At 42.4% G+C, this 60,948-nt stretch overlaps 1 protein-coding gene and 1 pseudogene across 2 annotated transcripts; one reads left to right on the forward strand and one right to left on the reverse strand.

Annotated features, from left to right (window-relative positions):
• Positions 1-18,308: 18,308 nt before the first annotated feature.
• Cops4 (COP9 signalosome subunit 4) lies at positions 18,309-60,426 on the reverse strand. 2 transcript variants are annotated; one of them, XM_004653394.2, is made up of 10 exons: positions 60,274-60,426; positions 56,254-56,333; positions 52,319-52,470; positions 51,760-51,863; positions 50,591-50,744; positions 48,575-48,725; positions 33,878-34,048; positions 33,268-33,383; positions 27,832-27,916; positions 18,309-18,825 (listed from the first exon to the last, which is right to left on the reverse strand). In XM_004653394.2, exons 1-10 carry the CDS (start codon positions 60,345-60,347, stop codon positions 18,692-18,694), a joined length of 1,221 nt encoding a protein of 406 aa, XP_004653451.1. In that variant the 5' UTR covers positions 60,348-60,426; the 3' UTR covers positions 18,309-18,691. The 2 variants fall into 2 exon arrangements, with proteins under 2 accessions (XP_004653451.1, XP_045000452.1); XM_045144517.1 differs by lacking the exon at positions 60,274-60,426 and adding an exon at positions 58,803-58,836.
• Positions 29,570-30,878, forward strand: LOC101594541 (annotated as a pseudogene).
• Positions 60,427-60,948: the final 522 nt, after the last annotated feature.

A 60,948-nucleotide genomic window follows, 5' to 3' on the forward strand; every position in this document is an offset into this window, starting at 1 on the left:
TCCGCACCCCCACCCTATAACTCCCCTGGGGACACATGCCACTTCATTAAAACAAAAACCTGGTCGCGGCTGGCCTCCGCTAGGAGGGGCTTCTATTATGGCTTCAAGAGAAAAAAAAAAAGGAAAAAAACTCCTTGGGAGCCCGCACTCTCCAATATTTTCCGCAGCTGGTAGCCCGACAGGCTTGTTTGGGGCTTAAGTATTGTTTAATACACTTTGCAAAGCTGCCTGACAAACTCATCATCCCCTATACTAAGGAACAGGTAGAAGTTTTGTCTGGCACTGTGGATGATTGGAGCATTCTCATGTGTGCTTTCCCAAATGTCATAGATAATCATTATCCAAAGAGCCCTATTTTGTCCTTTGTTGAAAATAATCTGGTTTACTTTCCTAAAATCACTGTTCAGGAGCCTATTACATCAGCCCCTGCCATCTTTACTGATGGTTCAAAGTCTGGTCGTGGGGCCTACTTGGTACAGGGCTCGGAGCCTATAGTAAGAATGTTTAGACCTGATTCCCCTCAAATTGTTAAATGCCTAATTGTTTTGGAGGTCTTTCAGACATTCTCTACTTCTTTTAACTTCTCCCTGGCCCCTTATCACAGGCTAATGACCTCGTGGACCGGGCCACTAGGCTCGCCATGATTTCTCTGGAAGATACAAAAGCTTCAGCTACTGAATTCCATAGATTATATCATGTTCCTGCAAACACCTTGAGAAAAAAATTTTCTATTTCCAGAAATGAAGCACGAGACATTGTAAAATCTTGTCAGTCTTGTGTCCCCTTTTTACCCTCCCCACATGTGGGCGTTAACCCTCGAAGCCTACGTCCTGGAGACCTTTGGCAAATGGATGTGACACATCTTCCAGAGTTTGGAAGATTAAAATACCTACATGTCTCAGTGGACACGTGCTCAGGTATTATTTTTGCCTCACCATTGGCAGGTGAGAAGGTCTCTCATGTAAAAACTCATTGCCTAGAGGCCTGGGCTGCTTGGGGAAAACCACACCGCCTAAAAACTGATAATGGCCCAGCGTACTCATCTGGTGGCTTTCGAGCCTTCTGTGCCCAAATACAGGTTGCACATACCACTGGCCTTCCTTACAACCCACAAGGTCAAGGTATAGTAGAAAGAGCCAATAAAAGTCTAAAAGCTCTTTTATTTAAACAAAAAGGGGGTATAGCAGAAAATGCAACTCCCAAGGAAAGAGTGTCTTTAGCCCTTTTTACCCTTAATTTTTTAATCTTGGATAATAATAATCAATGTACAGCTGACAGGCACAGTCAACATGTGATTCAATCATCTAGTGAGATGGTGTTGTGGAAGGATGTCTTAGATAATAAATGGAAAGGACCGGATCTTGTTGTGATAAGATCCAGGGGAGCTGTTTGTGTTTTTCCACAGGAACAGGATTCCCCTCATTGGGTTCCAGCCCGTCTGGTGAGGACAGTCAAGCGATCTCCGGAGGAGGGTCCAGAAGACAGTGATGTTCATCAGGGCGGAGATGATGAAGGTCTTGTGGATAATCTTCCTCCTGTGCCTGGAATCCATGAATCAAGTGGAAGAGGAAGGGACACAGGATGAAGGGGCGTCTTGGAAGCGCCTCAATACATCTGGGGGTGTTAATGACATTGGACATGGCTGTGGGAGGAATACTTCCTTTGCCCCTGCGCTGGTGTGTGTTCATCCACCATTTCTGTTCGTTCTTAGTAACTTCTCTTTTAGTAATTGCACCAATGCTTCCTGCTATCTGTCATTTTAAGGAAGGGGTAGGAATGGGAATGTTCCTAGTGTGCTGCCTTGGAGGATGCGTACTTTGCCTCTGGTTGATTTGCCGCCTGCGTACCCAAACCAAGAGGGACAAGGTAGTCATTTCTCAAGCGCTTGCTGCCTTGGAAAGTGGTTCCTCCCCCCAAATTTGGCTGTCAGCTTTAAAAGGCAAATAGCTCCCCTGGCCCTTGCACCCTCAGGGTCTCAGAGTACCCATTGCACGAGGATGGGCAGGGATCTGGTAGCTTTCGTTTGACCGCCGCCTTTGCACTCTCAGGGGATCTGTCCCATTGCACTGAGGAAGGGGAGGTTGAACTTCTTCCCTTGATCGGTCAACACATCATGAGGTGCGGACCTGATCGGGAAGGTGGCTATTTTTCTGAGCTATGCCATAAGTTAATAAAAAAGGGGGAACTGTAGGGAGCCAATGCAGACACCATTCTCGCCAGTCTTGAGGTAAATACTTCCTCATTTAGACAGCAACCTCCCTTGAGGTTGTGCATGCACTTGATGCACCTTGTCCTGAGCCTATCCCGTGGCTCCTGTGGGTGGGTGAGCCTATGGCAGCCAATCAGCAGGCGTCCCATAGTATTCTGCCCTATAAAAGCAGCTACACTCCTGGGCCCCTCGCCATCAACTTTTCTGTTAACCAAGAGGCTCTCCAATAAAGTGTGATCGAGAAGGATCCTTGTTTGCTGGTCGTGCTTTTCCTGTGGGACAGGGGCTCGCCGCATAATACAATCATCATTATGGCATCCAGCAGGACTCTGTTTTGGTTAAAAAATATTGACCGATGCATGCGGGAAACACTTTGACATTTTGTGTCCTGCTTGATTCATCTGTCCTGATGACAATCCCAATTCCAAACGCCCAGGGTGTCCAGAGCTTCTGAATCCATCTCACCAGCTAGGCAGGGGAGGGAAGGCAGAACCATCTAGCACAAGGACTTACTGAGAGCTCTCAGTGAGATGAACATGAGAGCCGACTGCAGAGCTCTGCCCCTTCCTTGCCTGGTGCGAAGATATGCTTTGTTTCTTTTTTTGTTTTTTTGTTTTTGTTGTTGTTTGTTTGTTTTCAAGGTAGGGTCTCACTCTAGGTCAGGCTGACCTGGACTTCACTATACAGTCTCAGGGTGGCCTCGAACTCACAGTGATCGTCCTACCTTTGCCTCCCGAGTGCTGGGATTAAAGGTGTGAACCACCACGCCTGGCCATAGATGTGCTTTTTAGGGTTCCTCCTGGCTTCACTGTCACCCTTGTGCTCCTTGACAAAGTTATATCCTTCTAAAGCTGCAACCTTCCCCTGCATGCCCAGGAGGACTCCAAAACCTGTAGTTCCTAAAATCTGGAGACATCCAGGAAGTGGGCAAGATCTCCACCCCAGCTGAGGATGGGGGAGCAGCTAGCCACTGCTGACTTCACGGACGTTTTAAAACTTCAGCTACCATGCTGGAGAGATGGCTTAGCAGTTAAGGCACATGCCTGCAAAGCCTAAGGACCCAGGTTTGATTCTCCAGGTCCCACATAAGCCAGATGCACATGGTGGTGCATGCATCTGGAGTTCGTTTGCAATGGCTAGAGGCCCTGGTGCACACATTCTCTCTTTCTCTTTCTCCCTCTCTCCTCTCTCTAATAACTAAATTTTTTAATGTTGTTCAAAAAAAAAAAAAAAAAAGCTTCAGCTATCAGAACTAGCAGCCTGTTCCTTGATCATATCCGCGATACCAATCTGTTTGCACAAACTCGTCCTGACCTTCACTGGCCATTGGTGGAGGTGGTGGGAATAGTGTTTTTGGTTTTTTTTTTTTGGTTTTTGTTTGTTTGTTTGTTTGTTTGTTTGATAAGGTGGGTAGACTTTAGTGAAGTTCAAGATCAGATCACTTTCATGGGCCAGCACATGGTTTTAGATAAAGTGACACAAAGTACAACAGCCAACGGGGGTTATCTGCGTGTGCCACAGAAGTGTGCCATAAGGAAGACTGATTCTGGACTGCGCTCCAGCTGAGGAGAACAGGGGCTTTGAGGAGCGTGTGCTCCCTAAACATTATTTTCCTTATTAAATTGACATTTTATTATGAATTCAATGATTATATATGTTTTTTTTTTTCTTTTTTGTTTTTTTCAAGGTAGGGTCTCACTCTAGCCCAGGCTGACCTGGAATTCACTATATAGTCTCAGGTTGGCCTCAAGCTTATGGTGATCCGCCTACCTCTGCCTCCTGAGTTCTGGGATTAAAGGCATGTGCCACCACATCCAGCTTGTTTCATTTTTTGAGGGAGGGTTTCACTCTAGCTCAGGCTGACCTGGAATTCACTATGTACTCTCAGAGTGGTCTTGAACCCATGGCAATCCTCCTGCCTCTGCCTCCTGAATGCTGGGATTAAAGGTGTGTGCCACCACACCCTGCTTATTTTTTAAAATTTTTATTGACAACTTCCATAATTACAAACAATAAATCATGATAATTCCTCCCCCCCCCCCACTTTCCCCTTCACAACTCCACTCTCCATTATATCCCCTCCCCCTCTCAATCAGTCTCTTTTATTTTGATGTCATCATCTTTTCCTTCTATGTAGTGTCAGGCATTGCGAGGTCATGAATATTCAAACCAATCTGTGTCTGGAAGAGTGCACTGTAAGGAGTCCTTCCCTTCCTTTGGCTCTTACATTCCTTTTTTCACCTCTTCCGCAATGGACCCTGAGACTTGGAAGGTGTGATAGAGATGTTTCAGGCTGAGCACTCCTCTGTCACTTCTTCTCAGCACTATGGTGTACTTTTAAGTCATGCCAGAGGGCACTGTCACCTAAAAATAGAAGCTTCTCTAACCAAAAGTGAAAGCAGCATTAACATATGGGTATATACATTAAGAAAAGTGCTTACTACTTGGGTCTCGGAGAGTCGAACCCAGATCCTTTGGCTTTGCAGGCAAACACCTTAACTGTTAAGCTATCTCTCTGGCCCCTAAATTTTCTTTTAAAATAAAAAAAAAGTGCTTAAAAGACAGTTTGGTGAGGATAATATATGCATTTAGCCACACACTCCTAGGACTCATGACCTCCCCTGTTATAGATTTTCAGTATCAGGCATGTATTCCCTCCTGTGGAGTGGGCTTCTAGTCCAGTTGGAGAGCAGTTCACTTCCCCCATAAGAGACGTGCCACTGTTGCACCCTTTGGCTCATTTGGCCTGGCTGGCCAAACTTAAGGCTTTCAGTGTCCACTGTTGTTCATCTCCACTGGTGATTTCTCTCTCTTCCATGGAGCTGCATGCAACATAGCTTTTGCCAGCTTTCTGTTAGCTGGTCTACATGGAGGAGCTCAGCTCCAGCAAGATTTCTCAGTGACCTTGCAGCCCAAGCATGTGGAGTCTTCAGCAATAGGGTCTTACTATCTACTCCTGGTGGGAAGCCAAGAGCCTTGGCAATGGCCTGTAATGTTTTTTGGGGGAGGGCATCAGGAACCTCTCTGGCCAAGAACTCACTGGAAGGTATCCCATGCCTGGAACTGAAAATTTTCTAGTAACAATCTATGGCTTCTAAGTGTTCCATTTTCCAAAAAAGTAGGTTTCCATATGATTTATTCATACACTCTTAGATTTTCTGTTTTGTTTTGTTTTGTTTTTAGGGAGAGTCTCACTGTAGCTCAGGCTGACCTGGAATTCACTATGTAGTCTCAGAGTGGCCTCAAACTCATAGCGATCCTCCTACCTCTGTCTCCTGAGTGCTGAGATTAAAGGTGTGTGCCACCATGCCCGGCTCCCTCTTAGATTTTGAGATACCCTCCCCCTATACTTTCTTTACTTACTCTCTTCCCCTGAACTTACTTATGCCTTTCCACCTCCAGTAATCCGTTCTTCTACACACACGTACACACACATACACATCCATATATATATCCCCTTTCTAGTTTGCTGGCCTCTGCTACCAAGTTTTATTTCAACTCATATGTAAGTCCAAACATTTGTAGCTGGGATCCACATATGAAAGAGAACATACAGCATTTGACTTTCTGGGACTTGGTTACCTCACTAAGTACAATCCTTTACAGGTTCATCCATTTCCCTGCAAATTTCATAATTTCATTTTTCTTTACACTGAAAAGAACTCCACTGTATGAATGGTTTTTTTTTTTTTTTTTTTTTTTTTGAGGTAGACTTTTACTCTAGCCCAGACTGACCTGGAAGTCACTATGTAGTCTCAGGGTAGTCTCAAACTCACAGTGATCCTTCCTCCTTCTGCCTCCTAAGTGCTGGGATTAAAGGCATGTGCCACCACACCTAGCCATAATTTCATTTTTCTTTACTGCTGAATGGAACTCCATTGTATAAATGTACCGCATCATCATTATTCCCTCACCAGTTGATGGACATCTAGTCTGGTTCATTTCCTAGCTATTATGGATAGAGTGGGAAAAATTTGGATGCACAGGTATCTCTAAGGTAGTGAGATGAGTCCTTAGGATATATGCCTAGGAGTGGTGTGGCTGGGTCATATGGTAAATCTATTTTTAGCTGTCTCAGGAACCTCCACACTGATTTCCATAATGGATATACCAGTTTACATTTCCAACAGTGTAGAGGGTTCCTCTTTTGCTGCATCCTTGCCAGCATTTATTGTTATTTGTTTTCTTGATAATATCCATTCTGACAGTAAAAACATAGAATCTCAAATAGTGGGTTTTTTGTTTTGTTTGGTTTTGGTTTCCCAAGGTAAGGTCTCACTCTACCTCAGGCTGACCTGAAATTCACTATGTAGTTTCAGGGTGGTCTCGAACTCAAAGAATTCTCCTACTTCTGCCTCCCAAGTGCTGGGATTAACGGCATGAACCACCATACCTGGCTTACTTGTTTATTATTAAAAGCCGTCTCTCCAGCCTTCAAAGTATCCTTTTGTTGTTGTTGTTATTTAGTTATTTGAGAGAGAGGAGAGAGAAATAGGCAGGGAGAGAGAGAGAGAGAATGGGCACACCAAGGCCTTTAGCCACTTCAAACGAACTCCAAATTCAAACGCATGTGGTTTACGTGGGTCCTGGGGAATCAAACCAGGGTCATTTGGCATGCAGGTAAGCACCTTAACTGCAAAGCCATCTCTACAGACCCCAAAGTAGTTTTAATCTGCATTTCCCTGATTTCTAAGGATGTAGAAATTTTTTTAGATGTTTATAGGCCATTTGTATTTCTTCTATTTAGAACTCTCTATTTAGTTCCATAGCCCATTTTCTTTTTTTTCTCAATTTTTATTAACATTTTCCATGATTATAAAAAATATCCCATGGTAATACCCTCCCTCAAACACCCCCCCACTTTCCCCTCTGAAATTCCATTCTCCATCATATCCCCTCCCCATCTCAATCATTCTACTTACATATATACAATACCAAACTATTAAGTACCTTCCTCCTTCCTTTCTCTTCCCTTTATAACTCCTTTTTAACTTACTGGCCTCTGCTACTGAGTTTTTTCCTTCTCACACAGAAGCTAAATCATCTGTAGCTAGGATCCACATATGAGAGAGAACATGTGGCGCTTGGCTTTCTGGGCCTGGGTTACCTCACTTAGTCCTTAATCCTTTCCAGGTCCATCCATTTTTCTGCAAATTTCATAACTTCATTTTTCTTTACCACTGAGTAGAACTCCATTGTATAAATGTGCCACATCTTCATTATCCACTCATCAGTTGAGGGCCATTTAGGCTGGTTCCATTTCCCAGCTATTATAAATTGAGCAGCAATAAACATGGTTGAGCATGTACTTCTAAGGAAATGAGATGAGTCCTTAGGATATATGCCTAGGAGTGCTATAGCTGGGTCATATGGTAGATCAATCTTTAGCTGTTTTAGGAACCTCCACACTGATTTCCACAATGGCTGGACCAGATGGCATTCCCACCAGCAGTGTAGAAGGGTTCCTTTTTTTCCACATCCCTGCCAACATTTATGATCATTTGTTTTCATGATGGTGGCCAATCTGACAGGAGTGAGATGGAATCTCAATGTAGTTTTAATCTGCATTTCCCTATTGACTAGTGACGTAGAACATTTTTTTAGATGCTTATATGCCATTCGTATTTCTTCCTTTGAGAATACTCTATTTAGCTCCATAGCCCATTTTTTTTTTAATTTTTAATTTTTCTATTGACAACTTCCATAACTGTAAACAATGTCTCATGGTAATTCCCTCCCCCCCCACTTTCCCCTTTGAAACTCCACTCTCCATCATACCCCCTCCCCTTCTCAATCAGTCTCTCTTTTATTTTGATGTCATCATCTTTTCCTCCTATTAATGACGATCTTGTGTAGATAGTGCCACATAGCCCATTTTTTGATTGGCTTGTTTGATTCCTTATTAGTTAACTTTTTGAGTTCTTTGTGTATCCTAGATATTAATCCTCTATCAGATATATAGCTGGCGAAGATTTTTTCCCATTCCGTAGGTTGCCTCTTTGCTTTTTTCACTGTGTCCTTTGCAGTACAAAATCTTTGTAATTTCATGAGGTCCCAGTGGTTAATATGTGGTTTTATTACATGAGCAATTGGGGTTGTATTCAGAAAGTCTGCCAAGACCAATATGTTGAAGGGTTTCCCCTACTTGTTCCTCTAGCAGTTTCAGAGTTTCCGGTCTGATGTTAAGGCCTTTAATCCATTTGGACTTAATTCTTGTGCATGGCGAGAGAGAAGAATCTATTTTCATCCTTCTACAGATATATATCCAGTTTTCAAAACACCGTTTGCTGAAGAGGCTGTCTCTTCTCCAATGAGTATTTTTGGCATTTTTATCGAATATCAGGTGGCTATAGCTACTTGGGCTTACATCTGGGTCCTCTATTCTGTTCCACTGATCTACATGTCTGTTTTTGTGCTAGTACCATGCTGCATTGGTGAAGTCAAGAGACCGAGCTTAAGCCCGAAATAAAGCTCCTTGCCCTTGCATACACGTTTGGTTCTCCTTGGTGGTCACTGGGGATGCCGAAAACTGGGCATACCAACATATGTGCCTTTCTTTTTCTTCAGCAAGGAGGATTCTTTCAAGTATTTTTTGTTAGTTTTTTTTTAATTTTTTGTTTTTCAAGGTAGGGTCTTACTCTGGTCCAGGCTGACCTGGAATTAACTCTGTAGTCTCAGGGTGGCCTTGAACTCATGGCGATCCTCCTACCTCTGCCTCCCCTGAGTGCTGGGATTAAAGGCGTGCACCACCACACCTGGCTCTTTCAAGTATTTTCTGTAGAACTGGTTTTGTCTTCAAATATTCCTTTAGCCTGCTTTTTTTGTGTAATGTCCTTATTTTTCCGTCTATTTGAATGGATAGCTTTGCAGGATAAAGTAACCTTGGTTGACAGTTGTTATCTTTCAGAACTTGGAATACATCACTCCAAGCCCTTCTGGCTTTTAAAGTTAATGTTGAGTAATCTGCTGTGATCCTGATGGGCTTGCTTTTGTATGTGACCTCATTTTTTTCTTTAACTGCTTTCAATACATTTCCTTTGGTTTGTGTGTTTTGTAGTTTAATTATAACATGACAGTGAGTGGTTCTTCCCTGATTTTGTCTGTTTGGCATTCTAAAGGCTTCCTGTACTTCCTGTATCTATATTGGCATCACTTCCCCTATTTGGGGGAAGTTTTCTTCTATGATTTTGTTGTCAATACCTGCTCTGCCTTTGGAGTGAAATTCTTCTTCTACTATGCCCTGATTTTTTTTTTTTTTTTTTTTTCCTTTTTGGTTTTTGGAGGTAGGGTTTCACTATAGTCTAGGCTGACCTGGAATTCACTATGTATTCTCAGACTGGCCTCAAACTCATGGTGATCCTCCTACCTCTGCCTCCTGAGTGCTGGGATTAAAGGTGTGCACCACCACACCCAGCTTGCCCTGAATTCTTAGGTTTGATTTCTTCATAGTGTCCTGAATGTCTTGAAATTTCCATTCATTAGATCTGCCACCTGGTCTTCTAGTTTAGACATTCTGCCCTTTCTGTGATCCATTCTACTTGTGAGACTTTCTAAAGAGCTTTCTATTTGACTTACTCTGTTTTGAATTTCTAGCATTTCTGATTGGTATTTTTTCATTATCTCTATTTCCTTACTCATGTTTTGTATTGACCTTATTAAGTTGGTTTCCTGTGTTCTCCTTCAGGAGTTCATTTTCTTCTTTGATTCTTTTGAACATAGACATAATCTCTTTTTTTGAATCTTTGTCAAGCATTTAATCTAATATAGTTGCACTAGAGGTCATTTCTGATGGATTTTTAATTTTGGGGGGCTTGAATTGTCTTGATTTTTGTTGTATTATTTTTCTTGTGTTATCATGTAGAGATTTTTGCATCTTGAGTTAATTTGATGCTTGGGTTTTCCAAATAACTGCAGTGTTTTTAGCTGTGTAAATCTGACTTTATACATCTTCAGAGTAGGAGTTTAAGGTGCTAGGTGTAGTAGCTCTTATAGACCAAGAAAAACAGCAGAAGTGACCCGAGGTGTTGAGTTTGCCTGCTATTCTAGTAGACTGGGTGGAGCAAATTACTGGCAAATTCTAAAATTCAACTAAGCAATTAAATCAAAACCAGCACCGAGTATTTATGCAAGAGTGAGGGTTAAAACAGATAATCTAATAAATCTTTAGTGTGCTGTCCCACATCCTTAATCCTGTCGATTGAGAGGTTGAGATTTCTGGTCTGAAATGGGTTCCAGGTCAGCCTGTGGCTGAGTCTCACCCTACCCCCAGTAATGACAGAAGAAAAAGATAAAAGCTCTGTAAATTAGGAAACCTCAAAGGCAACAATAGTCAACAATAAAATACAGCTTATTTGAGAATGATAAAGCCAACCAAGAATATGTAACACATAACCTGCCCTGACATTGAAGGTGAGATTAGCACTTCCAGTGCAGGCCTTTGGGATGACTTCCAATCTCACCAATACTGAGTGCCCACCTCAATTCCTCTCTGTTGCGCTGTGGATCTGGCGTTCTGACAGGCTGTTCTAGATGCTGTGTGGTGTGTGTATGTGAATGAGTGGTTTGCAGCACTGGTGGTTGGGGGGATAGGAGGCTGTGTAGGGGGCCTGAATTTGTAGCAGAGCTGCTTAGCTGGTCCTGATTGCATTCTCCTTCAGCAGTTGCTCACTGCTGTCTTCCCCTTCAGGTTTCTTGACTTTGCAAGGAGGCTGATGTGAATCCCTCCACCTGGTTTCCGCTCCTGCAGCTATACACTGGCCAAGCAGGTGGGCGTGCAGACCGGACCAATGGTGCTGCTGCAGGATTCTGTCCAATTTCCTCCTTTCTGGAAGATCCTGGTCTCTCCTGCATCTGTGCTATGGTTGGAAATAACTTATACACTTTCACTTTTGGGTATGTTGCTGTTTTTCTGCTTATTTCCCTCCCTAGCCTGCTTTGGCATGGCTACTATGCCACCATTCTCTAGAAGTCTAATTTCTTCATATAGGCACTTAAAAGCTACAAATTTCCCCCTTAGGACTGCCCTCATTGTGTCCCAAAGGTTTTGGTACATTGTGTTGTCATTATCATTTGATTATATGAATTTTTTAAATTTCCTTCTTGATTTCTTCAGTGTCTCATTCATCACTCAGTACTGTACTGTTTAATCTTCATGATTTTGTCTATGCTATATAGTTTTACTTGCTATTGTAGTTTGAACCCAGTGTAATCAGATAGACTGCAAGGAATTATTGCAATTTTCCTGTATTCGGTAAGATTTATTTTATGTCCTAATATATGGTCTATTTTAGAGAATGTTCCATGTGCTGCTGAAAAGAATGAGTATTCTGTAGCATTTGGATGGAATGTTCTGTAGATATGTTAGGTCCATTTGTTGCATGAGCTCATTTAATCCAGATGCTTCTCTGTTTATTTTTTGCTGGGATGACCTGTCACTTGATGAGGGTGGGATACTGAAGTCACCCACTACAATTGTGTTTGGTGTTACCTGTGACCTTAATTCAGAACAGATGAAATCAAGCAAGACAGAAAATGTTACAAAAACATTGTCTCACATTTACTCATTGATATCATTCTGGCCACACAGCAAGTTCAAGACTACCCTGGGTTACCTTGACACATTTTCCAGTTCCATCCATTTCCCTACAAATTTCATTTCATCCTTCTTTTTTAAATTTTTATTTATTTGAGAGCAACAGGAAGAGGCAGAGAGGGAATGGGCACATCAGGGCCTCCAGCCACTGCAAATGAACTCCAGATACATGTGCCACCTTGTGCATTTGGCTTACTGGGGAATCAAGCCTCAAACCGGGGTCCTTAGGCTTCACAGACAAAAGCTTAACCATCTCTCTAGTCCCTCATCTTGCTTTATGGCTGAATAAAATTAAATTGTGGAACCTGGGGAAATGACTCAGTAGTTAAAGGCACTTGCTTATAAAACCTGCCAGCCTAAGGCTTGATTCCCCAGAACCCACAAAAAAGTCAGATGCACATAGTGAATTTCAGATCAGCCTGGACTTGAGTGAGACCCAACTTCACCACCCCCCAAAACATTTCACAAACAAATATAGCTAGCTGGGCATGGTGGCACATGCCTTTAGTTCCAGCACTCAGGAGGCAGAGGTAGGAGGATCACTGTGAATCAAAGGCCACCCTGAGACTACATAGTGAATTCTAGGTTAGCCTGGGCTAGAGTGAAACCCTACCTCAAAAAAAAAAAAAAAAAAAAAGTGGGGGCTGAAGGGGTGGCTTAGCAATTAAGGCATTTGCCTGCAAAGCCAAAGAACCCAGGTTCAATGCCCCAGGACCCACATTAGCCACATACACAAGGGGACACACACATCTGGGGTTTTTTGAAGTGGCTAGAGGCCCTGGCACACCCATTCTCTTTCTCTGCCAAATAAATAAATAAATAAAATATTTTTAAAAACCAAAAAATAAAAAACCCCACAAGCAAAAAGCCAGATACACAAAGTGGCATGCACATCTGGAATTTGTTTACAGTGGCAAGAGACCCTGGTATGCCCATATTCACTGTCTCAAATATGTATTTTTTAATTTCATTGTGGCCAGGCATGGTGGCACACACCTTTAATCCTAGCACTCAGGAGGCAGAAGTAGGAGGATCACGGAGCACTGGAGGACAGCCTGAATTCTAATGAATTCTAGGTCAGCTGGACTAAAGTGAGGCCCTACCTCCCCCTGCCCACACACACAAAATCACTGTGGGGCTGGGAAAATGACTCATCATTTAAAGGCAGTTGGTTGTAAAGCCTATTGGCTTTCAATTCCCCAGTACCCACCTAAAGCCAGATGCAGAAAGTGGCACAGTTCATTTGCACTGTTGGAAAGAGTCCCTGGCATATTAATCTCTCTCCAACACACATACACACACAAATAAAACTTTTTTTTTTTTTTAATTGTGAGCTGGGCTGGAGAGATGGCTTAGCAGTTAAGACATTTGCCTGCAAAGACAAAGGATCCCAGTTCAATTCTCTAGGACCCATGCAGGCCGGATGCCCAAGGGGGCTCATGTGTCTGGAGTTCGTTTGCAGTGGCTGGAGGCCCTGGATCACCCATTCTCTCTCTCCCCCCCTCTTTCTCTCATTCAAATAGATGAACTAAAAAATTCTGAGCTGGGGAGCCCAGGAGTGATGGCACATGCCTTTAATCTTGGCATGCAGGAGGGAGGCAGTTAGGAGGATCGCTGTGAGTTCAAGGCCATCCTGAAACTACATAGTGAATTCCAGGTCAGCCTGAGCTATAGTGAGACCCTTCCACGGGGGGGGGGGGGGGGGGGGCGGGGGGGGCGGGGGGGTGGTGGAGAGGAGGGAAGTTGTGAGCTGGTTTGTGGTGGTGCACACCTTTAATCCAAGCATTTTGGAGGCAAAGGTAGGAGGATCACTTAGCATTCAACACCAGCCTGAGACTACAGAGTACGTTCCATGTCCACTTGTGCTATAGTGAGAACCTACCTTGAAAAACCAAAGAAAGTAAAAATTTCATTGTGCATATATACATTTTCATTACCCGTTCACCTGTTGAAAGACATCTATGGTTGTTTCATTCTCTAGCAATTGTGAACAGAGCAGCAATGAAATGGATGTGCAAGGATTTCTACAGTCTTGGCTATGCCCAGGAGGGGTGGTTGTTTGATTTTTATTATTTATGTATTTAGTTTTTTTTTTTTTTTTTTTTGAGGTAGGGTCTCACTGTAGCCCAGGTGGCCTGGAATTCACAGTGTCGTCTCAGGGTGGCCTCAAACTCACAGAGATCCTCCTACCTCTGCCTCCCAAGTGCTGAGATTAAAAGTGCACTACCACGCCTGGCTTGTTTTAGTGTGAGAGGCCTTTACCCTGACTTCCATAGTTCTGCTTTACTACTGATCTTCAGAAGACACCTTTGGCTTCATGCTAAATAAGTCCATGTGACTGCCCCCTAGGCCTTCTCTACCCAACAGGCCCAATATGTACTAACTGATGATTCCAGGTGAGCAGTCTCATACCAATGATGGCTGCTGTCACTTTGCATTTGAGTTGGGAAGTTTCTATTGATGCAGCTTCAAGCGCACTCCTTTCCATGGCCACCTCCAGCACAGTGATGACCCCACCAGTATCCACTCCTGTGATTCTTTCAATTCATAATTTCAACCTCCTGGCTCACCTCACCCACCAGTTTTTAGGTACTGCCTGCTTTTTATTTTATTTTTTAAAATTTCATTTATTTGAGAGAGAATGGGCATGCCAGGACCTCTAGCCACTGCAAGCAAACTCCAAACACATGCATCACCATGTGTGTCTTGGCTTACCTAGGTTCTGGAGAGTCAAACCTAGTCCTTGGACTTCACAGGAGCCTTAACCACTAAGCCATCTCTCCAGCCCTATTTTATTTTTTAAAATATTTTTTTATTTTTACTCATTAGAGAGAGGAGAAAGAATGGGTGCACCAGGGCCTCTGACCACTGCAAACAAACTCCAGACGCATGCGCCATCACGTGCATCTGGCTTACGTGGGACCTGGAGAATTGAACCTGAATCCTTAGGCTTCTCAGGCAAATGCCTTAACAGCTAAGCTATCTCTCCAACCCTAAAAGATTTTTAAATTTTTGTTTATTTATTAGAGACAGACACACAGAGAGAGAATGGGCATGCCTGGGCCTCTAGCCACTGCAAACGAACTCCAGATGCATGCACCACCATGTGCATCTGGCTTACGTGGGACCTGGAGAATCGAACCTGGGTCCTTAGGCTTTGTAGGCATGCACCTTAACTGCTAAACCATTTCTCCAGCCCCCTATTTTATTTTTTTGGTTATTCAAGGTAGGGTTTCACTTTAGCCCAGGCTGACCTCAAACTCAGTGATCCTTCTTCTGCCTCCAAGTGCTGGGATTAAAGACATGTGCCACCATGCCCAATCTACATTTTCCACTTTTTCTGAGGGCCTTGGTATATTGAACATAGTTGCTATAGAGTCCAGGTCTGGTGATTCCAACACCCCTTCTATTTTGGTTTTGTTCTGACACTTGACATATTGCTGCAGTGTGCTTCTTGCCTTTTACCATGCACGATCTGTTTTCAGCTGAAAGCTAGACAGGTAGACCTGCTTCCTACTCAGATTAACACCAGACTTCATACCTAAAGCTTCATTTCAAACCTGTAGATATGTTCCAAAACAGAGGGCATATTCCAAAAGCTACTTAACCAAACCCTGGACCTGGGCTGCTTGAAACACAAGGGGATCCCAATCTTTTTTTATTTTTACTTTTTGGTTTTTCAAGGTAGGGTCTCATTCTGAACCAGGCTGACCTGGAATTCACTATGTAGTCTCACGGTGGCCTTGAACTCACGGTGATGCCCCTACCTTTGCCTCCCGAGTGCTGGGATTAAAGATGTGTGTCAACCCGCCTGGCAGGATTCCAATCTTAACCAGGTAACCTGGTAGGATTCCTGGAAGATATTGTACTATTAAAAAAAAAAAAAAAAAAAGCCAGGTGTGGTGGTACAGTACTTGGGAGACAGAGGTAGGATTGCCGTGAGTTGGAGGCCACCTGTGACTCTATAGTGAATTCCAGGTCAGCCTGGGTTTGAGTGAGACCCTACCTCGAAAAAAAGGAAGTCTGAAGAGATAACTTAGCAATTAAGGTGCTTGCCTTAAAGCTTAAGAATTCATGTTCATACTTGGGCTGCAAGGCCACTGAGAAATCCTGCTGGAACTGAGCTGATAACCTCCTCCATGTAGAGCAGCTGACAGAAAGCTGGAAGAAGCCATTCTACATGTAGTTCAATGGGAGAAAAAGATACCACCAGTGAAGATACTCAACAGTGGACACTGCAAGCCTTATAATTGGCCACCCAGGCCAAATGAGCCAATGGGTGCAATAGTGTCACATCTGTCAAGGTGGAAACCAACTGCCCTCCAATTGGACTGGAGGTCTGCTCCATGGTGGGGGGGGGGGAATACATCCCTGATAATGAAAACTTAAAACAGGGGTAGTCATGAGCCCTAGGGGTGTAACATCTGCTGATGTCTGGGATAAGTGTATATACTATGCTTATCAAACTGCCCAGTAAGCACTTCTCTTAATATTTATACCCTTATATTAACACTACTCTCACTTTGGATACAGAATCTTCTCTTTTCAGTTGGCAGTGACCTTGGGATGACTCAGAAGGTATCATAGTGCTGGAAAGAAGTGACTGGAGTACTGAGTAACATCTTGATCACACCTTCCAAGGCTCAGGGTCCATTGCAGAAGAGGTGGTGGAAAGAATGTAAGAGCCAAAGGAAGGGTAGGACTCCTTACAACATGCTCCCTCCAGACACAAAATGGCCTGCATATCCATGACCTCACAGTGCTTGACACTACCTACACAAGACTATCAAAAGAGGAGGAAAAGATCATATCAAAATAAAAAGAGACTGATTGAGATGGGGAGGGGATATGATGGAGAATGCAACTTCAAAGGGGAAAGAGGGGGCAGGGAGGGTATTACCATGGGATATTTTTTATAATCATGGAAAATGTTAATAAAAATTGAGGGAAAAAAAATTCATGTTCAAATCTCCAGGTCCCACATAAGTGAGAGTCACAGTGACATAAGTATGCAATTGTTGCGTGTGTCAGGAGCTTGTTTGCAGTGGCTAAAGACTCTGGTGCACCCATTCTCTCACTGCCTTTCTCTCAAATAAAAGGCATTTGCCCAGGTTTGATTCCCTAGGACCCATATAAACCAGATGCACAAGGTGGTGCATATGTCTGGAGTTCATTTGCAACAGCTGGAGGCCCTGTTGTGCCCATTTTCTCTTTTTCTCTCTCTCTGTCTCATTCTCTTGCACACCTTTAATTCCAGTACTTGGAGGCAGAGGTAGGAGGATCACCGTGAGTTTGAGTTCACCCTGAGACTACATAGTAAATTCCTGGTCAACCTGAGCTCGACTGAGACCCTACCTTGCAAATAAAAAACGAAAAACAAACAAAAACGGGCAATTTAACTTAAAAAAAGTATTTATTTATTTATTAGAGACAAAGAGAGGGGCAAAAAGTGGAAGAGAATGGGTGCATCAGGGCGTTTAGCCACTGCAAACAGGTGGCATCTGGCTTATGTGGGACCTGGATAATTGAATCAGGGTCCTTAGACTTTTAAATTTTCATTGGGCTGGAAGGATGGCTTAACGGTTAAGGCATTTGCCTGTAAAGCCAAAGGACCCAGATTCAATTCCCCAGGACCCGCGTTAGCCATATGCACAAGGGAGTGCATGCATCTGGAGTTTGTTTTGTGTTGCAGTAGCTGGAGGCCCTGGCACACCCATTCTCTCTCTTTATTTGTCAAATAAATAAATAAATATTTTAAAATTTTATTTATTTGCAAGCAGAGAGACAGAGAATGGGCACATGAAGACTTCTTGCTGCTATAAACAAACTCCAGAAGCAAGCAACACTTTGTGCATCTGGCTTTACATGGGTACTGGAGAATCAAACTTAGGCTGTTAGGCTTTGAAAGCAAGCGCCTTGCAAGTGCCAGCCCAGAAATTCTATTTTTTTGTTGTTTTTGTTTTTTTTTTTCCAACATAGAGTCTTATTGTAGCCCAGGCTGTTCTGAGATTCACTATGTAGACTCAGCAATGAGTCTGAGTGATGGGATTAAAGGCGTGTGCCACCACATCTGGCCCGGGAAGCCAGTCTTAACTATGATTCACTATACCTGCCTACTTCTACAGGTTTGAGGATGGTTTGCTTCATCTCCACGACTTCACTTCTTTGCTCAAGCTAAGAAAAGACACTAATTTTCAATGTATTTAGTTCTTCATTGCTGTGAGAACAGGTAGGTGACTTTCAAGCTCTTTACATGTTGGGCTAACACTGGAAGTCACCTACATTGTTTAAAAAATCCTTTTCCCAGAATCCCCATAAAGTTCAGCTGAGACAACCCTCTCTAAGGACCTTCTGTGCACGCTAGTGTTTGGTGCAACACTACACTGAGCTCACCCTTTTGGCTTTGGGACTCTGAGCGTCTGGACCCAGGCATCAGAAGCTTACCTTTGTCTTGGTAGCATAAGATATAAATCAACTTTTATAAACTGAAGGAAAAAGGAAGAACACTTTTCACTAAAAACAAAGTACTACTTTTATTTGGCTCATTTCTCCATTTATTAGAATAACCACATTTAGAGAGGCATAAAGCACTTACGTTTTACATGACTACAAAGTTATCACAAATCCCAAACTTTTTAGTCACAGGTATTTTACCTCTGCCGAAAGAAAAGTTTTCAAAACATCCGAGTTAGTTTAACACATAGACCCTGAATATGTGCCAACTAGGTATGTTTAAATGCTTGCACTTCCTGTTCTAGTATCTTCTTTAAGTGGGTTCCAGCATAAAAGGGACTGACATGTACAAGGTCATGATGCAAAACGCTTGGAGGGACAGTGAAATCGACCTGCACCAATGGCGAAGATGTAGTGTGCATACAGTTCCGAGGGACTCACTGGGCCATCTGGGCTTCCATGGCCTGTGCTGTCCATTCCGGGGCCGTCTGGCTAATCTTCTCCAGAAGGTTGTTCACTTGGAAACACAGTGACTGGATCTGCTTGTCCCACGTTGGCAGGGCTTCTCTTGCTAAAGTAAAGAAAGTACAAAACTGAATTACTTCTTTGCATTCATAGCAGATGTTAAAAGATATATACTAGTATTATCTTCCAGAAATCATAGCTAAACCAGGCATGGTGGTACACGCCTTTAATCCCAGCACTTGGGAGGCAGAGGTAGGAGGATTGCCGTGAGTTCGAGGCCACCCTGAGACTCCATAGTGAATTCCAGGTCAGCCGGGGCTACAGTTAAGACCCTACCTTGAAAAAACAAAAAAAAGGCGGGCGTGGTGGCGCACACCTTTAATCCCAGCACTTGGGAGGCAGAGGTAGGAGGATCGCCGTGAGTTTGAGGCCACCCTGAGACTCCATAGTGAATTCCAGGTCAGCCTGAGCTAGAGTGAAACCCTACCTTGAAAAAAAAAGAAAGAAAGAAAGAAAAAACAAAAAACAAAAATCATCGCTAAAAGCAGTAAATTAATAGTTAGGAGCTTAAATCACAACACAAAGTGTAAAATAAAACAAAACAACAAAAACCAGACACATGGCCAGGTATGGTGGCACACACTTTAATCCCAACACTGAGGCAGCAGAGGCAGGAGTTTCACTGTGAGTTCGGGGCCAGCTTGGGCTAGGGTAAGACCCTACTCGTCAATAAAACCAAAACAAGGGCTGGAGAGATGACTTAGTGATTAAGGCGCTTGTCTGCGAAGCCTAAGGACCCAGGTTTGATTTACCAGAACCCTCATAAGCCAGATGCACATGGTGGCACATGCATGTGTAGTTCATTTGCAGTGGCTAGAGGCCTTGGTGCACCCATTCTCTCTCTTTTACCTTACAAATAAATAAAAAATTTAAAACAAACAAACAAAAACAGGTAACATGGAGCTGGGAAGATGGCTCAATGGATAAAGTGCTTGCTGTACAAGTGTGATGACTTAAGTATGGATCCCCAGTTTTCATGTAAAACCCCAGGTATTGTGATACACAGCTTTAATTCCAGTGCTGGGGGAGTAGAAACGAAGAATAGTCAGGAATCACTGGCTAGCTAGTCTAGCCGAATTGGTGAAGTCTAGGTTCAGCAAGTCAACCTGTCTCAAAAACTAACATGGGGGGCTGGAGAGATGGCTTAGCAATTAAGTGCTTGCCTGTGAAGCCTAGGGACCCCGGTTCAAGGCTCGATTCCCCAGGACCCACGTTAGCCAGATGCACAAGGGGCGCATGCATCTGGAGTTTATTTGCAGTGGCTAGAAGCACTGGCGCACCCATTCTCTCTATCTGCCTCTTTCTCTCTGTGTCTGTTGCTCTCAAATAAATAAATTTTAAAAATTAAATAAAAAAAAATAATGTGGGGATGGAGACTGCTCAGTGGTTAGAGGCACTTGCTTGCAAAGCCTTGATAGGCCAAGTTTGATTGCCCAGTATGCACATAAAGCCAGATGCATGAAGTGTTTCATGCATCTGGAGTTCATTTGCAGCAGGCAGAGGCCCTGGTGTGCCCACTCTCTCCTACCCTCCCCCCTGTTTGCAAATAAATAAATAAATAAATATATAAACTTATTCTTAAAAAGACTAAGGTGGGTGCTGGAGAGATGGCTTAGCAGTTAAGACATTTGCCTGCAAAGCCAAAGGAAAATGGTTTAATTCTCCAGGACCCATGTTAGCCAGATGCACAAGGGGGTACATGAATCTGGAGTTCGTTTTCAGTGGCTGGAGGCCCTGGCACACATATTCTCTCCCTCTCTCTCTCTCTGCCAGTCGCTCTCAAATGAATAAATATTTTTTTTAAATATATATTTTATTTATCTGAGAGTGAGAGACAGAGGGAGAGAGGGAGAGAATGGACACGCCAGGGCCTCCAGCCACTGCAAAGGAACTCTAGACACATGTGCCTCCTTGTGCTTCTGGCTTACATGGGTCCTTAGTGGGATCCTCTGGCTTTGCAGGCAGACACCTTAACTGCTAAGCCATCTCTCCAGCCCAAAAATAAAATTTTAAAAAGACTAAGGTGGAGAGTGAGCAACAGAGGAACATACCAGTGTCAACTTCTGGTTTCCACACACATGCGTGCATACATGCACACACATGTGCCCACATGAACATAGATACATATATACCAGAAGAAAACAACAGTAACACACACACTACTATCAATACTCTAAGAAAACAAAAACAGCCAACTGAGCATCTCCAACCACCATTAGCAGCCTCCCAGCAGTGGCTATCCTTCACCAGGGCTCACTGAGTCATGACACTGCCACCTATTGGGTAGCACACAGATTGCATATTCAACTTGCCTGTCTGATGGAAGAACACATCTAACACTGAAAACAAAAATAAATACAAACACTCAAAACACCATCTTTTTTTTTTTTTTTTTTTTTTGGTTTTTTGAGGTAGTTGTCTCACTCTGGTCCAGGCTGACCTGGAATTAACTCTGTAGTCTCAGGGTGGCCTTGAACTCACAGCGATCCTCCTACCTCTGCCTCCCAAGTACTGGGATTAAAGGCGTGCACCACCACGCCCGGCCAAAGCACCATCTTTTTGTTGTTATTGTTCTTGTTTTTTGAGGTAGGGTTTCACTCTAGCTCAGGCTGACCTGAAATTCACTATATAGGCTCAGGGTGGCCTTGAACTAGTGATCCTCCTACCTCAGCCTCCAGAATGCTGGGAATAAAGGCGTGTGCCACCACACCCAGCTCAAAACACTATCTTGATTCTACAGGTTTTTTGTTGTTGTCATTGTTTGTTTTGGTTTTTTTTGAGGTAGGGTCTCACTCTAGCCCAGACTGACCTGGACTTCACTATGGAGTCTCAGGGTGGCCTCAAACTCACGGTGATCCTGCTACTTCTGCCTCCTAAGTGCTGGGATTAAAGGCGTGCACCACCATGCCTGGACCTATAGAGCTTTTTCTTTTTTTTTTTTCCATTAATTTTTTTCTCAATTTTTATTAACATTTTCCATAATTGTAAAAAATATCCCATGGTAATACCTTCCCTCCCTCCCCCTTTGAAATTCCATTCTCCATCATATCCCCTCCCCATCTCAATCAGTCTCTTATTTTGATGTCATCATCTTTTCCTCCTCTTATGATGGTCTTGTTGTAGGTAGTGTCAGACACTGTGAGGTCATGGATATCCAGAAAATTCTGTGTCTGGAGGAGCATGTTGTAAGGAGTCCTACCCTTCCTTTGACTTATAAAGTTTTTCCTAAAACTAAAAATATATAATGATAAATGAAAAACTGAAGAAGTCTCATTTAAAACAGCATAGAGCCAGGCATGGTGGCACATGCCTTTAATCCCAGCACTCAGGAGGCAGAGGTAGGTGGATAGGCATGAGTTTGAAGCCACCCTGAGACTCCATAGTGAAGTCCAGGTCAGTCTGGGCTAGAGTGAGACCCTACCTTGAAAAAAAAAAAAAAAAAACAACAAAATAGCACAAAACAGCACTGAAATTACTTTGAGTTGAAGAAAAACATAAAATAATAAATGAAGGACATAAGGCAACTTAAGTAGACACAAATCACATTCCCAGGTAGAAACACCCATTATCATTCAAGTATTAGTTCTTCCCCTTCATTAGATAAATTTAATAAAATTCCAACCAATCCTCCATTTTCCCATTTTAGTTTATATAAACCAGAACAAGATCATCATGGCTCATATGACCGTCTCACAATAAGCAGCAGCAGCAAGTGGGGCTGGAGATGTGTATAGCTCAGTGAGTAGTGCTCAAGCATGATGCCCCTAGTTCAATGCCCAGCACCCATATAAAAGCCAGACAGGGCTGTGCACGCTGGTGACCCCAGGCTGAGGGAGCAGAGACAGGATGATAGCTGGGACTCTCTGGTCAGCCAGTCTAGACTCAGTGGGAAACTTGTCTCAATGAAGTAAGGATGAAAAAGCAATGCAAGAGAACACCTGATGTCCTCTGGCCTCCACACATCTGTACACAGGGTGCACAAATCTGCATGTGTACACAAGCCACACACCACAAGCACACACCAAAAAATAACTAAGAACTGACAGATGGGGCTGGGGAGATAGCTCAGATGTTAAAGTGCTTGCTAGGCAAGCATGAAGACCTGAGTTCCCTTAAAATCTACATTAAAAAGCTGGGTCTGGGCCGGGCGTGGTGGCGCATGCCTTTAATCCCAGCACTCGGGAGGCAGAGGTAGGAGGGGAGGCAGAGGTAGGAGGATCGCTGTGAGTTCAAGCCCACCCTGAGACTCCATAGTGAATTCCAGGCCAGCCTGGACCAGAGTGAGACCCTGCCTCGAAAAACAAACAAACAAACAAAAAATGTGTCTGGGGCTGGAGAGATGGCTTAGCGGTTAAGGCACTTGCCTGCAAAGCCAAAGGACCTCGATTCAACTTCCCAGGACCCACGTTAGGCAGATGCACAAGAGGGCGCACCTGTCTCGAGTTCAATGGCAGTGGCTAGAGGCCCTGGGGCACCCATTCTCTCTTTGTGTGCCCCTCCCATAAATAAATACATAAATAAATTTTTAAAAAGTTGGGTATGGTGGCAGGCTCTTATAATCCCAGTGTCAGAGAAGTGGAAAACAGGGAGAACCTGGGGGCTTGCAGGCTAGCCAGTCTAGCCTCCTTGGCAAACTACAGACCAATGAGAAAATCTGAGGAAAACATTTGAGTTGTGCTTTGGGTTCCACACACACATACATGTCCAACTGAACACACATGAACATGCATGCACACACACCCAAAACAACCCCACCAGGGACAGAATCGTGATACATCCATACAATAGAAAATCTTTCCACCTGAAAAAGGATTAATTGGACGCTACAAAGAAAGGACAAATCCACTGCATGCTACATGTTGGATGAGCTTGTAAATTACTACGTGGATTGAAAGAAATACGCAGAAAACATAAATCCACAGAAACAGTGGCAGACTAGTAGTTGTCAGGCACTGGGGAGGGGAAGTGCTTATTTGCTTAATGTTGTTTCTGGCAATACTTTTTTTTTTTCATGGGTTGGGGGATTTATTTGAGAGAGAGAGAAAGAGGAAGAAGCTGTTAAGAGAATGGGCATGCCAGGGCCTCCAGCCACTGTAAACGAACTCCAGACGCATGTGCCACCTTATGTATCTGGCTTACATGGGTACTGAGGAATCAAGCCTGGGTCCTTTGGTTTTGTCAGCAAGTTAAGCCATCATTCTTCCTGAGTCAGAGTTTCTTACAGATCCTGAAGCATGCCTGTCAACCCAACACCTCTGCTCCCCATAAGGCTAGGGTTACAGACACATGTGTTCATGCCCAGCTGCTTATGTGGATCCTGGGGATTGAACTTCAGGTCTCGCAGGCTCTCTCATGCTTGCACAGAAGTGCTCTTAGTCACTGAGACACCCCAAGAGGTTATTTTTCAAGACCAGAAGAAATTTTGATAGAGGACAGAGTATGTTGGTAGATAATAGAAAAGAAAAATACATGGATTTCAGATACCAATAGAAATAATTTACAGGTTTTCTGGGCAGTGAGGGAGATAAGGAAGTCAAGGATAAGGAATACTAGAGAACGTGAACAGGTAGCTTCAATGGCTGATTAGCAAAGTGGTCACATAGTATACAGAAGGAGAGAGATAAATTCAGTCTTAGACATACGTTCATTCTAAGATGTCTACAAAGCAACCAGGTGGAGGCATGGGTCTGAGAATCAGAAGACAGATTAGCAATACTAGATAAATAGAGCTATTGTTTACATACACATGGCAAATGAATTAAAGGAACTTGATGAGATTATCTCACATCTTTAATCCCAGCCCTTGGGAAGCAAAGGAAGGGGGACTGCTGTGAGGTCCAAGCCAGTCTGAGACTCTACAGAGTGAATTTCAAGTCAGCCTGGGCTAGAGCAAGATCCTACCTTAAAACAAACAAACAAAAAGGGGCTGGGGAAGATGGCTAAGCAGTTAAGGCACTTGCCTGCGAAGCCAAAGAATCCAAATTCAATTGCCCAGTATTCATGTAAAGCCAGATGCACAAGTGGGTACATGCATCTGGAGTTCATCTGCAATGGCTAAAGGCTCTGGTGTGCCTATTCTCTCCTGCCCCTCAAATAAACAAATAAATACAAGCTAGAAAAGAGATATAAAAGGAAGAGAAAGGAAGGGGAGGGGCTTAAGAGGATGGTATTGTATATATGTAAGCAGAAGAACAAATTAATAGGAGTGAAAAGGCCTAAGTGAGGTCAGGGGAAGAGATTGAGTAATGGAAAGGTGGAGGGAGGGTTAATTAAAATCTAAGAGGATATAAATAAATCATATGAAAACCTACTTCTTTCGACAATGGAACATTCAAGAGGTTTAGACCACTACTAGAAAATTTTTAGTGCCAGGGATGGGGTACCTTCCAGTGAGTTGTTGGCCAGGGAGGTCCCTGATATCCCCAAAACATTATAGGCCATTGCTAAGGCCCTTGGTGTCCCACCAGGAAGAGATGATAAGACCCTATTTCTGAAGACTCTACCTACTTGGGCTGCAAGGCCACTGAAAAATCCTGCTGGAACTGAGCTGAAAACTTCTTCCATGCAGACCAGCTGACAGAAAGCTGGAAATGCTGCATGCAGTTCAATGGGAGAGAGAGAAATCACCAGTGAAGATATTCAGCAGTGGATACTGCAAGCCTTATACGTGGCCAACTAGGCCAAATGAGCCAACAGGTGCAATAGTGGCACGTCTGTTATGGGGGAAACCAACTGCCCTCTAATTTGACTAGAGGCCCGCTCCATAGGAGGGAACACATCCCTGATACTGAAAACCTGCAACAGGGGTAGTCATGAGCCCTAGGGGTGTGATGTCTGCTGGTGTCTGGCTAAATATATATATTATGCTCATCAAACTGCCCAGTAAGCATTTCTCTTAATGTTCATACCCATATATTAATGCTACTCTCACTTTTTTGTTAAAGAACTTTCTCTTCTCAGATGGCAGTGAACTTGGGATGATTCAGAAGGCATCACAGTGCTGAGAAGTGACAGAGGACTGCTCTCAGCACTGCAATATCTATATTACACCTTAAGGCTCAGGGTCCATTGCAGAAGTAGTGGCAGAAAGAATGTAAGAGCCAAAGGAAGTTTAGGACTCCCTACAAAGTGCCCCTCTAAACACAAAATGGCCCAGATATCCATGACCTCACAGTGCCTGACACTACCTACACAAGACCATCATAACAGGAGGAAAAGATGATGACATCAAAATAAAAGAGGGACTGATTGAGAGGGGGAGGGAATATGATGGAGAGTGGAGGTTCAAAGGGGGAAGGGGGGAGAGGGAATTACCATGGGATATTGTTTACAATCATGGAAGTTGTTAAATATAAAAGATAAAAAATAAAAATTTTTAAGTTGGGCATGGTGGCGCACACCATTAATCCCAGCACTCGGGAGGCAGGGGTAGGAGGGTCACCGTGAGTTCAAGACCACCCTGAGACTCCATAGTGAATTCCAGATCAGCCTAGGCTAGAGTGAATACCTACCTCGGAAAAAAAAAAAAAAAAAAAAAATTTTAAAGATAAATAAAACTAAACAAACAACAATAAAAAGTAACACCAATGACTTTTTTAAATCTTCAAAATGGGGAAAAAAAAGTTACTACTAGAACTAAAAGCCAATAAGCAACTGAAATGCTATAGTAAAAATGGAGTTGAACTAAGGGGTCATGAAATTAAAGGTAACCAGAATGAAGAGTAAAGACCAAAGGGCTATGCTAACTAGGACACAGAGGAGGCAATGGACTCATGGCACCCCTGAGCTATAAGGTGGAGTGACTGGGAAAGATGGGTATTGACAGAAGAAAAACATCATGTTCATAGTAATATAGCTCAAAGTACAATTTTACAGGTGGCATACTTCTGGGCCAGGATATAAGACGTAAAAATAAGGGAGAGAAAAAGTATCAGAGGGCTGGAGAGATGGCTTAGCGGTTAAAGCACTTGCCTGTGATGCCAAAGGACCCATGTTTGACTCCCCAGATCCCATGTAAGCCAGACACACAAGGTGATGCATAGTAGTTAAACAGCTTGACTTTGAAGCCTAAGGACCCAGGTTTGATTCTCCAGGTTCCATGTAAGCCAGATGCACATGTTGGTACATGCATCTGGAGTTTGTTTGCACTAGCTAGAGGCCCTAGTGCACCCATTCTCTCTCCTCTCTTTCTCTCAAATAAATAAAAATAAAAACTTTAAAAAAAAACTATCAGACAATGATAAGTTCAAGGATCCACTTACCTGCTTGTCTCCATTACTTTAATGAGCTGCTGAATGAGAAATGCAACCGTCATTTCCACATGCCAGAAACTAGGTTTGGTATAATTCTAGTTTGTAATATTTCCTAAGCTTAGAAAATGTTGCATTAAGTAGGTTCATGTATATAGTGTTTAAAAATTATTTTAGCCAGGCGTGGTGGTGCAAGCCTTTAGTCCTAGCACTTGGGAGGCAGAAGTAGGAAGATAGCCAGGAAATTGAGGAAACCCTGAGACTATATAGTGAATTCCAGATCAGCCAGGGCTAGAGGAAGACCCAATCTTGAAAAAAAAAATTAAATTATTTTTGTTAGAAGCCAGATACGGTGGTGCACCTAAGACTACATAGTGAATTCCAGGTCAGACCGGGCTAGAGAAAGACCCTACCTTCATGTATATATATTTTTTTCACTTTTTTTTTTTTTCTGGTTTTTCAAGGTAGGACCTTACTGTAGCTCAGGCTGACCTGACCTGGAATTCACTATGTAGTCTCAGGGTGGCCTTGAACTCATGGCAATCCTCCTACCTCTGCCTCCTAAGTTCTGGGATTAAAGGCGTGCGCCACCACGCCTGGCTAAAAAATTATATTGCTGTTGGACATAATACAGTAATAAATAAAATTCTGGGTCAAAGCTATGCAAAAAAACAAAAAAAAAAAATTCTGGGTCAAAGGAACAGTTCAACATATTTTACTCAAAATGGGGAAATACATAACAGTTCATTTCACTATGATAAAAACACACAAACTTTGATTACAAAAAAAATACACAAACTTACTTTCAAAATGAACTATCCCATCAATCTGGTCAATGAATCCATTCATCCGTCCTTCTGTTATCATCTGAGATGCTATCTTCTCCGCCTGTTAAGAATCCAATACACTCTCAGAAAATCTAAGTCATTCACCTGTAAGAGACTGAAAGCCTTTTGTTTGTTTGCTTGTTTGGGGAGGTATGGTCTTGCTCTAGCCCAGGCTGACCTGGAATTCACTATGTAGTCTCAAAGAAGCCTTGAACTCACAGAGATCCTCTTAGCTCTACCTCCCAAGTGCTGGGATTAATGGCATGTGCCACCACACCAGGCTTGAAAGCCTTTTTATTTAAACAAAATTAAACAAACAAACAAAAAAAAAAACCCTAATTTATTTGCAATCATAGAAAAGTAGAAGAGAGACAGAGAGAATGGGCATACCAGGAACTGCAAAGGAACTCCAGGTACACAAGCCACTTTGTGCATCTGGCTTTAAGCAAGTACTAGAGAACTGAACTCAGGTGGCTAGGCTTTGCAGAAAAGTGCCTTAACTGCTGAGTCATCTCTTCTGCCCCAAAGCCTTTAACATACCCACCTACCACTGAGATTAACATGTGTTTCCCTACCATTAACTATGCCTTGCAAATCTGCCTGTCTTTCTAATTTTTTTCTGGGGATAAACTATGATTTTAGCTCAATTATTTAAAAAAATATTTTTTATTTCTTTGCAAGCACAGATAGAAAGAATGGGCACACTAGCACCTCTTTCCACTGTAAACTCCAGACACACATGCCACTTTGTGCATCTGGCTTTACATGGGTACTGGGGGTTCAAACCTAGGCCATCAAGATTTGCAAGCAAGTGTCTTGAACCATTGAAATATCTCTTCCACCCATAACCCCATGACCATAATTTTAATTAGGAACTGGTTTACTTTGTTGGGAGTTTCTAATTTATTGTTGCTTTTTTTTTTTTTGAAAATAAGCTTTTATTATATTATCTAGTCTGACCTCAAACTCAAGATCCTCTTGCCCCAGCCTTCCAAATGATAGGATAGAGACATGTGATCCTATGTTAGGCTTGTTGTGACATTTTTAGATAAGCTTATCAATTTTCTCCTCTGCTCAAAATCAAGGTAAGTTTTCTTCCCATTTTTAAAAAATATTTTATTTATTTGAAAGAGAGAGAGAGAATGGGTATGTCATGGCCTCTAGTCACTGCAAACAAATGCATACAGATGCATGCACCATTTGTGCATCTGGCTTTATGTGGGAACTGGGAAATCAAACCTGGGTTCTTGGCTTTGCAGGCAAGTGCCTCAACTGCTAAGCCATCTCTCCAGTCCTTCTCTTCTTTTTCTTAAAAAATTATATATTTATTTATTTCAAGCAGAGAGAGAGAGACAGAATGAGAATGGGTGTGCTTACGTGGGTACTGGGAAATTGAACCTGGGTCCTTAGGATTTGCAGGCAAGCACCTTAACCACTAAGTCATCTCACCAGCCCTTCTCCCCACCCCCTTGGTTTTTCAAGATAGGGTCTTTCTGTAGCCCAGACTGACCTGGAATTCACTATGGAGTCTCAGGGTGGCCTCAAACTCACGGTAATCCTCCTACCTCTGCCTCCTGAGTGCTGAGATTAAAGGCGTGCACCACCACACCCAGCTGCAAATAACTTTTAAATGGTAAATGTAGTCTCAGTTCTTAAATTGATCCTCTTTCTTTACCACGTACTAAATGTGTACAAGTACTTTAAAAATTCTAAGATGGCAGCGCACAAAGGCCGGAGGCACACGTGTAAGTCCAGGGAACCCATGGAGACCGAGTCCTGTGACCCAGATTCTGAGGGCCCACCTCAGGTCTACCTGCCCAGCCGGGGCCCACCGCTGCGTGAAGGAGAGGAACTGGTCATGGCCCTACATGATGTACCACCATGCACAGATCAGCGCCCCGTCTCGTTTTGACACAGTCCGAGAGCACTTGGGCGACAACTGGACAGAGCTCCCTCTTCCGCTCTACCTGTGTGTGGGAACACAGGCCGAGAGCGCCCAGAGCAGCAGACTCGATGCTTCACATGCACAATCTGATGGGACCACCCTCAGAGGGCACTGATGAGGACGATGACGATGAAGAGGATGAAAAGCAGAAGCCTCAGCTGGAGCTGGCCATGGCACCCCACTGTGGTGGCATCAATCGAGTTCGGGTGTCATGGCTGGGTGAGGAGCCTGTGGCTGGGGTGAGGTCAGAGAAGGGGCAGGTGGAGGTGTTCACACTAAGGCGTCTCCTGCAGGTGGTAGATGGCCCCCACGCCCTGGTAGTCTTCCTTTGGGATGAGCAGGCCAGAGTGAAACCCATCTTCTCCTTTGCTGGCCACATGGGTGAGGGCTTGGCTCTGGACTGGCCTCCCCCTCCCCCCGTGTGCCTGGTCCTTTGCTAACTGGTGACTGTCAGAATATTCATCTTTGGACACCAACAGATGGAGGCTCCTGGCATGTGGACCAGAGGCCATTTGTGGGACACACACGTTCTGTGGAGGATCTGCAGTGGTCACCAACGGAGGACACAGTGTCCTGCTCAGCTGATGCCTCTATTCGCATCTGGGACATCCGGGCAGCCCCAGGAAAGGCCTGCATGCTCACCACAGCCACTGCCCATGACGGAGATGTCAAAGTCATCAGTTGGAGCTGCCAGGAACCCTTCTTGCTTAGTGGCGGGGATGACGGGGCCCTCAAGGTCTGGGACCTGCGGCAGTTCAAGTCTGGCTCCCCAGTGACCACCTTCAAGCAGCATGTAGCCCCTGTGACCTCCGTGGAGTGGCACCCTCAGGCCCATGGGGTCTTCGCAGCCTCAGGTGCCGACAACCAAATGACACAGTGGGACGTGGCAGTTGAGCAAGACTCAGAAGCAGGTGAAGCAGAGGCCAACCTGGGGCTGGCAGCGCTCCCCCAGCAGCTGTTCTTTGTGCACCAGGGTGAGATGGACCTGAAGGAGCTGCACTGGCACCCACAGTGCCCTGGGGTCCTGATCAGCACTGCACTGTCTGGCTTCACTGTCTTCTGCACCATCAGTGTCTGAGGTTCGGCCTCACCTTGGCTCTGCTGAACTGGAGTGTGTGCCCGGGTGGGATATTTCACACGTATGGATATGGACTGCCCCCAAGCAAGACCTTGTTTGGCTCACTGGAACCTTACAAGATGGAGTCTCCTGAGCTCATGGACCTTAGAAGACTCAGTTTGATCCTCTGTTTTTGTATGCCACGAACCCCAGAAACCTGGCTTGGGTAAAGACCCCACCTGTTGCAAGGCTTGGGGATCCAGCTGTGGTCTCCATGTGGGATTTTCTACAGTTTTAACACCTGGCTTAACTTTGACTTCTGGCCCCGATCCAGTTCTGGCTGTTGGCTGCCCCAGAGACTTCAAGGGCTTTGCTGTGGCTGGGCCAAGTTTGACAGCTTAGTTCTTCCATTTTGCCCCTTGCCATCTGGTGGCTGGGCTTGTGAGACCTGTGGAGGGGCAATGCAGGCACGCATCCTCTTTGTCCTGCTACCTAGCACTATGCCAGTGGAAGAATAAGGCTAGTGAGGGAGCCAGGCACACGCCTTTAATCCCAGCATTTGGGAGGCAGAGGTAGGAGGATCGCTGTGAGTTCAAAGCCACCCTGAGACTACACAGTGAATTCCAGGTCAGTCTGGGCTGGACTGGGACCCTACCTTGGGAGAAAAAAATAGACTAGTGAGGGGCTGGAGAGATGGCGCTTGCTTGCAAAGCCTCATGGCCTGGATTTGACTCCCCAGTGTTCACATAAAGCCAGATGCATAAAGTGGTGCATGTGTCTGAAGTTCATTTGCAGCGGCAAGAGACCCTGGTGTGCCCATATTCATTTTCTCCCTTCCTCCCTCTCTTGTCTTCTCTCCTCACAAATAAATTATAAAAATATTTACCAAAAAAAATTCTAAATTAAGTCAAATGTGTTATCACACCTGAAATCCTAGCTCTTAGAGATAGGAGGATCAGGTTTAAGGTCACCCACAGTTACATATTCAGTTCAAGGTCAGCATGTGCTACAAATGAAACTAAAATTCCACAACCATGCTAAGGATATAGTTAGTGCTTAGTATGAATAAAACTCTGGGTTCCAACCCCAGAACTGCATAAGCCATGTACAGCATGACAATAATCCTAGCACTCTGGAGGTGGAGGCATGGGGATAAGAAGTTCAAGGCCAGCAGAACACAGTGCTCACGCTCATAAACCCAGCACTCAGGGGGCTGAGGTATGAGATCGTTTGTAATGGTCAGAGGCCCTGGCATGCCCATTCTCTATCTGTTTCTCTTTCTTTTTCCCTCAAATATATTAATTAAAACAATAGGAATGAAATAAAAATAAAGTCCCTACTAAGTCAGTCAACTCTTTAAACCAAATAGGGATCAGAGAGGGCTTAGTGATTAAGCCACTTGCCTGCAAAGCCTAAGGATGCCAATTTGATTCCCTAGTACCCATGTAAAGCTAGATGCACAGGTGGCACAGGCATCTGGAGTTCATTTGTAGTGGCTAGAAGCCCTGGCATGCTCATTCTCTTTCTCTATCTGGGCCCCCCATAAATAAACAAAATGTTTAAAAAATCTGAATAAATAAATTAAACCAAATACAGAAATTACAACAGAGAAAACTGAGTTATTACAAGAGGCTCAAGGAGATGAACTATTAGCATAAATCTAAAGCAGAAAAATAAGCAAGATGTATACCAAAATCTAGAATGCCATAAATTTGAAATCACTACAGAATGAATTTAAACACATACTAAGTAAAGATATTCTTCTGAAACGAGTTTAACTTGGAATTACTAGAAAATTTACTTCCTACTAACTTATCATTAAATGCAATTTTAAAATATTTTATTTATTTATTTATTTGACACAGAAAGAGAGAATATGAATGGGTGTGCCAGGGTCTCCAGCCACTGCAAACAAACTCCAGATGCATGCGCCCCTTGTGCATCTGGCTAACATGGGTCCTGGGGAATCAAACCTGGGTCCTTTGGCTTTGCAGGCAAGCGCCTTAACCACTAAGCCATTATCTCCAGCCCTAAATACAACTTTAAAAGCCACTAAGGCAACCTCATTATTATACTAGCATGAAAGCAATTATTTATTTCCTTTTAATTAAAGCTTTAAATGTGCATTTTTTGTCGTACTTGCTAACAATTACCAATTACGCATTTTCCATTTACTAGTACTTCTAAGTCTTAACTTCCCTTTATAAAAGTACTGGAATTAAGAAAATACCTTAGCCGGGCGTGGTGGTGCACGCCTTTAATCCCAGCACTTGGGAGGTAGAGGTAGGAGGATCGCTGTGAGTTCGAGGCCACCCTGAGACACCATAGTGAATTCCAGGAAGCCTGGGCTAGAGTGAGACCCTACCTCGAAAAAGCAAAAAAAAAAAAAAAGAAAGAAAAAAGAAAATACCTTAGCTGCAGGGATCTCTAAAAGGGCTCCAAGTTCTTCGAAGGTAATATTATTATATAACTTGCTTGCTGACAACAAGTTGTGCTCAATAACAGCTCTGTCCAAGATGCTGGAACCTTAAATAAATAATAAGATAATTATATATTTGAAACAATCTTAGCGCTCAAAAGGCTAGTTAGGAAGATCACTATGATTTCAAAACCAACCTGGGACTATAGAGTAAGTGCCAGGTTAGCCTGGGCTATAGTGAGACCTTACCTTGAAGAAAAAAAAAGAAAGAAAAAGAAAAACCCAAACAAAAGCTCTGGAATTAGTAAAAAGGAAACTTGGCTTCAATGCAAGACCAGGAAGAAGAATGATGAATTGGTTCATCGGCGGGTTCATCCAAGGTTTCAGCCAACATCCCATTCCAGCCTCCACAGGCAAAAGACCCTACTGGAGGTGAATGTATGGAGTGCCAAAAGGGCACACACACAGGTGTGTATGTCCCCCTCCCCCACACACAAGCAAGCAAATATAAAAACCAGCAAGATGCTTCTAATTTAGCATACTTTTCACTAGCCTGTACCCAAAAATTCCATGCCACTCGCATGTAAGACATGACCATTACCATCAGCCGTTGTTGCTTTCTGGTGAGGCATCAACATGGCAGCAAACTCCTGAAGCTGATTTCCCCTGATGATCCTGTCTAGGTACATTTTCTCTAGGATCCCATACGCAGCAAGTTGCTGGCACCTTTCATCCTTAAAAAGAGTAGCCAACATTCGAGAACGCTGCTGTCCTAAGAGAGACACAGGAGCATCACATATTTTCACAATGCTTCTTACATGAAAAATAAGCACATCTTATGATTCCATTTTGCCTACTACAATACATAGTCGATCCTCGTCACTCATGATACTGCTCTGCGAGGTCACTGCCTCCCTTAGGGCGAGAATGCTCACCCCACTTCTATGGGAAACGATTCTTGTGAATCTCTGGTCATTCTTTTTTTTTTTTTTTTTTTTCCGAGGTAGAGTCTTCTCTAGCCCAGGCTGACCTCAAACTGACTTGGATCCTCTTACCTCTGCCTCCCGAGTGCTGGGATGAAAGGCCTGTGCCACCATGCCCTGCTCTAGTCATATTTTTGTTAGTCAATCTGTGATTTTGTTTAATTTTAGAAACTCTATTTAGTGTAATTGTGACCCCATTAACAATGACTCACAGTCAACAAGATAACTGCCTAAATAAAGCTTATCTAACACATAAATGCTCTCTGTATGCACATTAAGCACCCTATATTTAAGAACACAAGACAGCATGGTGGCACAAACCTGCATGCTCAGCACTAGGGAGGTTGACCCAGGATTGCTGTCAGTGTAAGGCCAGCCTGGGCTACACTGTAAGTCCTTCTCTACCTCCCTAGTCCTCTACCCACCAAAAAACCCACATGCTAGAAAGATCCGTAGTACTATGGCAGGGGGCCATTTTAAGTAGCAAAATCAAAAGGCTCAAAGTATGAAATATGTGTTCCTGAACAGTCCACAGAAAGGAGGCTTGTTTACAGCCTCAGACAGAAAAGCCAAGCCTCTGCTATCCCAGTCTCAACTTGAAACATGAATTAGAGAACTAACTTTTATTTTTCTCCTCTGAACGTGTCTACAAATACAAGAGTATTGGGAGTACTGACTTTGGGTTATGAAAACAAATTTTTGAGAATACGGCAGTTCCCCAAACATAGAATCTACAGATAATGAAGATAACTGAATGTTCATATATAAAGACCAGGAATAAAAATCAAATGTTATGGGCTGGAGAGATGGCTTAGTGATTAAGGCACTTGCCTGCAAAGCCTAAGGACTCAGGTTCAATTCCCAAGTACCCACATAAGCCAGATGCACAGGGTAGTGCTTGAGTCTGGAGTTCATTTGCAGTGGATAAAGGCCCTTGTGCTCCCATTCTCTATCTGCCTCTCTCTCAATAAATAAATAATTTTTAAAAAGCAAATGTTACAAGTAGATGGAAGCACATATGATTTACATTTTCTTCTTATTTATATTTAATGTAACGAACATGCATTATTTTGTTAGTAACAGAAAATTCATTCACCTAGCATGGTGACACACTTCTGTCATCCCAGCATTTGGAAGGCTGAAGCAGGACTGAGTTTGAGGCCAGCCTGGGCTACATACATAGTCAGTTCCAGACCAGCCTGAGCTAAACAGTGAGATACTATCTCAACCAGAAATATCAATGGAAATAATACAATCAATCAGCCTTTTATTTTAAAATACAGTAAGTGTTAGGCTCAGTGGGTAAAGGCACTTGCTTGCAAAGTCTGACAGCCTAGGTTCAAATGCCCAGTATCCACGTGTGGTAGTTTGATTCAAGTATCCCTCATAAACTTAGGTGTTCTGAATGCTAGGTTCCCAGTTGATGGAGATTTGGGAAATTAAAGCCTCCTGGAGGCAGTGCAATGTTAGTAATGGGCTTATGGGTGTTATAGCCAGTTTCCCCTTGCCAGTGTTTGGCATACTTACCTGTTGTTGTCCACCTGATGTTGGTGAGGAGGTGATATCCACCCTCTGCTCATGCCATCATTTTACCCTGCTATCAGGACACTTCCCCTCGAGTCTATAAACCAAAATACACCTTTTTCCCCACAAGCTGCTCTTGGTCAGGTGATTTCTGCCAACAATGTGAACCTGACTGCAACAGTAAAGTTGTTTCTGAGGAGTGGTGTCATTTGTTGCTAGATACCTGACTATGTGACTTTGCCCTTTTGGAGGTGATTTAAGAAGAATGTGGATAAATTTGAAATCTTGGCTTAAGAGACACCTTGCAGTGCTGAAGGTACAGCTCGATGGGCTACTCTGGTCAGAGTTGAAAGACATGAATGAGGTAAGAACTATGGACTGTGATGTTTGACTTCTGAGGGTGAGAAAGAGGTTTGCTTGGACTGGGCTAGAAGCAGTTTGTGTGAGAGGCTTGCTGTTATGCCTGTGTCCTAAGAATTTGTGCAGGGTTGCGTTGCATAGAAATGGACTAGTGTGTGCAGAGGCATATTGCACAGAAATGAAATCTTTGGGCTGAAATTTTTGCTTGTTCAGGTGCAATTATATGCAATTATATTGGGCCAGCAGACCGGAACTGGGGCAACAAGAAGGATGTACAGTCTTTTGAAGAGGCCTGAATGCTCAAAGTGTGTCCTATTCTTCAAAGTCTGTGTTACTCCCCCTCTGGATTAACAAATTGGCATCACACCTGGTATTACGGAGTACAAGAAATACAGGAAAGAGAGGGTCATTGAATTTGCAACACAGTCTTGTGTTTTGGAAACAGCCACGGGCAGAGAGAAGCAGGTTTGCTGGATGCCTGCATGGAGACACGATGGAGTCCTGAGGATGGACTGTGGGTTGCAGTAGAGACCCAGACCACAAGATGGCTACTAAGAAGAGCTGCCTGCCTCAGATGAAGTTTTCCAGGACTGTGAGTAGTCTAGCTGGAGGAGCGGAACTGGAACTCCAAAGATGGGTTGATGGTTAGAATTATTGGACATTGAGATTGGTCACTGGCTAGAGTTGTTGGACTTGGACCTGTTAAAATCTTGTCTGGGTTTAATATTTCTTTGCTATGTCCAATGCCATCTTTTGTAGTCTGTTCACTCTGTGCCATAATGTTTTTTTTTGGGGGGGGGAGGAGGTAATTATGACTCAGTTAAAAGACTTTGGCCTATGGGAATGTTTGGACATACTGGAAGTGATAAAAACAATGGAGTCCTTTAAAGTTGGATGAATGCATTGCATTTTATTCTATGCATGGTTATCAGTTTATGGGGGCCAAGGGTAGAATGTGATGGTTTGACTCAGGTAGCCCTTATAAACTTAGGTGTTATGAATGGTAGGTTCCCAGCTGATGGGAGATTTGGAAATTAACACTTCCTGGAGGCAGTGTGTTTTTGGGAGTAGGTTTATGGGTATTATAGCCAGTTTCCCTTTGCCAGTGTTTGTCACACTCTCCTGTTGCTATTGTCCACCTGATGTTGGTTAGGAGGTGATGTCCACCCTCTACTCATAGCAGCGTTTTCCCCTGCCATCATGGTACTTTCCCTCAAGTCTGTAAGCTAAAACAAACTTTTTTCCTCACAAGCTTCTCTTGGGTTAGGTGATTTCTGCAAGCAATGCAAATCTGATTGCAATGCTATGTAAAGCCAGAGACACAAAGTCGCACAACAGGAGTTTGTTTGCAGTAGCAAGAGGCTCTGGCATGGGCTGGAGAGATGACTTAGTGGTTAAGGCACTTGCCGGTGAAGCCGAAGGAGCCAGGTTCGATGCCCCAATACCCAAAGAAGCCAGATGTACAAGGTGGCATGTGTCCAAAGTTCATCTGCAGTGGCTAAAGACCCTGACACTCATGTTCTTTCTCTTTATCTGCCTCTTTCTCTCCCTTGCAAACAAATGCATACATGCATGCATATATACAAGAGGCCCTGGCATGCCCATTCTTTCTCTCTAGCTCTCTGGTTGCAAATAAATAAATTCAATACACTCACATTTTTATTTATATTTCTAGGCTGGGCATGGCGGCGCACACCTTTAATCCCAGCACTTGGTAGGCAGAGGCAAGAAGATCACCATGAGTTTGAGGATACCCTGAGAATACATAGTGAATTCCAGGTCAGCCTGGACTGGAGCAAGACTCTAACTCAAAAAAAAAGAAAAGAAAAATACTATATTTATATTTCTCAGCCTACAGAATGAGAGAGACTAACCACAAGGATATCTAGTAACAGTGAGCACCTTGTGTCAAAATCATGATATTCTATTAAACAGAAGTAAGAATCCTTGAAAAATACAGTAATCGAGTCTAGGTCAGGGGAAATACAAGATGGTGTAAGGTATCATTTTCAGGACTGTCCCCCACTCCCCCCAAGTGCAGGGGACTGAACCCATGCCTCATACAACATAAGGCATTTTCGATCCTCCTACCTCTGCCTCCCAAGTGCTGGGATTAAAGGAGTACACCACCATGCCCGGCTTAGTACTTGTCTTTAATAGCTAATCAGGAGAAGCCAAGCAAAGGCAGTAAATTGTGGTATTCTTATACAATGGATTAGCATATAACAATGAAAATAAAGAGCAACTAGACATAACAATATAGATAAATTTTGTAGTTTAGCAAGACAAGAATAAATGCACTATATGGCTTCATTTATATATAGATTAAAACCAAGGGTTGGAGAGATGGCTTAGCAGTTAAGCACTTGCCTTTGAAGCCTAAGGACCCTGGTTCAAGGCTCGATTCCCCAGGACCCACATAAACCAAATGCACAAGGTAACACATTATGACACATGCATCTGAAGTTCATTTGCAGTGGCTGGAAGCCCTGGTACACCCATTTTCTCTCCCCCCCCCCAAAAAATAAACATTTTTGAAAAGTTAAAAAAAAAACTCAAAAGCTGGGGAGATGGTTCAGTGGTTAAACACATTTGCTTGTGCAAAGCCTACCAGCCTGGGTTTGATTTCCCCAGTAACCTTAGTAACCACATAAAACCAGATGCACAAAGTAACACATATATCTGGAGTTTGTTTGTAGTAGCAAGAGGCTCCAACACATCCTTCTCTTTATTTCTCTCTCTCCCTCTGTATATGTCTTATGTTCTCACTGCTTGCAAAAACAAAACAGGTAAAGCTAATACATATTAGTGATTGTTCTCACAGGGTAAGAGGTTGGCACTAGTAACTAAGAGAAGCATTAAGGAAGCTTTTGGAGTCCTGGTAATATTTTGTTTCTTGTTCTGGGTACGAGTTACATGAAGGTGTTCATTCTATGAAAATTCATTTAGCTGAACACTTCTGATATGTATGTACTTTTTATGTATGTATACGACACATACAGAAAAATAATCATATTGTGATACAAAAAAAGGAGATAAAGGAAAATAAAAATGAAAGCTTACATTGAAGAATAGAATCAACACGTTGGTATTCTGAAGCACACAATGCAAGGAAAGAACCAAACATTATTAGTGAGTACATCATTTTATTAAAGGAAATGAGAAAATGATTTATAAAAACTTTTTTGTTCTTTTGTTTTTCAAGGTAGGGTTTCACTGTAACCCAGGCTGACCTGGAATTCTCTGTGTAGTCTCACACTCGCATCGAACACAGAGTAAACCTCCTACCTCTGCCTTCCAAGTGCTGGAATTAAAGGCATGAGCCATTAGGCCCAGCATGGATTTTCAGAACTCATGGCAGTCCTCCTACCTCTGCCTCCTGAATGCTTGGGAGTAAAGGCATGTGCCACCACGTTTTATATATACATGCTATACATACAGAAAAATAATCATACTGTGATACCAAAACAGGTGATAAAGAAAAATAAAAATGAAAGCCCGGCACAGATTTTTTAAATAATTTTTAATTTAATTAATTTGAAAGCACAGACAGAGAGAGAAAAGATGCACCAGAGCCTTTACCCACTGCAAACAAACTCCAGATACATGTGACACTTTGTGTATCTGGCTTTATATGGGTACTAAGGAATGGAACCCAGGACATTAGCCTTTGCATACAAGTGCCTTAAGTGCTGAACCACCTCTCCAGACCAAGAAAAGGATATTTATAGATTGAGGTATTGCACAGATCTCTCCACCTCCCTACAAAGGATGGACACTATCTTAGGGTGAAAGGGTGGAAGACAGTGTTTCAAGCAAATGGGCCTAGAAAACAAGCAGGGGTTGCTATCCTAGTATCTGACAAGGTACACTTCAGTCCAACATTAGGAAAGATAAGGAAGGTCACTTTATATTGATTAAAGGCACACTCCAACAAGAGGACATTACAATCGTAAACCTATATGCACCAAACATGGGGGCTCCCAACTTCATCGAACAAACGCTATTAGAACTAAGCTCACAGATAACACCAAACACAATTATACTAGGTGACTTCAACACCCCACTCTCATCAATTGACAGGTCATCCAGGCAAAAAATAAACACAGAGGCATCTGGATTAAATGAGATCATAGAAGAAATGGACATAACAGATATATACAGGACATTTCATCCAAAAACTGCATAATACACATTCTTTTCAGCAGCACATGGAGCATTCTCTAAAACAGATCATATATTAGGACACAAAGCAAATCTTAACAAATACAGGAAAACTGAAATAATTCCTTGCATTCTATCTGGCCACAGTGGAGTCAAACTACAAATCAATAGCAACAAAAGCTACAGTGCCGGGTGTGGTGGTGCACACCTTTAATCCCAGCACTCGGGAGGCAGAGGGAGGAGGATCGTTGTGAGCTCAAGGCCACCCTGAGAGTAGAGTGAATTCCAAGTCAGCCTGGACCAGAGTGAGACCCTACCACAGAAAAAAAAAAAAAAAGAAAAGCTACAGAGAATACACAAAATCATGGAAACTAAACAATACACTACTAAATGATGAATGAATCAATGAAAAAATCAAGAAGGAAATCTAAAACTTCATAGAGTCCAATGATAATGAGAACACAACTGTTGCAGTCCGGGTCGCATTGCTGTTAGAAATCACCTAACCAAGAGCAGCTTCTGGGAAAAAGAGGTTTATTTGGCTTACAGGCTCGAGGGGAAGCTTCACGATGGCAGGGGAAACCGATGGCATGAGCAGAGGGTGGACATCACCCCGTGGCCAACATAAGGTGGAACACAGCAACAGGAGGGTGTGCCAAACACTGGCAAGGGGAAACTGGCTTTAATACCCATAAGCCGGCCCCCAATGATACACTCCCTCCAGGAGGCGTTAATTCCCAAATCTCCATCAGCTGGGACCCTAGTATTCAGAACACCTAAGTTTATGGGGGACACCTGAATCAAACCACCACAACAACATACCAAAACCTTTGGAACACAATGAAGATGGAAATTTACAGCTTTAAGTGCCTATATTAAGAAATTAGAAAGGCAGCAAGTAAATGACCTAATGCTTCACCTTAAAGCCTTGGAAAAAGAAGAACAAGGCAAGCTGAAAATCAGTAGATGGGAAGAAACAATAAAGATTAGAGCAGAAATTAATGAAATAGAAACCAAAAAAGCAATCCAAAGAGTCAATGAAACAAAGAGTTGGTTCTTTGAAAGAATAAACAAGATTGATAAACCCTTGGCAAATCTAACCAAAAGAAAGAGAGAAGAGACACAAATGAATAAAATTAGAGATGAAAAAGGCACCATCACAACAGACACCAGAGAAATTGAAAAAATCATAGAGACATGCTATAAAAACATATACTGCACTAAATAGGCAAATCTAAAAGAAATGGATGATTTCCTTGATTTATATGACCTACCTAAATGAAGTCAAGATGAGATTACTCACTTAAATAGACCTATAACAAGCATGGAGATCCAAGCACTTATCAAAAATTTCCCAACTAAGAAAAGTCCAGGCCCAGATGGATTCACGCTGAATTTTACCAGACTTTCAGGGAAGAACTAACACCATTGCTCTTGAGCTTTTCCATAAAATAGAAAAAGAAAGAATCCTACCAAACTCCTATGAAGCCAGCATCACCCTGATACCGAAACCAGGCAAAGAAAGAACAAAAAAAGAAAATTACAGGCCAATCTCCCTCATGAACATAGATGTAAAAATTCCCAACAAAACAGAATACAAGAATATATCAGAAAGATCATTCACCCTGACCAAGTAGGCTTTATCCCAGAGATGCAGGGATGGTTCAACATACACAAATTGATAAATATAATACATTATATAAATGGATTGAAGGAAAAAAACCACATGATCATCTCATTAGATGCAGAGAAAGCGTTTGACAAAATCCAACATCCCTTCATGATAAAAGTCCTACAGACACTGGGAATAGAAGGAACATATCTTACTATAATAAAGGCTATTTATGACAAGCCTACAGCCAATGTATTAATAAATGGGGAACAACTGGAAGCTTTTCCACTAAAATCAAGAACAAGACAAGGGTGTCCACTGTTTCCACTTTTATGTAGTATATTACTGGAAGTCTTAGCCATAGCAATCTGGCAAGAGACACACATAAAAGGGATACAAATTGGAAAGGAAGAGATCAAGTTATCATTATTTGCAGATGACATGATTCTATACTAAAGGACCCTAAAGACTCTACCAGCAAACTGTTAGAGCTTATAAACACCTATAGCCATGTAGCACGATACAAAATCAATACACAGAAATCAGTAGCCTTCCTATATGCTAAAAACAAACACACAGAGGATGAAATCAGAGAATCACTCCCATTCACAATTGCATCAAAGAAAATAAAGTACCTTGGAATAAACCTAACCAAGGAAGTGAAGAAGTTCTACAATGAAAACTTTAAAACACTCAAGCGAAAAATTGCAGAAGACACGGAAATGGAAAAGCATCCCTTGTTCCTGGATCAGGAGAATCAATATTGTGAAAATGGCAATCTTACCAAAAGCAATCTACACATTTAATGTAATCACCATCAAAATTCCAAAAGCATTCTTCACAGAAATAAGAAAAAGCAATCCAAAAATTCATTTGGAATCACAAAACATCTCGAATACAACAAAAATAAGGCTAGTGGTATCATCATACCTGATTTTAGCCTACACTACAGAGCCATGGTAACAAAAACAGCGTGGTACTGGCACAAAAGCAGACATGTAGATCAATGGAACAGAATAGAGGACCCAGATGTTAAGTCCAGGTAGCTATAGCCACCTGATATTTAATAGAAATGCCAAAAATACTCATTGGAGAAAAGACAGCCTCTTCAGCAAATGGTGCTGGGAAAACAGCATATATATATCTGTAGAAGGATGAAAATAAGATTCTTCTCTCTCTCCATGCACAAGAATTAAGTCCAAATGGATTAAAAACCTTAACATCAGACCTGAAACTCTGAAACTGCTAGAGGAAAAAGTAGGGGAAAACCCTTCAACGTGTTGGTCTTGGCAAAGACTTCCTGAATATAGCCCCAACTGCTCAGGCCATAAAACCAGATTAACTGCTGTGACCTCATGAAATTACAAAGATTTTGTATTGCAAAGGACACTGTGGATAAAGCAAAGAGGCAACCTACAGAATGGGAAAAAATCTTTACCAGCTATAAATCTGATAGAAGATTAATACCTAGGACACAGAAAGAACTCAAAAAATTAAATAGTGGGCTGGAGAGATGGCTTAGCGGTTAAACGCTTGCCTGTGAAGCCTAAGGACCCCAGTTCAAGGCTCGGTTCCCCAGGTCCCACGTTAGCCAGATGCACAAGGGGGCGCATGCGTCTGGAGTTCGTTTGCAGAGGCTGGAAGCCCTGGCGCGCCCATTCTCTCTCTCCCCCTCTATCTGTCTTTCTCTCTGTGTCTGTCACTCTTAAATAAATAATTAATTAAAAAAATAAATCCTTTTTAAAAAAAATTAAATAGTAAGAAATCAAACAACTCAATTAAAAAATGGGCTATGGGGCTAGAGGAATGGCTTAGCAGTTAAGGCATTTGCCTGGAAAGCCAAGGGACCCAGGTTCGATTCCCCAGAACCCACATAAGCCAGATGCACAATGCGGCTCATGCATCTGGAGTACTTTTGCAGTCGCTAGGGGCCCTGGTGTGCCCATTCTCTCACTCTCTCCCCCTCTTTCTCTCTTAAATAAATAAATAATATTTTTTTAAATGGGCTACGGAACTAAAGAGACTTCTCAAAAGAAATACAGATGATATATAAACATCTAAAACAAATGTTCTACATCCCAGCCAGGTGTGGTGGCGCACGCCTTTAATCCCAGCACTTGGGAGGCAGAGTTAGGTGGATTGCTGAGAGTTTGAGGCCACCCTAAGTCTACATAGTGAGTTCCAGGTCAGCCTGGACTAGAGTGAGACCCTACCTAGAAAAAACAAACAAACAAAAAAAACAAAAACAAATGTTCTACACCCCTAGTCATCAGGGAAATGCAGAATAAAACTACATTGAGATTCCATCTCACTCCTGTCAGATTGGCTACCATCATCAAACAAATGAACATAACTGCTGGCGAGGATACAGAAAAAGAGGAACCATTCTACATGGTTGGCGGGAATGCAATCTGGTCCCGACATTGTGGAAATCAGTGTGGAAGTTTCTATGACAGCTAAAAATAGATCTACCATATGACCCGTGTATAGCACTCCTGGAATATATCCTAAGGATTCATCTCACTACCTTAGAGATACTTTCTCAACCATGTTTACTGCCGCTCCATTTACAATAGCTTTGAAATGGAACCAGCTTAGATGTCCCTCAACTGATGAGTGGATAATGAAGATATGGCACATTTACACAATAGAGTTCTACTCAGCAGTAAAGAAAAATGAAATTAGGAAACTTGCAGGAAAATGGATGGATCTGGAAAGGCTTAAACTAAGTGAGGTAACCCAGGCCCAGAAAGCCAAGCGTCGCATGTTTTCTCTCATGTGTAGATGCTAACTACAGATGATTGGACTTCTATGTTAGTAGGAAGAAATCTCAGAAGCAGAGTCCAGTAAGCTAGAAAGGAGATATAAAGGGAGTAGAAAGGAAGGGAGAGGAGGACTTACTAGGATGGTATTGTATATATGTAAGTAGGACAGATTAATGGGGTTGAAAAGGCCTAAGTGAGGTCAGGGGAAGAGATTCAGTTAAGGAAAGGGGAAGGAAGGCTTATCAAAATCTAAAAGGATATAAATAAATCATATGGAAACTACTTTTTTGGACAATGGAACATTCAAGAGGTTTAGATTACTACTAGAAAATTTTTAGTGCCAGGGATGGGGTACCTTCCAGTGAGATTTTGGCCAGGGAGGTCCCAGATATCCCCAAAACATTATAGGCCATTGGTAAGGCCCTTGGTTTCCCACCAGGAAGAGATAAGACCCTATTTCTGAAGACTCCACATACTTGGGCTGCAAGGTCACTGAGAAATCCTGCTGGAACTGAGCTGAAAACCTCCTCCATGTAGATCAGCTGACAGAAAGCTGGGAAAAGCCATGCTGCATGGAGTGCAATGGGAGAGAGAGAAATCACCAGAGAAGATACTCAACAGTAGACATAGCAAACCTTGTATTTGGCCATCTAGGCCAAATGAGCCAATGGGTGAAATAGTGGCACGTCTGTTTGGAGAAAACCAACTGCCCTCTAATTGGACTGGAGGCCTGTTCCATGGGAGGGAATACGTCCCTGATACTGAAAACCTACAACAGGGGTAGTCATGAGCCCTAGGAGTGTAACGTCTGCTATTGTCTGGCTAAATGTATATACTGTGCTCATCAAACTGCCCAGTAAGCACTTGTCTTAATGTTCATACCCATATATTAACACGACTCTCAGTTTTGGTAGGGAACCTTCTCTTTTCAGATGACAATGACTTTGGGATGACTCAGAAGGCATCATGGTGCTGGGAAGTAGTGACAGAGGAATGCTCAGCACTGCAATATCTCTATCACACCTTCCAAGGCACAGGGTCCATTGTGGAAGAGGTGACAGAAAGAATGTAAGAGCCAAAGGAAGGGTAGGACTCCTTACTACATGCTCCTCCAGACACAATGGCCTGGGTATCCATGACCCCAGAGTTCCTGACACTATCCACAAGACCATCATAATAGGAGGAGAAGATGATGACATCAAAATAAGAGACTGATTGAGAGGAGGAAGGGATGTGATGGAGAAGTGGAGTTTCAAAGGGGAAGTGGGGGGAGGGAGGGCATTACCATAGGATATTGTTTAAAATCATGTAAGTTGTTAATAAAAAATAAATTAGTTTAAAAAATATGAAACAGGGCTAGAGAGATGGCTTACTGGTTATGGTGTTTGCCTACAAAGCTAAATGGTATCATTTTGATTCCCTATGACCCCCATAAGCCAGATGTGCAAAGTGACGCATGTATCTGGAGTTCCTTTGCAATGAGTGGTTGGAGGCCCTGGCACTCCCATTCTCTCTCTCCCTCTCCCTCCCTCTCTCTCTCTCTCTCTCTCTCTCTCTCTCTCTCTCTTGCAAATAAACAAGTAAGGGCTGGAGGTGGCTTACCAGTTAAGGCACTTGCCTATGAAGACTAAGACCCAGGTTGAATTCTCCAGGTCCCACCTTAGCCAAATGCACATGGTGGCACATGCATCTGGAGTTAATTTTTAGTGGCTAGAAGCCCTGCTGTGCCCACTCACTCACTCTTTCTGTCTCCTCCTGTCTGTCTCCAATAAATAAATTTTTTAAATATTTAAATAAATAAATAAAGGGCTGGAAAGATGGCTCAGCGATTAAGGTATTTGCCTGCAAAGCCAAAGGATGCCGGTTTAATTCCTCAGGACCCATATAAACCAGATGTACAAGGTGGCCTGGAGATCCTTTGCCATGGCTGGAGGCCTTGGCACGCCCATCCCCCTCCCACCCACAACCTTCTCTCTCTCTCTCTCTCTCTCTCTGCCTTTCCCTCTCAAAAAAAAAAAAACAAAAATACAACCAAGGGCTGGAGAGATGGCTTAGTGGTTAAGGCGCTTACCTGCAAAGCCTAAGGACACAGGTTTGACTCTCTAAATCCATGTCAGCGAGACGCACATAGGTGAGGCAAGAGCAAGCTTACACATGCCCATTAGGTGGCAAAAGTGCGAAAGTATCTGGTGTTCAAGTACAGTGACTGAAACCCTGAAACACCAATTCTCTCTTAATCCTTGTCTCTCTCTCTCTCTTACACACAAAAAAAGGAAAAAACAAGCCAGGCATGGTGGTACAAACTCCTTTAATCCCAGCACTTGGGAGGCAGTGGTAGGAGCACTGCTGTGAGTTCTTGGCCACACCTGAGACTGTACTGTGAATTCCAGGTCAGCCAGGATGTCAGCAAGACCCTAACTGGAGAAAGAAAAGAAAAAGGCAGGTGTGGTGATATACACCTTTAATGCCGGCACTTGGGAGGTTAAGGTAGGAAGACAGCTGTGAGTTCAAGGCCAGCCTGAGACTATACAGTGAGTTCAAGGCCAGCTTGGACTAGAGTAAGACCCTATCTTGAAAACACCCCACCCCAAATAAAAAGAATGAAAATGAAGATTTCATAATCATTTAAAAAATCATTGTTTAGAATTTACATTCTTTCCTAATGGTCCTCCCCACTTTATAAACCAAGCGTTTTATATACAATTTCTTTTTAGAATTATACTTGCTGAAAAAGAAGATGAATGCCAGGTCTAAAACTGAGACCTGAGGTTAAAAATGTTCAAAAGGAAGCCAGGTGGGTGTGGTGGCTCATGCCTTTAATCCCAGCACTCGGGAGACAGAGGTAGGTGGATTGCTGTGAGTTCAAGACCACCCTGAGACTACACAGTTAATTCAAGGTCAACCTGGACTAGAGTAAGACTACCTCAAAAAAACAAAAAAGTTCAAAAGTAATATATTAATTACTATATGATCAACTTTCAGATTTTAATTCTTACTTCCTTATGTATAATTCTTTAATTTTATATCATTTGTTGATTGAAATTTCAAAGCAAGGGCTGCACAGATGGCTTAGCAGTTAAGGCGCTCACCTGCAAACCCAAAGGACCAGGTTTTACTCTCCAGGACATACAAAGCCAGAAGCAAAGGATGGGACATGTGTCTGGAGTTTGTTTTAAAAAAATTTCTGTCAGCTGGGCGTGGTGGCGGACGCCTTTAATCCCAGCACTCGGGAGGCAGAGGTAGGAGGATTGCTGAGAGTTTGAGCCCACCCTGAGACTACAGAGTGAATTTCAGGTCAGCCTGAGCCAGAGTGAGACCCTACCTTGAAAAACCAAAAAAAAAAAAAAAATGTCTAAGCCTGGCGTGGTGGCACACGCCTTTAATCCCAGCACTCAGGAGGCAGAGGTAGGAGGATCGCCGTGAGTTTGAGGCCACCCTAAGACTACACAGTGAATTGCAGGTCAGCCTGACCCAGAGTGAGACCCTACCTTGAAGAACCAAAAAAAAAAAAAAAATTTCTGTCAGGCATTGTGGTACATATCTTTAATCCCAACACTTGGGAGGGACAGGTAGGAGGATTGCTGTGAATTCAAGGCTAGCCTAAGACTACATAGTGAACTGCAGGTTGGCCTGGGCTAGACCCTATCTTGAAAAAAAAAATCACAACTTTACATTTTTTAATTACTAACTTATGGGTAATAGACTGATACAGGCACATTAAATTAAGTCAACAAATCATTTCCTGTTTTTGTTTTTATATTTAAACTAAACTTACCAAACTTATTTTAAGACATCCTTTACAATAGTTTCTTGATAAATTTTCCACCAGTAACTACTGTAAAAGTATCAGGCAAAGACAACTAAGTTCGTTTAAGCATATTTACATTTACCTGCTGACGCTAAGATGGTGCAGTGCAAAGCATGCTTTAAGGCCTCTAGTCTTTCACTTTCGTGGACTATTGTCTTATAAGAGAGCTCATTGTACCTTTGTGCAGCTTCAATGAATTTTCTTCTATAATCAAGAACACGTGCATAGCATACCTATAAAGGAAAAATGTTTCAATTAGGGGAAAACTCAGTTCAGAAGCCAAAGGAAAAAAAAAAGGGCATGGTGGCATACATCTTTATCTTTAGTCTCAGCACTTGGGAGTTAGAGGTAGGAGGATTGCTGTGAGTTCGAGGCCATAGTAAATTCCAGGTCAGTCGGGGGCTAGAGTGAGACCCTACCTCAAACACACACACACACACACACACACACACACACACACACACACACACACAGAGGGAAAAAAAAGAGACAAAAAAGAGAATTTCTTTTTTTTTTTCTCCCAAACTTTTATTAACAACTTCCATGATTATAAAAAAATACCCCATGGGACCTAATGAAATTACAAAGATTTTGCTCTGCAAAGGACACAGTGAAAAAAGCCAAGAGGCAACCTACAGAATGGGAAAAAATCTTCGCCAGCTATATATCTGATAGAGGATTAATATCTAGGATATACAAAGAACTCAAAAAGTTAAATAATAAGGAATCAAACAAGCCAATCAAAAAATGGGCTATGGAGCTAAATAGAGAGTTCTCAAAGGAAGAAATACAAATGGCATATAAGCATCTAAAAAAATGTTCTACGTCACTAATCATCAGGGAAATGCAGATTAAAACTACACTGAGATTCCATCTCACTCCTGTCAGAATGGCCACCATCATGAAAACAAATGATCATAAATGTTGGCGGGGATGTGGAAAAAAAGGAACCCTTCTGCACTGCTGGTGGGAATGCAATCTGGTCCAGCCATTGTGGAAAACAGTGTGGAGGTTCCTAAAACAGCTAGAGATTGATCTACCATATGACCCAGCTATAGCACTCCTAGGCATATATCCAAAGGACTCATCTCATTTCCTTAGAAGTACGTGCTCAACCATGTTTATTGCTGCTCAATTTATAATAGCTGGGAAATGGAACCAGCCTAGATGTCCCGAAACTGATGAGTGGATAATGAAGATGTGGCACATTTATACAATGGAGTTCTACTCAGCGGTAAAGAAAAATGAAGTTATGAAATTTGCAGAAAAATGAATGGACCTGGAAAGGATTATACTAAGTGAGGTAACCCAGGCCCAGGAAGCCAAGCGCCACATGTTCTCTCTCATATGTGGATACTAGTTACAGATGACTAGGCTTCTGCATGAGAATGAAAATACTTAGTAGCAGAGGCCAGTAAGTTAAAAAGGAGACATAGAGGGAAGAGAAAGGGAGGAGGGTACTTAACAGGTTGATATTGTATATATGTAAGTACAATGATTGTAATGGGGAGGTAATATGATGGAGAACAGAATTTCAAATGGGAAAGTGTGGGGGTGGGGAGGGAGGGAATTACCATGGGATATATTTTATAATCATGGAAAATGTTAATAAAAAAAAAAAAATACCCCATGGTAATATCCTCCCTCCCCCCTTTGAAACTCCATTCTCCATTATAACCCCTCCCCATTTCAATCAGTGTCTTTTAATTTTGATGTCATGATCTTGTCCTCCTCTTACGATGGTCTTATGAAAAAAGAGAATTTCTAAAATACTAATTTGGGCTGGAGAGATGGCTTAGCGGTTAAGCGCTTGCCTGTGAAGCCTAATGACCCCAGTTTGAAGCTCGGTTCCCCAGGACCTACGTTAGCTAGATGCACAAGGGGGTGCACGCGCGTCTGGAGTTCGTTTGCAGTGGCTGGAGACCCTGGTGCATACACTCTCTCTATCTCCCTTTCTCTCTGTGTCTGTTGCTCTTAAATAAGTAAATAAAAATAAAAATAAATTTTAAATCCTTATTCATCAGATGTTTTGGAACATTTTAGTATGATACCATCCATTACCAATACAAAATTAATTCCAAATTTGCTCATTTGTTACCTTATAATGTATTTGTAACTGTTCATTGGTTGATTCGTTCTGCAGTAATGATGCCCGATTGATGTAAGCCTCTGCCTGAACAGGATCATCATCCTCCAGATACAGCCTAGCAATCTTCAAGTAAGTCTCCAGCTTATAATCTACATTGTATTGTCTAGGGTATATAAGAAAAACAAACAATCAATATTTTATCAGGAAAAAATTTAGGAATAATAAAAATGTTTTCTTCTTATATGATGTGTTAATATAAAGAAATTATTATGTTTACAGATTGGCCAGGCGAGGTGGTGCACGCCTTTAATCCCAGCACTCAGGAGGCACAGGTAGGTGGATCACTGTGAGTTCAAGGCCACCCTGAAACTAAATAGGGAATTCCAGGTCAGCCTGAACTAGAGTCCCTACCTCAAAAAACAAACAAACAACAAAAAAAGTAAAACCAAAATACATTATTTTTTGAAAAATATATATATTGAAAAAGAAAACATCAATTACTTTATGTCACTTTTCCTTTCAAAACTCTCCAAAGGCACACTCCCATGTACTCTCATTTATCTTTGAATCAAAATACTGAACAATAGTTGAGAAGACACATATAATCTGATTTCACTCTGTTCACTACCCACACTGGCCACCTTGTTCTTTGGAAAGCACTATAGGCATGTTATCATGTTAGGACCTTTGCATTACCAATCCTAAGGGCTATCGAGTATGCTCTGCTCTCAGCTAACTCATAACCACTCATTCAACACTACCTAGGCCTTGAGAAAATGGCATCAGGCAAGGCATGGTGGTGCACGTCTTTAATCTCAGCACTCAGAAGGCAGAGGTAGGATTGCTATGAGTGCAAGGTCACCCTGAGACTACAGAGTGAATTCCAAGTCAAACTGACCTAGAATGAGACCCTACCTCAAAAAAAAAAAAAAGAAAGAAAGAAAGGAAGAAAAAAAATAAACGGCATCAGGGCCAGCCTACCACCTCAACCACCCTCTTTAATGGTACACACACTTGTCTCCACTTTGACCTCTTACTTTTCTTTTCTCCATAGCACTTATCACCTTCTAACATACTGTAAAATTAATTAAGTTTTCCATTTTTTGCACAAGGATTGCTAAGGAGTGAGCAATTATGTCTTTTATATATATTCATCCAATATTCACTATTTACTATACTTTTGTCCTGTTTCCAAAGGAATTCCCACCAACACTTGGGCTGCATTTCTCCAATCTTCTTCTTTCTCATATATAGATGCAAGATGCTGTCTTATGGAAGCAACCTAGAACAGTAAGTACACATGTTAAGTTATTTTAACATACACAGTAACTAAATACATGAGTTCATCTACTGTGACAATGTTCGTATTCAGTTAGTAAACTAAAAAGTAAATAGTAAAAGTTTATGTAGATCATCCAAATCTTCCTATAAAGTTTGTGTTCACAGATATCAAAATAGTGAACTATGGCAATATTTTAGTTACATATTAAATTTTGCTTTTATGTTGCTGCATCCATTATGGTAGTTTTCCTATGTTTTCAACCTAAATAAAACTCCAGTTGGGATTACAACAGTCTAATATTTATTTGACTTTAAATTATAAATGTTGTCCAGAACCGTTTTATAAAAAGCAGAAATAAAACCAATTAATTGTCTTCCTTAAAGAGTTAATAACAGTAGACTGTAAAAACAATTGCTATTATTGTACAATCAAAATCTACTGCTCTCAATTTTTACCTGCTCCTCAAATGAAATGACTCTGGGCTGGATCTTTTCCAAGGTGAAATGATAGATGTCTTTGGCTGTGCTATCAGGCAGGTTAGGCAGGTGTGTGCAGAAATCAGTCAGCAACTGTCGTGAGATCACAAGACTGACATTCTCATTTACCACTTGTTTTAAAAACATAAAAGATAAAAAAATGAACAATTTATAAACTTTCATTAGATTTTATTTAAAATTAATAGTTAATAAAAGCATTCTAAATGAGGGCAGCTTTTTATGTATTATCCAGGAACTTCCCTACCCTTACCATCTTATGTTATGTATCTTATGTTACTGAAATTTACTTGATTACATTATTAGTACAATAAAATAGTAAAAGTTCTGCAACTTTTCTAAGGAACAGAAATGATTGGAAAGAAAAATATTTTGGAGCTTCTTTCATTCCTTCCTTCCTTTCTTTTGCTCTAGCCCAGGCTGACCTGGAATTCACTACGTAGTTTCAGAGTGGCCTCCAACTCAGGGCAATCCTCCTACTTCTGCCTCCCAAGTGCTAAGATTAAAGGCGTGCACCACCACACCTGGCAGTTATTTTCTTTTCTTTTTCTTTTCTTGAGGTAGGGTCTCACTGTGGCTCAAGCTGACCTGGAATTCACTAGGTAGTCCCAGGCTGGCCTCGAATTCATTGTGATCCTCCTAACTCTGCTTCCTGAGTACTGGGATTAAAGGCATGTGCCACCATACCCAGGTAAGTTTTAATAGTTGAGAATTTTATGCTTTCCTTTCTTTTCTAAATGCCTCTACAAAGTGAAGGCACACAGCAACTATGTCTTGTTTACGTGCTTATGTCCCAAATAGATCCAAAAATGGGATGGGCCAGAGAGGTGACTTAGCAGTTAAGGTGCTTGCCTGTGAAGCGTAAGGGCCCAGGTTCAAGTCCCCCATACCTATGTAAGTCAGATGCACAAGGTGGTGGATGCATTTGGAGTTTGTTTACAGAGGCAAGAAACCCTGGTACATCCATTTTCCTCTATCTGCTTCTCTCTCTCTCTCTTAAATAAATAAATATTTTGTAATATATGGAAAAGATGATGACCTCAAAATAAAAGAGTGGTTGGAAGGGAGGAGATATGGAGAGTGGAGTTTTGAAGGGGAAAGTGAGAAAGGAGAGAACTGTCATGGTTTATTGTATTTTTTTTAATTATTTATTTATGTATTTATTTGAGAGCGACAGACACAGAGAGAAAGACAGATAGAGGGAGAGAGAAAATGGGCGCGCCAGGGCTTCCAGCCTCTGCAAACAAACTCCAGACACGTGAGCCCCCTTGTGCATCTGGCTAACATGGGTCCTGGGGAACCGAGCCTCAAACTGGGGTCCTTAGGCTTCACAGGCAAGCGCTTAACCGCTAAGCCATCTCTCCAGCCCTATTGTCTGTATTTTTAAAATGATTTTTTAAATATATTTTATTTCATTTATTTACTTGGGAGAGAGAGAGAGAGAACAGGCGCACCAGGGCTTCCAGCTGCTGCAAACGAACTCCAGATGCATGTGCCACCTTCTGCATCTGGCTTGCATGGGCCTAGAAAGTCGAACTGGGATCCTTTGGCTTTGCAGGCAAATGCCTTAACCGCTAACCAATCTCTCCAGCCCCCTTATTATCTATATTTATGGAAGTTGGCAATAATAAAAAATAAAATTTAAAACTTTATATTTTTTAAATGGAGCCAAAAAAACAACAGTGGAATAATGTTCATGAAATGTAAATAAAGCAAGCATTGTCACAGCAGCTACATCATCTGAACTTTCCCAATAAAACCAATTTTTGCCAGCATAAAGTGTATCAACATCATCTATAGAGGTATTATTCTATGTGATTAGCAGTGAAAGCTCTAAAACAACACTGATTCTAGCATCTTTGATTATATAGAAATTCATTCTGTTTGCTTCCTCATCTGTAAGATACAGGCATTACCACCTACCTTATAAAATCATGGTGGAAGCTTCAATGGGATAATACACACAAAGCACTTTAAACAGCACCTGACACGCACTGAGTGCTTAATAAGCCTTAGTTATTGTCACCATTATTGCATGAATATATATGTTTTCAGTGCTGAGGATCAATCAACCCCAAGAACCCATGCATACTAGATAAGGACTCTAATACTGAGCTCCATTATTGTTGTTGTTGTTGTTGTTATTATTATTATTATTATTATTATTTTGGTTTTTTGAGGTAGGGTTTTACTCTAGCCCAGGCTGACCTAGAATTCACTATGTAGTCTCAGGGTAGCCTTGAACTCACAGCAATCCTATTACCTCTGCCTCCCAAGTGCTGGAATTAAAGGTGTGCCCTACCATGCCTTGCTTATGTATGAGAGAAAGAAAGAGAAAAATAGGCAGACAGAGAAAGAATGGGCACACCAGTGCCTCCAGCCATTGCAAATAAACTCCAGACACATGGGCCACCTTATGCATCTGGCTTACATCAGTCATGGGGAATTGAATCTGGGTCCTTTGGCTTTGCAGGCAAGCACCTTAACCACCAAACCATCTTCCAGCCCTAATGTAATGTGGTTTTTTTTGTTGTTGTTCCTTGTGTAACGTTCTTAATAAGCTATTCTGAACTATTTTTCTGAATCTACTGACAGCTGACCTCACATTACAGAGAGTAAAAAGGTTTTCTAATTAATTTATAATATATTAATTGTGATTCATTACTGGATATAATAGAGAAAGAGGTTTACTACAGTTGCAAATGGGTACATGCTATGAAATTTCTAGACAAACTAGTATTATTCTGGGAAATAAAAGTAAATAAAGAAAATAAAAACCTAAAACAAAGTACCTAATTTCTCTTTTCTTTAAGATAGGGTCTTGCTCTAGCCCAGGGTGACATGTAATTCACTATGTAGTCTCAGGCTGGCCTTGAGCTCACAGCAATCCTCCTACTTCTACCTCCTAGCCATTGGGATTAAAGCACTCAAGAACCTAGTTTCTTTTTTTTTTCCTTTTTTAATTTTTTTTTTCTTTTTATGTATTTGAGCGAGAAAGACAGAGAAAGAATAAGGATGCTAGGGCCCCCAGCCACTGCAAACAAACTCCAAATGCACACGCCACCATGTGCATTGGGCTTTAAGTGGATACTGGGGAATAATCGAACCTGGGTCCTTGGGCTTTACAGGCAAGTGCCTTAACTGCTAAGCCATCTCTCCAGCTCCAAGAACCTAGTTTCTAATCTGGCCTTGCCACTAACAGCTAACTGCCCTGATTGGGTATGGGGAATCACTTAATCCTGAGCTTGATTTTACAATATATACTTATATCTATCTTATCTAGTCACAGGGTGATTAGAACAGCTTATGTTCTAATATATATGTGAGGCAAACTATAAAACACAATCAAAGATCATTAATGTTTTAATTTAGAATGAATCTCAGCCTAAATTTTGAGTAATTTCTAGAAAACTGAAAATGTTTGAAATCATGGAATGGGGAAAAGTGTACTGAAACATGGAAATTTCTAGTTCCATTCAAAAAGAATGTTATTAACAGCAAATTCAGAGTACACATTTATATGCCAAATAGTATTCCAAACACTTTATTATGTTTACTAACTCAACCTCCTAACAATTCCACAGAGTAAGTACAAGATACACAAAGATTTTAAATCACTCACCCAATATCACAAACTAGCACACCAGGATTTGAACCCAAACCATTGTCGTTACATACTATACTGTCTCTCAATAGTTACTATATCAAAGCTATACAAAACCCTGTTGGGATTTCAATTCCGAAGACAATTCAACTGAAAAATAATAACCTACAGTTTAAATTCTGGAATAAATCCATCGCAAAGTACATTTCACATTGATAGTGTGTTATAAAACAAGACGTGAGACTAGGACTAGGTCAGCAATAGACAGACATGGACTTGCCACTCCACTTACTTGCTTCCACAAAAGCTTTCAGTGCTTCTAGTTGTTCTGCCCCTGATAACTGAATGGCTTTTTCCAGGATCTGACGATACCTAAAACAATACCAAATAAATAAAAGAAATGTCCAGAGGGTACTCTATTTTCTAATGCAACTTCAGTTTATTCATCTGTTTGTTTTTAGTAATAGTTTAACTATGATATAGACGAGGCTTCCCACAAACTCCCTACATAGGCAAAGATGGCATTGAATTTCCTATGTAGCCCAGCTACCTTGGAACTCTTGGTCCTCCTGCTTTAGCTTCCAAATGTTAGGATTACAGGAATGCTACCATACCAGGCCCAATTATTCATTTCTATTTGCCCTATTTCGTGATGTTTTCGTTTGTAGTTGTTTTTTGTTTTTTTTTTAAGGGACACCAAAGACTTTTTTACGTTTCCAGCCCATCACAAAACATACTAAATCTGTAATTCTACGGTGTCACCTTTAGTTTTCTGCACAGCACACCTGAATCTTTTTTAAAAATATTTTTTATTTATTTGACGGAGGGAAAGGGAGAGAGTATGGGGTATACCAAGACCTATGCTACTGCAAACTAACTCCAGATGCACATGCCACATTGTGCATCTAGCTTTACATGGGTACTGGAGAATTGAACCTGGACCAGTAGGCTTTGCAAGGATGTGCCTTTAACTACAGAGGTTAAATTCCCTGGACACCAGAATTTTCTTTTTTAAATTTTCAAACCCATCAGCAGAAAATGTGAAATCTATAACTCTATGTTACTGAATCCAAAGTAACATTTTTGTCTTTAAAGTTTTTGTTTTGTTTTGTTTTGTTTTTGTTTTGCTTGAGGCAGGGTCTCATTCTAGCCCAAGCTGACTTGGAATTCACTATGGAGTCTCAAGCTGACCTTGAACTTACAGCAATCCTACCTCTGTCTGGGATTAAAGGTGTGCACTACCACACCCAGGAAAGTTTTCATTTTTTTAAGTTGAGTTGAAAAGCCAATTTCCTTTTGAGAATCTTAAAATATAAGCTATGTTTTCCTTCAATTGTATGCAGACATACAAGAACATTATTTGAAGTGATCAAGAACTTTTTCTCTTGTGGACTTCAGGAATGTAGGGTCATCAACAATAAAATAATGGTGACTAGGCAATAAATCCAAACATTAGATTTGAATGCCTCAGTACATACAAAATAAACCTCACCAAGCAAAATGCTGTTGTCAGACATCTGTGCTCAGCTCTAATGACCATTTTACCCAGCATCCAAGAACACTACCACTCAAGGCACTCTGAAAAGAATGAGAGACATGCTAAACACAGACAATGCCAACTCTCAGGCGATGGCAAATTCTTTCCTAAACACAAGCTCAAGGGAAAGAAATGTTCTGTTTTGTTCACTGAAAGATACACAATGTCTTAAACAGTACCTGGCACACCACAACACTGAAATATTTAACAGTACTGGCAACATATTATTTTTTAAATTGAATCAGTACATGATGGCTACACAATATGATTCTTTATCTTTATTATTTGCCTTAAATGTATTTTTAAAAAATTGTTAAGTTTGAATGGGTATGTTGGCACATACACCTTTTATCCCAGCACTTGGGAGGCAGAGGAGGATCGCTGTTTGAGGCCAGCCTTAGACCACTTAGTGAATTCCAGGTCAGTCTGGCTAATGCAAGACTCTACCTCAAAAAAATTGCTGGAAGGATAACTCAATGGTTAAGGTGCTTGCCTACAAAACCAAAGGACCCAGGTTAGATTACCCAGGACTCACATCAACCAAATGCACAAAGTGGCACAGGCATCCAGAGTTAGTTTGTAGGGGCTAGAGGCCCTAGCATAGCCATTTTCTCTCTCCCTCCTTCCCTCCCTCCCTCCCTCTTTCTCTGTCAAATAAATTTTTTAAAAATATACATATATTTTTAAAATCCTAGCACTAGGGAGGCTGAGGTAGAAGGATCGAGGATCGTTGTTGAGTTTCGAGGCCAGCCTGAGACTACACAGTAGATTCCAGGTAAGCCTGGGATGGAGTGAGACCCTATCTCAAAAAAACAAAAAAGAGCCAGACATGGTGGCGCACGCCTTTAATCCCAGCACTCAGGAGGCAGAGGTACGAGACTGCCGTGAGTTCAAGGCTACCCTGAGACTATGTAGTGAATTTCAGGTCAGCCTGGGCTAGAGTGAGACCCTACCTTGAGAAAAAAAAGAAAAAGAAAAAAGAGCCGGGCATAGTGGCACATGCTTTTAATCCCAGCACTTTGGAGGTAGAGGTAGGAGGATTGCTGTGAGTTCCAGGCTAGCCTGAAACTACACAGTGAATTCAGGTCAGCCTCAGATAGAGCAAGACCCTACCTCGAAACCTCCGACCCCCCCCCAAAAAAAGTACATGTTAAAAGGAGTAAGCTTTGAAGACATATCCAATTTATTTCCAACCCAGAATAAGTATTTACTGATCTCTTTTACTGATTATTAAATAATAACAATGTTAGAGCTTTTTCTATATGCCAGTGTGGTGGATTGATTCAGGTGTTCCCCATACTCACCTGTTCTGAATGCTAGGTCCCCAGCTGATGGCAATTTGGGAACTGGAGCCTCCTGGAGGCAGTGTAATGTTGGGGGTGGGCTTATGGGTGTTATAGCCAGCTTCCCCTTGACAGTGTTTGGCTCACTCTCTTGTTGCTGTTGTCCACCTGATGTTGATATCCAGTCTCTGCTCATGCCATCGTTTTCCCTGTCATCATGGAGCTTCTTCCCCCTCGATTCTGTAAGCCAAAATAAACCCTTTCCTCCCACAAACTGCTCTCGGTCAGGTGTTTTCTGCCAGCAACGCAAAGCAAACTGCAGTAGCCCGTTACTGAACCAAGTTACAAAGTCACATCTAAATTCCCTACTGACAAAGATTATATTTACTACCAGAGAAAAAGCATCACAGCTCATCTACATGTATACCGGTTCAATGTTCATGTGAAAAAGTGTATTCTAGCTGGGCGTGGTGGCGCACATCTTTAATCCCAGCAGTCGGGAAGGCAGAGGTAGGAGGATCGCCGTGAGTTAGAGGCCACCCTGAGAATACAGAGTGAATCGCAGGTCAACCTGGGCTAGAGTGAGACACAACCTCGGGGAAAAAAAAATTGTATTCTAGTAATTAGAGCAAAGTGACCTCTGACGTCAAGGTACAAATATCAGGATCAATTAATTATGCAGATATGCTTTTTTTAAAATGCTTTTTTAAAATTAGTTTTTGAAGTAGGGTCTCACCCAGGCTGACCTGGACCACTCTGTAGTCTCAAGCTGGCCTTGAACTCACAGTCACTGGGAGGTATAATTTAAACAGAAAGCACGATCATTCCAAAAGAATAAAGCTGTGGCATTTACACGGAGAAAATGAATAAAACTGGCTGAAATGCTTGCAAGATTAGGCACATGCTACTAATTTTGACCTGGAGTGGACCAAAGCTCTGTAGGTAGATTCTTTTGAGAGAGCTCCTAAGCAACCCCTGGAACCCTCACTGTTCTAGCTTAGACACTCGGACCCACGACAGAAGAACATCCCCTTCTTCAGGGTTGGCAGCGAATGCAGACTATATATACAAAACCCACAGGTGAATGACAGCGGCCATAGTTCCTCAGTCCCTGTCTACCCTGAGAAGTCACCTCGTCAGAATATAAATGTCCCTCAATGGGGGGGGGGGGTAAAAGAGAAATCGGATCCCGCGTGCCGCCGCGGCGAAGGCCGGCGGACCAGCGCTCGTCTCTCCAGCCACGTCTCCAGAGCCGAAGGAGCCCGCAATGGGCGCCATGCGGGGGGACGCACGTCTACGGCCTTCGGGTCCCCACGCGCGCTCCCCCGCAGCGCCCTGCGGCTCCCAACATTCACCTCCCCGGCCGACTTCAGGCCCGCCCCCCTGGCTCCTCGGGCCTGCTTCCAGCCTCACACCCGAGGGCCTCATCCCCTGAGAGAGGGTACGCCTGAGCCTTCCTCCCCATCGCTGTCCTCTCCTAGCAAATACTCACTTGCCCGCCAGATCTTTATGAGAGCCGCTCGAATTCATGAGCTGGGCCAAGTCCTGTCGCACGGCTGCCGCCATCTTTCTTCCAGCTCAGCCACGGCGGCGGGACCTCTGGCAGCCAAAAAGGAAACGAGTTTGGTCCTCCGGAGTGCAGGCAGAGGGAACCCTCGGAACCACCGAGTCGCGTGTTGGTGGGCCAGAGCGCCACGCATCTGGGGGCGGGGCGGTAATTAGCCCCGCCCTGAGGATTGAGTGACAGGAAGCTCTTCTCTCTTCGGAATCCCGCCCAGGCCTCTCCCGCCCATACGGGCTTTCACGCTCTGACTTGGGATTGGCCGAGGAACTTCAAGGCGTGTGCAGCTTCAGTAAGGGCCGGGTAACTTAAACCACGGCGCTTTCACTAAGTTCCGTGCCTCACGGCTGTGGTTTGTTAGCACAGCCCTCAAACTACGCGTGGTAACGAACAGACTGTTTTCATTTCTTTTATCTTTTTTCTTTTTTTTTTTTTGAGGTAGGGTCTCACTCTAGCCCAGGCTAACTTACTCACTATGGAGTCTCAGAGTGGCTTTGAACTCACGTTGATCCTCCTACCTCTCAAGTGCGCCTGTTTAAAGTTCCTACCAAAGACAGATATAGATATACGTAACTTAAAAAAAGTCTGCCGGGCGTGGTGGCGCAC

This window comes from Jaculus jaculus, chromosome 2 (genome assembly GCF_020740685.1).
Source record: "Jaculus jaculus isolate mJacJac1 chromosome 2, mJacJac1.mat.Y.cur, whole genome shotgun sequence".
Classification (NCBI taxonomy): domain Eukaryota; kingdom Metazoa; phylum Chordata; class Mammalia; order Rodentia; family Dipodidae; genus Jaculus; species Jaculus jaculus.

Excerpts from the sequence above, each read along its gene's own strand:
- Cops4 (XM_004653394.2), bottom strand. The coding sequence starts at position 60,347 with ATGGCGGCAGCCGTGCGACAGGACTTGGCCCAGCTCATGAATTCGAGC. Across the intron at positions 56,334-60,273 it reads CATAAAGATCTGGCGGGCAA|GTATCGTCAGATCCTGGAAA; the intron begins GTGAGTATTTGC and ends GTATTGTTTTAG. Across the intron at positions 33,384-33,877 it reads GAAAGCAACAACGGCTGATG|GTTCCAGCATCTTGGACAGA; the intron begins GTAATGGTCATG and ends TATTTATTTAAG.